Source organism: Beta vulgaris, chromosome 5, assembly GCF_026745355.1.
Source record: "Beta vulgaris subsp. vulgaris cultivar EL10 chromosome 5, EL10.2, whole genome shotgun sequence".
Classification (NCBI taxonomy): Eukaryota; Viridiplantae; Streptophyta; class Magnoliopsida; order Caryophyllales; family Amaranthaceae; genus Beta; species Beta vulgaris.
In genome coordinates, this window is record NC_079206.1 from 39,031,512 (window position 1) to 39,103,600 (window position 72,089).

General features: G+C 34.2%; 1 protein-coding gene across 1 annotated transcript; it reads left to right on the forward strand.

Annotated features, from left to right (window-relative positions):
- The first annotated feature begins 4,518 nt into the window (after positions 1 to 4,518).
- On the forward strand, positions 4,519 to 32,483 carry LOC104893659 (probable WRKY transcription factor 49). The gene is made up of 3 exons (XM_010679791.4): positions 4,519 to 5,251; positions 12,187 to 12,330; positions 31,806 to 32,483. The coding sequence occupies exons 1-3, from the start codon at positions 4,920 to 4,922 to the stop codon at positions 32,260 to 32,262; spliced, it is 933 nt and encodes a 310-aa protein (XP_010678093.1). The 5' UTR covers positions 4,519 to 4,919; the 3' UTR covers positions 32,263 to 32,483.
- Positions 32,484 to 72,089: the final 39,606 nt, after the last annotated feature.

Sequence of the window (72,089 nt, forward strand, 5' to 3'; positions counted from 1 at the left end):
AAACAAAGGAAGGAGAAGGTAAGGAAACTAGGTTGCTGGGAGATTTCTAGAGTTATTGTTGGGTTGGATTAAGATGGGATAGGGTTTATAGGAGAATGTATGCTCAAATTTCTCTAATTTTATGTTAAAGTTAGACCGTCGTTTCTAATAATGTGTGTACTTTAAACCTTAGTATATGTAACAGTTAGTAGTTCAAAATTATAATAAGTTTTCGAAAATACGCGTTGTAGTGTCGTCTCGGACATTTTCGAGGCTCGAAGCAAAAACAAAAAAAAGGGGTCCCTAAACATTGTTGGGGACGTATTTGCTTAAATTTTTCCTTGATATTATTAGAAATTTTCCTCGTATATATATTGTTGGAATACTATATTTGTAATCTTCTGTAATTTTATGAATTTTATAAATGCATTTTAATGTATATTATATACATTTTAATGTTTAAATTATTTATTTCTTAAAAGGTTGACTATTTGAAAGTCATAATAATTATTTAATTATTTTAAGTAATCAAATATTTTATTTAGTCATACTTTGAAAACTATTTAAATAGCTTAAAACATTGGGTTTAGTAAAAATGATTTTAAATTAGATTAGAGGAACTCAACTATGCAAAAACACCCAATCACTAAATATTATTAAAAAGCCCAAACAGAATTTGCCAATTTCAAGAAGGGTTAACTATATAAACCCATGGCTCAAATTTTTCCCCACTTATTTTCTCTCTCTTCCTTCTCCTCTAGTTTTGGCCCCATCTTCTTTTTCTCTCTTTTTTTTCTTCTCTCTCTCCCGACTTTTCTCTCCTCCCTTTGGTGGTCCTCTGTCGATGGCAGCCACACCGGCCACCATCAACCACTACAGCGTTGTCGCGCCCTCCACCTCCTGGTCATGTGTGTTTCTCCTCCTTCCTCTCTTGTGGTTATTTCTTCCTCTTGTATTTTTTTAAAATGTTAAAGTTTATATTTTTAAGGATTGGTTTAAGGTTTTCATGATTAAAGTTTATAGTTTGATGATTTAAATATAAATTTCAGATTATGTAATTTATATAGTGAAATAATTAAATTTCAAATTTATTTATGATGTTTAAATTAAAGTTTTAAGTAATAAAGTATGGATTTTTTGGGTTTTATGAGCTGAAAAATCATAATAGTATATTATAGTTTATGAAATTGTGTACTCTTATGATTTTGATCATATTTAAGTATATTTTAAAGGGTTTTAAATACATTGTAAGTTCATGAAATTTTTATTAGTATGCTTATGATGGAGTTTTTATTATCAAAGTATGAGTTTTTGGGAATTTTCATGATTAGTATAGTAGTATTATACTAGAAAGTACTAGTAGTTGAAGTTTTAATGATGGAAAAAGTTTTTTAACACTTCTAAAGAGGGTTTAGGGTATTTTATATTGCTGGAAATTTATAGAGTATTAATTTGTGGTTATATTGATTATTGGTAGGTGGAGAATTCTCTTTAGGTGACTTTTAAGCTTGTTAAGGTAGCCTCGCATTTTGTCTACACAAGGTACGTACATACCTATGTGTGGGTTGGATTAGCATCATGTACTAAGGATGGGATTTACATAGTATCATGTATAGGGAACTATTCATAGTTCATATGTGATTTATATTCAAGTGAATTTGCATGTTTATGTCATTGTGTGGAGCATGTTGATTATGATGACTATATTATGTTTCTATGGATAATTAATGCAAGCATATGGGATTGGGAACTTTATTTTATTAATTCACATGAGGGATTAATAATTATGTTAGTATTGGATCATGGATCAGATCATGTTGTTCCCTTTGGATTATTTGATCACTTTATGAGGATCGAGAGCCTTATTAGGTAAGTTGGTTTTTGCCTATGGAAGGTTGGTTGATTGTTGATTTGAACAACAAATAAATAATGGTATTGAAATTTAATATTGGAATTATTCTAAGGTTGTTAAGTTGATGATCACCGTGTCTAATCCTAAGATAAAAATGAAAGTTTATGTAGCTTTGATGATTATATTGTTTGTCATACTTGTGAATCATAACAAGTAAATAGTTTATTTATTACGTAAAGTGGAAAATGAATAACAATAGCTTTAAACTTGTGCACGTCTGAAGTGTTGGACTAGTATGAGTTGTAGTACATGGTGGTAGCCCATGGCTTTTCTTGGGACCGGATTGATCACCGCGTCCTATATTGTTATTTAGAACTTCCTCGATATAGTAGGTCAGTGGAGTACAGAGTCGCGCCCGTACTTCATCTTCTAAATTGAAGACATGGTTTGGTTTGTAAAACTCTTTCCATTGCCTATTCCATCTAAATTAATTAACTTAATGATCGTGCAGTCAAGTTTAGTAAAAGTAGTCTGCTATGATATTATATTATTATTTATCCCGACTTAATGTTCATTAATTATATCATGTTAGGTTTTATACTTATTTACTATGCAATACTTACCTTTGCTGATTACGTATTTTGCGTGTATGTGTTAATCATGGCTATGTGTTATTGATTAGTTATGACCCATTTTGGTGAGTTGTCGCACAGGATCAATAGTGCATCGTCCATTTTGGGTTTGAAGATGATGCATCATGAGTTTGAGAAGTCATGAAGAGCTTGTGTTGACTTTCCTATTTTCTAGTTGACTTTGACTTTTGTAGTTGACTTTTGACTTTTTGTTGGTTTGACTTTTGGAGTTTTCAAAGTTATTTATTATTATTATTTTGTGCAAAATTCTGAATAAGCTGATACGTTATCACATGGACAATAATGCTTTGATTATTCTCTAAATTTTATATTGAAAAGGGATCTTAGAAAATAGAGAATTATGGGGGTGTTACAATTTTGAATTGTCAGAATTTTTCTATCGACCCTACCACAACGACATCCACCACAAGAACTTGATATGAGATAAAGAGGAGAGGGCAAGATAAACATTGTTGGCATGGTTATGGGTTTAACTAGGAAAAATAAATAGGAAAAATTTATTAACATTTACTGAAGAATATTATTAGTCATATCTATGAGAATTGGGAGAGGAAAAGTTGAGAACTAATTAAAGCGAGAGAAAAAGGTTGGAGATGAGGGAGTTTACTTAAAAGAAAAGTACAACTTCCCAAAATATTGTTCAAGATTTTTTTTTGGTTTTTTAATAGGTGGTGGGGCCCGTCAAAAATTTGAGCTCTCAATCGTCGCGCAAGGTGCTCTCCATATTGGCGGCGTTGACGTGTTGAACAAATCTAATAATATCCCACCGTTTGTACTTTTTATAAAGTATATAACACAAAAGATAGTCAAATTAGTGTCAGTGAATAAGTTGAGAGGTTATAAAATTCCACTTAATAAGCTTCACTTAGCCATAAAAGTCTAGTGGGTTGAAAAGTATATGATAGGAGCACAAATAGTATGAATTTGGATTGAGAAAATAACAAAATTAACCTTGAGGCATAGTTATGGGACGCGAGGAATTAATATTTAAGAAGATCGGGATATTATGTATGGTATCCCTTTGTCTTTGACTTTTTTATTTGATACCCTTTAAATTTAAAATCATGATATACCTCTACTGTTGATATTTTTATAGGGCAACACCTTATTTAATCACTTTCCATTGTAACCACCCAACAATACCTTTACACAATCCGCACTTTAACTATTGCAGCTATCTAGACCCGACATGTTTTCTCTTCACAACTTTTTTACTCTTTCTGATGGCACTATGTCATAGTTAATATCATTATTAATAAAGAGCTAATTATTGCGAAAAGGTTAGTTCGTCTAGTTGAGGGTGATAATCGTAGTGATGAATTGTAGAGAATAGTTAATGAGTTACTAAGAGGGTGGGAGGAAGTAGTAGCTAGATTGTAGATTTAAAGACGTAACGTATAGAAAAGTCAATAATTATTGATTAACATTTAAAATACTAAAATATGCTAAAATACTATATAAAAAAGTGATAATAGATGTGTACCATATTTATAGAATTATCTAAAAAGTATGATCATATTTGAGATCATTTAGTGTAAAATAAGATAGATCGTTATACATAAATCATATCTATATAAATATATGAAAAGACGTTACTAAACAAGAAATTGTGCCAAATGGCAATAAAAAACAATTAGAAATTGCATAGTATATGTTTTGATCTCATGATCTCAAGTTCATATACTAAATTTTTAATCATTATACCAAGTTGTATTTAGTGTTAATAATTTTAAAATACAATATTAATAACTGAAAAAAAAAAATTTACTCAAAATATAACCGTGCCTAATAATTAATTTTAATTGAAAATGAGAACATATTTATGAATTCATGATTATGATTGCCATAAGAAAAGTAGAATTCATGATTACAATTTTTCTAATTTATTCTTGATGTTTTACTTTACTCGACATATTTTCACCTTATCTTTATAGTTGACCACAATATAAAATTTTCTGACCATGGCACTAATTATTATAATAATGCTAACTACTACCCAATAGGCAGGTTGCCTGCAAAAAAAGGTCTTAATTATTAGGTGAGGTGAGCAAAAGCAAGTTTTTAGTACCAGCAACACTTGCAGATTTGCATGGCATATATATATATATGCTCCACGAATTTCACATTTGAATCTCGACTTTTCATCTCCACGTTGGGTGAGAAGAAAAACCCTCTTTTCTATTATGTGAGCTAAAGAGATCATTTAAAAATAACTTAATTAAAATTTAAAAGCGACTTCTTTAAGATAAACTGTAAGACGATCTCGTCGTTTTATTCGACAATTTGCCTTCATTTTCTCCCCTCTATTAATACCCATATTAATTGTCTATCCAACTTCTATTCCTCTCCATATATCACATAAACAAGTTCATATGTCAATGTGAAGACTTATTAGCTAAAAATTCACTCAACTTCTTCTAAGATAATACCACACCATGTATAAGCAGGAATGCTCAACACGGTCCCCTAATAAGTGGGAAGATATCGACCTACTAAAAGATGTTCTAAAACACGCTGACCCGTTACCTTCGACTATCAGCTGGTTGCCTGCTCCACAGCCGGCATCCAACGCCACTGAAGTTAATCCACCGTCAAATGACCAACGATTCGTCAGCTCCGTGTCGTCGCCGTCATCATCTGATCAAAGCAATGAGCAGATTACGGTGTACCAACAAATATCCGCTGTTTATTCAGGGCCGACGGTTTTAGATATCGAGAAAGCTCTGTCTGTTACCACGGATAGTTCGCTACGGCAACAAAGTTCCAGGTTTGCTTTTGGTTTACCCACTCCTCTCTGCCGTATGTGGTTTTTGTTTTTAATATGGTTAGTATATTGCTTGCTACTTCTACATGGTTGACCGAACAAACTAAATGCTTCGTATGTTGCACAAAAATGAAAACGAGAAACAGATATGAGACATAAACAAAAGGGGAACGTGGGTTTATATTTTTAGCCCATGAAAATGTTTCCTTAACGTGTCCGTGCAATTTAGTCTCATAGTCTGTCGCAATACATACTCCCTTTTTTAAAAATAGATACTCCGTTTTCACGTTTACATTATTCACAATGTCATATACTCTAATTCGATCATATGATTAAAAGTTAAAATTTTCAATTATTTAATAATAAATATTTGGATATATTGATTGTCATAGTAACTAAAAAATAAAAAGATTATGGAATGATTTGTAATATACCAAAAACTGAGCTATTGGTTCTAAATATATGAGGTGAGAGTGAACTATTTCTATTATCTAAATCAAGAGGAGAGCTATGATGTCCCCTCTCGAAAATACTTATATACCTTTAATCTCACAAAAAATATTAAAGAAAATATTTTTCTTATTTACAAATATGGATAGTAAAGAAAGTTTTACATTACCAAAAAGAAATACATAAAAATGTGTAAAAAGAGAAAACTCACAATTGAAAATATAAATTGATGATTAAATTAATTTTCAAACAATTATAAAAACAAATATTCACAAGATTCTTACTATCTAAACTCTCAATTGCAATAATAATTCAAATAACATGCATTAACAAACCATAAAAGAATTAAAAAAACGTAACAAGAGAATATTCATTTTCTAAAATTTTAGGGGAGCACAATTAGTTGAAATAATAAATAATTAAAGATATAAAGATACATCATCAGATAATATCAATTTATCATATTTATTTATTGAAGCACTACTCACCATAATATGCCTAAAAAGTAGAAACCTCTATTATCCAGTAAAATTAAATTTAACTATTACACATAAAATACGAATATAGTATATATATATTATTATATATTATAATATAATTATAATATTTAATATAATTATTATATATATATATATATATATATATATATATATATATAGAGAGAGAGAGAGAGGAGGGCTCTTGTGAGAACACCTCCTCTATGTGAGAACACTTTTTTATGTGAGAACAAATCTAGACCTTTGGATCTAATCTAATCTAACCATCTTAAATACACTTATGAGTAATGGTATTTTTGTAATTTAGTTTAACCCTTACCCCCTTCTTCCCCACCCCTTTCACGCTACTTTTTTTCTCTCTCTATCTTCTCTTTCTCTCTTCTCTGTATCGTCGTTCATGGAGTTTTAGTTCGATTATTTGCGGATTCCGCACTATTTTTTTTTCAAGAATTTTGTTGGTTACTATGATACAATAGAGGGTCATTATGATATATAGCAGAGGCCAGGATTGTGTTGGTTACTATGATACAACAAAGGGTCACTATGATATATAGCAGAGGGTTGTGTTGGTTACTATGATACAGCAAAGGGTCACTATATATGATATATAGCAGAGGGTTGTGTTGGTTACTATGATGCATCAGAGGGTCACTATGATATAGCGGAGGGTCACCATGATATAGAAATAGGAAACATTTTTTTCTTGGCTAAGGGCCTGTTCTCCCCAGCTTATTTTCAGTTCAGTTCAGTTCAGCTCCAATAAGTTCAGTTCAGTTCAGTTCAGTTCAGCTCCAATAAGTTCGGTTCAGTTCAGCTCCAATCAGTTCAGTTCAGCTCCATTCTTTAATAACTATTTTTTTAAATACTATTATTATGTTGGTATAATTTATTTTACTAATTACTCTTATTATTATTATTATTATTATTATTATTATTATTATCATTTTTATTATTATCATCATTATTATTATTATTATTATTATTATTATTATTATTATTATTATTATTATTTAAATATATATCATTACTATTAAGTATTATTATTATTACTGTTGTTTCTATATATTATTTTGTTTATTCTAGCTTTACTCATTATTATTACTATTATTATTAGGAAGAACATGGTTTAGGTCAAAGCACAAATAAACCCACTTTTTTTAGCCCATAAACCAATCAAATCGTGTCAAGACGGTTTATGATTTAATTTTCACTGTCCAACCCAATCATTATTTTTATTACTAAATATTTTTATATTATTAAATCTAATTATTAAAATAGTAATATTAATTTACTTCTTAAATATTATTGTTATTATATATCATCATCAAGTATTAATATATTAATACAAATAATATAAAATAATTATTATTAATTATCATTATTATCATTAATTATTATTATTATTATTAATTTATGATTATTAATATTATTTATTTATAACTATCATTTAAAAATATCCAAAATACTATTATTATTATTCATTATTATTACTTATCATTATAATAATTATTTAATATTCATATTATTATTGTTTAAAATATTATTTATATATTTATTACATTCAGTTTAATTCAATTTAATTTAATTCAATTCAGTTCAATTCAATTCAGTTCAATTCAGTTCAGTTCAGTTCAGCTCCAATAAGTTCAGTTCAGCTCCAATAAGTTCAGTTCAGTTCAGTTCAGCTCTAATAAGTTCAGTTTAGTTCAGTTCAGTTGTTTTATGCCGAAGAGAACATGCCGTAATTTGTTTAAACATGTGATCGATAGGTTATTATGATGTAACACCATCGTTACTATGATATTTTCTCATAGTTTTGCAGCAGGCTTAGTTGCTCAATGTCGTTTTCCTCATGGTAATCTTCTTCAATTTTAGGTTAATTATTATTAGGTTAATTAGTATTTTGTTTTCTTTCAGATACGAAAGTTGGATCTTCTTCGTTAATTCTTGAATCAGGTTTCTTGGAGGAGAGAGATGAACATGAGTGAGAGAGAGTGAACACATGAGAGAGAGAAAAAAATTGCTTGAGCCGACTGTTTTGGAGGAGAGAGAAAATTAGATTAGTTTATATTGTTTAAAAACTTGTGAGCCACTTGATTAAGCCTAAACCTACGGATGAGATTCATTCTCACATAAAAAAGTGTTCTCATATAGGGACCTATTCTCACATAATTTAGATCATTGTTTCAAAGGAGAGTTGTTGAATATTCTTCCAAATAGATGATAACATATACTACCCTGACTTAGTCCTTTCTGTCAAACATTACTCTTTACACTAGCAATGCAAATAAAAAATCATAACGCTCATCAAATATTCACCATAAATATAACACTCTTAAGTTAGTTTTTTTAGCACTTTTTGATGTTATTATTAATATTAATATAATATCGCACGCATCGCGTGCATATGTTACTAGTTATACTATAAGGGAAGGAGACAACAATAGTGTCCCCATTTGAAAAGATTGTTTTACCCTTCGTTCCTTTCTAAATTACAAAATCAATTTCTACTAAAACGAGACTTGAAAAAAACCGTCGGAAATGCAATTATAACAATCAATGACTACTTAACAAAAATCAACAGAATTGCATAACTCACGTTACAAATCACTCAATTGAGGAAACTTTACAAAAATACGAAAATTTTATGACAAACTAGATCCCATTAGAGCACCATTATTCATGATCTTAAACCAAAGATCATCCCACTCTCTTTCTAACTTTCTCTCTTCAAAAAATAACATCTCACAATATATTTTTACATATCCTCTCAACCATGAACAACAAAAAAAATCATCCCAATTAATTTTTCTTCTTTCACTCTTACTTTTTGACCCATCCAACTATTTTTTCTCTCTCTCTTAGTCTTTACTTTTTATTTTTTTGAAATGTAAAAATGAAAGATATTTCATTTAAAATAAGCAAAATTAGAGAAAATCAGTAAATAGCTGGAAATTTTTTTTATCCAAAATATAGCAAAATGGGTCTCTATTTATAGTGCTCGTTAAAATTGAGCTATTCGTATTTTTTTTTTCACTTTGAATTTTCTAAAATACTACCTTCGTTTCCTAAAGATCTTCCTTGTTACTGTTACTACAAATACCAATGAAAATTAATTTGTGTGGGGTGCGAGGTAGGTAAAGTAGGAGAGAGAAAAGGGTTAAGATAAATAAACAAATAAAAAGGGGTTAAAGTAGGAGAGAAGACAGTAATATAAAATTGAATTAATAATGTAATGGTGGACCATATGATAGGGACATGAGAGGGTAAAAGATGAAAAAAACTCCAAATAAGGAATAAAATAAAAGAGGAAAGATCTTTTGGAAACGCACTTAAACGGAAAGAGGAAGATCTTTAGGAAATGGAGGGAGTAAAACCGTTGGAAATTTTATAAAAATTACTATATTTCAAAATTCAGTCAAAATGTGACATTTGACATCTCTCATCCTACAATCTTATTCATCATTTCACTCACTCCATGCATTTTTTTCCCCAATCATCCCCACTCATCCCATGATCTTATTCTCAATCACCATTAAGAGTATTTTTTTCAAGATCATCCACTTTATCTTTGTTTTCAATCACCACTAAGGGTGCTCTTAGTAATTACATACTCCCTCTGTTTTTTAATCATTCTCACTTTCCTGTATGCGTCTTCCAATGCACTTTTTTAAACTTAAATATCTTCCACTACATATTAGTAAAAATTATAACGATTGAATATTAATAAAGTACTAATTGAGACAAATCAAACAAGACCCCACATGACTATGTTTTTCTTATAAATTGAGAACATTTGAGAAGATTTTTTTCTAAGCATGAATAATGTCAATATTTCAAGTGAGAGAGGGCGTACTCCGTTCCCAAGAACCATTCACAATTATGTACTCCAAAAAAATTACAAATACACTACAACGTCAATACAAATTACAAACTAATAAGAAAAATATATGATTTCGAATGGGAGTTCAAATTTTTCCATTAACGATTTGCGAACTTCTAAAAAAGATACGTAATTCTTTTTAATCTTGCAAGTTATTTCAAATTAGTTGACAAAAAAACTAACAACTCTTATACATGAATAATTTAACTCTGTATTGTATGGTCTAAAATTTGAAATAATTATTTAAAAAATCCGTACATGTTTGTAACAACAAAAAAACATTATAAAATATAAATCAGTTTCGAATACAATAACAATGACACAAAAACAAATAAGCAGTGAAATTAAAAATCGATTAAAACAATTGATTTTATTGAATTTTTTTAAGAATAATTCAAAATCCAGAAAAAGGACTAGAAGAAGTATGAACAAATAAAAACCCAAAAAAAGGAGTAGAAGAAGTATGAATAACTAAAAACCCACAAAAAAGAGTAGAAGAAGTCTTGAAAAAAACAAAGGGAAAGAAAAAAGAAAAGTGGATGAGCAAGAACTTTGGCGACAAATTTCTTAAAAAAATCATCTTCACAAATTAAAGTTCAAATAAATGTAATCGGATCTTTGAAAAATTTAGTTGACCATACCATTTTTGGGACAAAATCAAGAACATAGAATGTGGAAAGTACCTTCAAATTTGAGTTTTCCCATTTAATTCGTCAACCAAATAAACTACAATTTTAACCCCATTCTCACGAACGTTTTGAACATAACTACTCAATCAAAATGAAAACCTAAAAGGACCCACAAAAACAGAGATGAATATTACCTTAAAAATTAATGGAGCGTTGATGGGGTGAATTTTGACACCAGATTGGCTTATGAATGTAGTGTTTGCTGTGAATATGAATATGAAATCTCAATCTTTTTTAGTGATATATGAATGATAGTGGGATAAGGAGATGTGTCGTTCTAATTTTTTGAGGGAAGAGAATATATAAGGTTGTAAGTGGGAAGATTAAAATGTTGAGGACTAGATGATAAAAAAATGAGATACATCAGTCATATGGTATATGGGATGGATGGTTATATTGTAGGTGGAATTGATAGTCATATGGGTTGATGGGTAAAATTATGTAGTTTGTTACTTGCATACAGGTGTCTTTGTGACTTTTGGCTACACGTTTTGTTTGACAATTAACAAAGAACTACATTAATCATACTCGGTTAGATATACGTGAAACAACAATATTACATAAAATCATGATAACAAATTATATTTATCTGGGCTCCTCTGTACATGATTAGACATGAAACTCAATTCATATCAATCTTTACATGATTTAATTTGTTTCGATATTGAGTAATAGTTATGCCCAAAAATATCATCGCACGTATTGCATGCATAAAAAACTAGTCCTATAGAAAAAAGAAAAAGCAAAAACAGGTTAGAGTGGACTATTCTTAATTAAGGAGAAAACACAATATTAAGGAGCTTATATGATGAAAAAATAAAAGAAAATATTGTATTGACTAAATGAGTAATAGAAAATTAGTCAAAACAGATCTATTACATACCATTTTTTGCAGGAAACAACGATTTTATATTTTTTTCTTCAAACATACACTTTAAAATTACTTTTTCTTATTGCGAGAAGTAACCTTACCCAAAGCATTGATCCACTAGTTTTTGCTGTTGACCCACTTGAATCCCACATCTGCCCCACACCAAGCTCGGAACTTTACACTAGTTTGAGGAGAAAATGGAGGGAAAGGGGCTAAAAAGGAAAAAAAAAGTCACACATATAAAAAAAGTCGTGTATAAAAACTCGAAAGTTGGTGGATAAGCCAGTGGGTTAACGCATGAAAATAGACATATGTTGTGTCTAGCAAATAAAAATTACATCTAAAGTTATGGTAAAAGTTATAACAGGTTATTCATGGCAAAAGTTGTAAATATAGTCATATATAATAGGTATGTCTAACAAATTATCCTAAGTAATATTGTAATTATTTTGAAACTTCTTACAGAAAAAGAGGTGTACGCTTTCTATAGCATGGAACTTTTTTCGTTTTGTTTTTATGAGTTGACATAATTTTAAAATTATTGTCAGGATATCAGTGTTTGATAAAGAATTCAGCAAAACTGATAATAAGTATACCATAAAGATCAAAAGTAGTAGCAATGGAATGGCTGATGATGGTTACAAATGGAGAAAGTATGGACAGAAAATTATCAAGAATAGCCCAAATCCGAGGTATGTTTGCTTTCTACTGCCACGTTCCCAAAGTTTAACTTGTTTACTTTTACTTTCTCCTGCTCTGATCCAAAGTTTTAGAAACAATTTTCTAAGATGGTGTTTAAAAATAAAATAGTTCTTGGTGCTCAATAAAAAACTGATTCTCTAATGTGATGTTCGCACTGTAGAAACTTAGAGCACCTCCAATGGGGAATTTACCCTCCCCATATAGACTCTCTCTCCTCAAATGGGGCTCTCCATGAGTGGGGTTGGTTCCCCATTTAATGAGGATGCTCAAAGATTAGGGGAGGTGCCCAAATGAATAACTAATGAGGAGGTTACACCTGGCGGGAGAGAGAGAAAAAAAAGAGCAGCTGGCCCATGAAGACTGACGCGCGGCAGAGGGAGAAAAAAAGAAAGGGTGAGCTGGCTGGCCATAGGATGACGCGCGCCCAATCAGAAGGTGACAAATGTCACCTTCTCCTTTAAAAGCAACGGTTATTTTTAAAATAGCCGTTGCACAATTTTGCCATTTTAAAAAAAATCTGCTAATTAAAAAAAAAAAAAATTATACCAACGTTCATATTTTTTAATTGTCTATAAATAGAGACCAATTTTGCCATATTTTAGATACATTCAAATTTCTCTACCTTTTCCAATCTTTAATTTCTCTAATTTTTCTCATCTTAATTATATATTTTATTCCTCTACTCTTTAAATACTTCCAAACAAATTATCCATAATTATGAATCCTAATAATTCTAATTATGGAAATAGGCCTCAAAGAACCCCAAATTATCAATTTAATCTCAACCACCCACAAAATCCAAATTTCCCACAAAATTCTAACTCCCCACAAAATTCTAATTTCCAAAGTAATCCAAATTTCCAACAAAATTCAAATTCCCCACAAAATCCAAATTTCCATCAAAATTTCGAACAAAACCCAAATCGTCAAAATACTAATATTGCTTTTGATCCAAATATGCTCAATAACCCTCAAATCCAAGCCTTATTCCAAGCATTTGTACTCCAAAATCAACAACCTTCTAATTTCGAAACCCCGCCCCATACTCCGGTGAATCTCTCATCTCCAATGTCTCAATATATGGATCAAAATCCTTCAACTCCAGGGGGAGACGGGAGCAATAACCGAATACCGATTGGAGATTATTACCAAACTCAACAACTCGGAGACGATGATGATGCTTATGATGATGATGATGAAGATGAAGCGGACCAAGGTGGAAAAGGAAAAATAAGATACTAAAAGAAAGGTGGGGACATGATGAGGATATAGCATTGGTCTCCGGATACCTTAATTGTGGTGGTGATCCATTAGTGGGAACAGATCAGTCAAAGGCAAAGCTTTGGATAGAAATCAAGCGCATCTACGATGCTGAAGTGGTAAAAAAACCATCACTCATCCACCCAAGGACCATGAAGTCAATTAAAGCGCACTGGAGAACCATCAACCGACTCGTGACTTTGTGGGTATCGCAACTCGGTGAAGCCGAGCGAATGAAATCAAGTGGAATGGCTATTACGGATGTAGAGGCTAAAGCTCATGAACTATACAAACAAAAACAAAATAATAAAGCTTTCAAATTGTACCATTGTTGGATGGGAATGAGACACCTTTCAAGATGGCAACCCGGATATGATTCAACTGTTGTGAGTCAATCAAGTTCAAAAAGGTCAAGTGATGAAGTTGTATCAGTTCGCCCGGATGGTCAGAAGAAGGCTAAGGCACAAAGAAAGATGAAAGGAGTAGCTACAAGTTTAGATGATTTCAACAACACCTTAAGTGAAATGCAAGGTGAACGAATTACAATAAGGAAAAATATAGAGAAATGATGGATTACCAAAAGCAGCGAGATGAAAAGAAAATGAGGTTCAAGATGTATCAATTGTTGATGACCAAACCATCTCTTGATGCGGTTGAGTTCGAATACTATGAGAAGCTGAGAGAAGAGTTTATGAAGTAGTTTAGTTATAAGCTTGTTTTATTTAGTATCCTTAATTCTTTCGTAATTCTAGTATTTACTATCCTAGTTTGTATTGTTTTAATATTTTTTATCTATTGAGAATCTTATCTTCTGAAAAGTGGATTACAATCTTATCTATTGAGAATCTTATCTTCTGAAAAGTGGATTACAATCTTATCTTTTGAAAATCTTTTTTTTGGGATTGTGTAGTCCTTTCTTATCTTCAGAGATTGCACTCTTTAGAGTCTTAGATAGTAAAAGCGAAATTATTGAAAGCGATTTTCAAACATCTAACAACGACCATCTCATGTATAAAACAATTCTAATCTAATACTTCCTTCATTATGAAATAAGTGAAACATTTATATCAAAAAACTCTCACATAAAAGCTTAGGTTTGAAGCCACAAAAGCAAAAGCGATTAGAAAAACGCATCCTCCACCTCATGCGAGGCGGAGAATAATAGGCGAGCCAAGACGCAGGCCTTTGAAGAGGCGCGAGGCGCAAAAGTTGGCTGCCTTTTCTAGTTTGGCGCGCGTCTGTTACGAGACCTCTTTTTTTTCACTGTTTTTGAACTTAACACTCACACAACACAATAGCATACTAACCCTTGAACTCGACAAAGGGAAAATCCCACACTGCTTGACCAGAGGCGGACCGAGAATGGGACATGGGGGTACAAGTGTATCCCCATTTTTAAGAAAAGCTTTGATAAAAAAAAACCAGGAGGGAAAGCTAGAAGTCGCAGCAAGGTAAGAGAAAGCGAGTGAAAGTGTCAAACCATGGTGGTATTGATGGAGATTTGTTGCTCCAGTAGAGTATAATAGAGGTATTAGATGAATTCATGAAAGAACATCCACTTCCAATTTTCTTTCTCTTCAATCTCACCCAAAATTTGTGTTTTTTTTTCTTCGATTAATTTGGGGCAAACACAACTAATTGCAAGACGACTTCCATAACCAAAATTCTTCAAAAGTTTAAAGTTTGAACCTCAATTTGTTGTAAATGGTGGAAATCTCAAGTAATTTCATGGGATTTTTGTTCTTTCTCTCTCCTCTGCTTTTGCATTGTTTTCGGCTTTGCGTGGAAGATGCTACTTTCTCTCTCTGATTCACTGTTGTACAATAAGTTATAATTGTTTATTGTTTTAAATTTTGTTTTTCATTTTTAATGATTATTTTGCTTAATTAATTGATTGTTTTATACTTTTATACTTAAATATGTTATATTTATATCTATATCTATACTAATATATTAAAAGGCGTGCGCAAACAAGGAACGGTGCCACGTGGCGCTCTCCCTAGGGAGTTTTAGTTCATGTAATCCATGTACAATAAAAAAAATTAGAAATTGCATAGTATAGGTTTTGATCCCATGACCTCAAGTTCATGTACTAAAGTTTTAACCACTAGACCAAGTTGTATTTAGTGTTATCATATCAAAATATAATATTAATAAATGAAAATTTTTCTTACCCGGGAGGGAACACAATAGTCTTGGTCGGTCTTATTCACCGGTGCTCGCTGGTAAGTCTCTGTTTACTTCTCTTCTTCGTCTTTTCTGTGTTTGTTTTTTCTTATTGGTAAGACTTTTATGGTGAGTTGTACCTCACTACCAAGAGGGAGAAATTGTGAAGTGCTGAAGTTCTTAATCACATGCTTTTTCTTTATTTTTTATTTTTTATTTTTTCTTTTCTCTTTTCTTTAATCTTTTGTTATTTTCTTCTTTCACATTTCTCCTTTTCTTCTTCTGTTATACTCGCCTCTTCTTTTTCTTCCTATCTTTTGTTACAACTCATCTCTTCTTCTTATCTTTTGATGCAGTTAATTTTTCTAATAATAGCTATACTGCAACTGTATATTTTTCAATGCAAGCAGCTAATATTTTGTTAAAAATATTTGTTTTGAGTGTAAAATTCATTTTATAATTTATTTTTAAGGTTTATCAGGTGCACCTCTCCTAGATGATCGAATATATTTTTGAAATATTTTTCAATTGCACTTTTAATATGATATTTATGTTGTTCTAAGTATTTAAATGCTTCTATATAGGATTTCTTAGTATTTTTCCACGAAAGGTGTGTCTTGCCTACGGGATGCTAGCGTCTTGCGTCTTTTAAAATTAATCATAAAAGAGAGAAGTGTTTTACTTATTTCAGCTGAACGAATGAAGTATAATCAAACATCGTACCCTTGTAGCGTGAATTCCTTAGAAAGATGCAGTTTCTCCTCCAAGTATGAGATTAAAAGGCTTAAGTGTGGTCTCTCTAGTTGGTGCACTAAGCAAAGAGTAAAAACTAGAGGTGATCATGGGCCGGGCCGGGCCGCGGCCAAAAAAATTTGCCCATTGGCTGGGCCGGGCCTAAATTCGGGCCGAATTTTTGTGTCCAAAGCCCGCTATTTCGGGCCGGGCTTAGCGGGCTTTTGCGGGCCAAAACGGGCCGGGCCAAAAAATAGACTAAAAAGTTGTTTTTAGCTTTCCCAAAGCCCGCCCAAAAACAAAAAAAAAATGACCGGGCCGGGCCGGGCCCGGTCCGCGGGCCGAAAAATTCTGCCCAAAACCCGGCCCAAAAACGGGCCGGGCCGGGCCGGGCCAAAATGATCACCTCTAGTAAAAACTATAGAGCAATGGAGGAAGAACTACTTTATCTCTCTTTCTCAATAATATAAAACCAAGAGGGGTTTCGGAGAGGGTCAATGTTTTTTTTTTGGTCTTGCGAAATAAAATAGTTAGATATCCCTAAAATGATCACCTAATATTAATATATAATCATATATTAAAGATAGATAGTATGAGAGAACAATCCGTCTTGCATGGACCCGATTCACACTACACTAGGGGAAAAAACAGAAAGGGCTGCGCAGGAAGGGCTGCGCTTTTCGTAAAAGTGCAACCCTACTAGTGAAGGGCTGCACTTTTTTTAAAAAGCGCAGCCCTTCACTTAGTAGGGCTGCGCTTTTTAAAAAAGCGCAGCCCTTCTTACCTACAGAAGGGCTGCGCTTTTTTAAAATGGCGCAGCCCTTCTTGAAAAAATTTTAAATTTCGAAATCGCGGGCTTTGAAATATTGAGCGGGGATTCGTCAAATATATTATCCCTCATTCTCTCTCCTCTCTCACGTCCCTCATTATTCCTTTCCTCCTTCTCTCTCATCCTCTCTTCTCTCTCAAAAACTCCCATAAACATTTGCGACAAAACCTTGAAATGATTTACACTAAACATGTCGACGGAGTCCGATTGCCTATTGTGATACCTTTTCGGAAGTGGAACGAGCCAACGAGTTAAACTCACCGCTATGCTGTGATGTTTAGGCTTTTTAAGCCATCCGAGTTCGTTTAAGCCTCCAAATAGCCATTTTAAGTTTTTCCGAATTTTTTTTTCCCTTAAATTATGTATTAGGGTTTTGTTTTATGTATTTCAACATTATTAGGTTAATGTTTGGAGGTAGGCCTTGTTTTCAGATCTATAATGTTCTTGTATACTTCTCTTTGTTTTGATTAATGTTCTTGTATACTTCTCTTTGTTTTGATTAATGTTCTTGTATGCTTCTCTTTGTTTATTTTGATTAATGTTCTTGTATACTTCTCTTTGTATATAATTTCTTGTATTTTCATCTTTGTTTTGATTAATGTTCTTGTATACTTCTCTTTGTATATTAGTTTTTGTTCCTTTTTTTCATTTTCGTTTCATTCTTTTTATTGTTTTGGGTTTAGTATTTCGTTTCGTTTCTATTCTCTTCTGTTTAATTTCAGAAAATGTGAGATTATGAGTAAAAAAATGTCAAATAAATTTTTTTTTTTAAAATTTTTTTTTTGGTAGGAAGGGCTGCGCTAGTTAGGAAAAAGCGCAACCCTTCTGATGCGCTTTTTCCTAACTAGCGCGGCCCTTCTAAGCTAGAAGGGCTGCGCTTTTTCCTAACTAGTGCAGCCCTTCTAGCTTAAGGGCGGCGCTTTTCTAGCGCAACCCTACTTAAAAAGTGAAGGGCTGCTACTGAAAGAGCTGCTGTCAAAAAGCGCAGCCCTACACGCCTTTTTTAGCGCAGCCCTTCTTCATTTTTCCACTAGTGCTAAAAATAGTGTGGACCAGGCCCAGGCACGTGACCGGTTAAGAAGTACTCACTTATACACTATATCTAAAATGGATATACTATATCAAAAATAGATACACTATTTGATATATAGGTACACTATATCAAAAATAGATACACTATATCATAACTACGTACACTATATCATAACTAGGTACACTATATCCTATAGGAACACTATATCATAACTAGGTACACTATATCCTATAGGAAAATATTTACTTAAACGCATTATATAAACATACACTATATCAAAAATAGATACACTATATCAAAAATAGATATACTATATTATACATAGCTACACTATATCATTTTAACATACACTATCCTAAACTCACGTGATATGGATCGGGTGCACACTAATTAGTGTGCACCGGGTTTATATTAGTTTTTTTGATGAGAGAATCATTCTCTTACTTTACTTAGCCTTTCCCGAAATTTTAGGTGAATAACCACCTTTGTGTATTCTCCTAAAATGGCCCTACTTGCCTAATTTATAGGACCTAATCGAATTTAGATAGTTTAGAAATAAGTCGAATCCGATTAAGACTTATAGATTGCAGTTGGTTTCTAGCCAAATTCTACAACCCCCTACCTATCTTAATTAATTAGTTTAAAAAATCAGACTCACAACTTTCATATGGGAGAATGAGATCTCCACAACAGAGACTAAAATCTTCATAATAGGGTTTGGAAAAATCTCATATCAAGAGTACTTTATTCAACAAAACAAGAAAATGAACTAAAAACTGAAAATAAAAGGAAAAAAAGGGCTTACCATGGATGGAATCATCCATGGCAATCCCTAAATGATGAACAAGGGGTAGGAGGGTTTGAGAAAGAAAAGAGAGGGAGAGAGGGATAAAAGAGGCTAGGGTTTCGTTTGTCACCAACTTGTTACCCAATAGTGCTTCTAATAGTACTAACAATTGTTATAAGGAAATTATTTTTTAAAAAATAATCATGTATTTATACTAGAAAATATCTAATTTGTACAATAAAATTGTTTGTTTGCAATAATGATAATAGTTTGTAATTACTAAAAAGTGGTATATGTGATGGAATAACTTTTTGACTTAGTTCATTTTTCTTTACCTCTGATAGATTAGAAAACTCCTAAACTTTAACAATATGAGTCCAAAATGGACTACAGTAAAGGATCAAGGTTGGAATAAAGAATGATCACTGATTACCTCCTTTCTTTCAAGGGAATTCTTCTTACCCTAAAAAAATATAGAGTACTATCAATAATACGTTTGGGTTATAACAAAAAAAATTAACTAATATTTTCTAGTTGGCACTTAAAAGTAGGGCTGCTCACAAAAAACCGAAACCGAAATCCCGTACCAAAAATCCGGAAAACCGGTTAAAATGGGTGGTTACCGAACCGGGAAAATTGGGATTGAACGGTTCGGTTACCGAACCGGTAAAAATAACGGTCAAACGGTACGGTTACGGTCATAATTTTTTTATAAAACGGTTAACCGAAAAACCGAATAAATTTATTTATTATTATTATTTAATTTTTTATAATAATTATATTAATTAATTTTTTTAATTAAAGACATTAATTATAAAGTGTAGACATGTAGTATGTGACTTAACTTCTTGTCACTGCCTCACTGGTAACTTACCTAAGGGCTAAGGCTAAGAGAATTAGAGCACTGTGAAGTGTGTGGCAGTGTGCTCAACAATCAACATGGAAGTGTGTGGAATGCTTGTTTTAACGATGATTGTCTTTTATAGATAATTTTGATATTAATGGTATATTATTTAGGTTGAGAAAAAATTAAAATCTAATATATAAAATAAGTAAACTGATTTGATAAAACTTGAGTAACGGTTAATGGTTAACCGGAAAATCGTACCGAAAAACCGGTTAACCGTTTATGCGGTTACCGGTTTGAACGGTTACGGTTACGGTTCGCAAATATGGCGAACTGATATTTTCGGTTACCGTCCCGAAATTTTATTTCGGTACGGTTAACCACCCATGAACACCCCTACTTAAAAGGATAATTCATAACTCAGAAAATCCGCCAATGATATATAATATTTTATATTCTTTGAGGGATTCAATGATACTTAATATGGTAAAACTGAAAAGTTTATTAACCGATAACAGTACTGTTGGAACCCAAGGGAACACTCAAGAAGGGGGGGGGGGCTGAATTGAGTGGTGAAATCTAATCGATTTTCACAAAAATCCTTTTGTGGCTCAGTGCCTGGCACTGTGCCAAACACTCGTAAATCGCTGATTTGAGTTTTTGCGAATAATAAACTAAAAGATATTAGATTTGACACGTAAACACAGGATATAACGTGGTTCAATCTCACCTCTGAGATCTACGTCCACAAGAAACAAAACTCTTTATTTCTTTGAATCCTAAAATATCAAACTCTTGATACAATAAGATTCCCCTCACTACTAACCCTAGTAATGACTCCCAACACTTAACTCTAAGTGTTGACACTCTCTATAATGTTAAAGTTACAAAAAAGAACGATCCTCAATATGTGCTTCTTAGTCAAGCAAATAGAGGACAATTACAATTGTGAAATAGTAACTTAAATCTAACTCGCTCAGTGCTATGCTCAGTGCCGGAGGAAATAGTTTTCAGCTTTTAATAGACTCGATTTTTCTCTCTGAAAACGTGAGATCTAAAAGTGAATTATGAATCCCTTTTATAGAACATGGGTTGGACGAATATCCTTCCAAAGGATATCTTTCAATTCCTTAATTCAAGGGATTTAATTCTCTTTTAGAAAATCAATCTTTATCTTTATCTTTATCTTTATTCTTAAAAAGATATGTTTTCCATAACAGATTTTCTTTTCAACTCAAAAGATATTTTCCAAAATAAAATCTGATTTTATAAAACTTGTTTTTAGGAAATTCCAGTTTTTATAAAATCTCTTTGAAAAACACGTTTTTCAAAAAACACGTTTTAAACAAAATTATTTTATAAAAATCTTTTAAACACGTTTTAAGGAAACTTGATTTCTGTAAAAATCTTTTTTCTAAAATTCTTTTATTTTGTAAAACATATTTTTATAAAATCTTTTCTAAAGCCTACGTTTTACCAAAACACGATTTTGTAAAAATCTTTTTCCAAAATTTGTTTTTATCAAAATCTTTTATAAACACGGTTTTATAAAATCTTTTTCTAAAACTCGTTTTTATCAAAATCTTTTATAAACACGGTTTTATAAAATCTTTTTCTAAAACTCGTTTTCCTTAATTCTTTTTATTTCTGATTTCGAAAACCTATTTCCTTTTTATATAGATATATAATTTTAATATAATTATTTACTTTCTTAACTCAAAGAAAATAATAATTATACTATAACTTTATATTTCTATATTTAGCACATAGCATATCACTAAGTTAGAGCATATTACACTTTAATCCAAAGTAACTATTCTAAGAAACTATAAACTTGGACTTCATTCTTGATTCTTTTTCTTCAAAGTCTTCGTTTATCAATTTCTTGCTTCATGCATCTGTTGCAACTGTTACATACTTTCATGCTATAACATATTATATTAATTTTCATCATCAAAACATAACATGTGCATAAAACATAACATGTACATGCACAACAAGTACTATTTCAAAAACAAATCTTTTAGTAGTCTTGAAATTGTTTAGTTGGGAAAACAAAATTATGTCGTACAAGTAAATGTACCAATTATAAATTAACTGGTTATTAAACCTGGGTTAAGCTCCGGATAAGGAACAATTTTCTTTTATTAATAATATACTTTAAGATGAAACCACTAAATAACACTTTTTCTAGTAGTTAAGATTCTAGTATATAAATTAGAAGTCACGGGATCAAACTCTATACTATGCAATTTTTAATTTTTTTGATTTTATTTGGAAAAAGATTAATAAAACACCCTTAAGGAGAGCGTCACATGGCACCGTTCCTTGTTTAAGAACCTCTTTAAATATATTAGTATAGATAATACATGTAAGAGGAATGACAAGTGCTCTGATGGAACCACTTTATAACTTCATGTTTGTCTGCATCTGGAAAATGCTAAGATTACCCTTGTTGGAGCTCTATTACATCCTCCAATTGTTGATTGTTTAGCCTTTAAAAGTTCGCTGTCTTTTTGATTTGGGTAAGAGGGTCCCCTCGATTTCTTGCTCTCTAATGTTCCTCCTATTATTTTTACATGCTGATGAAGGCTGAAAATATAAGTCCATGCAGACTCCTATATAAGTAGTGTACGTCTTGAAAAAAAATCATAAAAGACGTTTTGGTGTCACTTTTTCTTAAAAGGTACCTTTTTGCAAAACGTGATACAAAGATGGTAGTTTATCACAAAATTTTTTTGGCAAAACAAGTATGTGAACATAATTCGTTACTTCAATGATGTGTGAGTTAACCATCATTATTGTCCATCAATCCAAGAACGTGAGCTACATTTCTTTTATGGAAGAATGTTAACAACATTGTTCCCCTTAAAAGCCAACATTATTTATATGAGAAGTATCACCTTCCCTTTCGAGTACTTCGATTTGGTAGCTAGCAGATATGTTGTACGTCCAAATTTCATGCTTATCATTGTACATAATTTATTAGAGCATTCAAAACGTAGTGGAACTAACATGCTCCAAAGCTTTTCTCTCCTAGCCATGATATGCATTATCGAATTGGGGCGCAACTATCCAAGTAAAATAATAAAAATAAGGACATGTGATAAATGAAATGTTATGAGATTTTATATTTTATGGCGAAACCAAGAGTATTCGGTGAGATATGCAAATGCAGGCCAAAGACATTACTAGCAACCGCAGTAATGTGAGGAGCAACAAATTAGTGGAAAGTGAGGTCAAAGAAAGAAATGAAGAAATTAAGAAGATAGAAATAATGGATAAACCTTGCATTATTAACAAGGTTGCAGCCGACAGTCGCACAAGGATGGAGGATGAGAGACATAAGTTTTTATGTTGTGTATTAAGTGTTTCCACATAATAATTTACAACCTAATAGTTACAAGGCTAACTATATAATGGGCCTCAAGTAATATCATAACTGGGCTAAAGATATATATAAAACAATAAAAACACATAATATAGTCCAACACCCCCCTCAAGTTGGAGCATGGGGATTAACAATGCCCAACTTGCCAAGTGAATAAAGGAATGAACATGTGCCAAGGGCCTTAGTAAACATGTCCGCAAGTTGTGTAGTAGTGGGAACATGAGCAGTAGACACGAGACCCATGTGAATGGCATGTGTTTATTATTTTATATCTTTGGCCCAATCATGATATTTCTTGAGGCCCATTGTACAGTTAGCCTTGTAACTATTAGGCTATAAATTGTTCTGTGGGAACACATAATGCACAACACAAAAACATATCTCTCTCATCCTCCATCCTTGTGCAATTGCCGGCAGCAACCTTGTCATGGTATCAGAGCACTGGTGACTGGTGGCTGTGTAAACAAATTTTTCCTGCGAACCTTGACTGAACCTTAGCCTCACACGCGTGAAGTGTTAATGAGAGACACAACAATGGGGGACGAGAAAATCGTAATTCTTGGAGCAAAAGGGGAGTGGTAGGTGAGTGCCACTTCTCTATTTTACCTAGGCTCCGATGAGCAGCTAGGCAACATGATTACTCATGTGATAATCTCAGGCAAAAATTATGTGGCTTGGGCGTGAGCGATGACGCTCTCTCTTCGCGCGCGATGTAAGTACGTGTTTATTGATGGGTCGGTTGCTAAGCCAACCGAATCGAATGGTTTGCTTGATTGGGAAACAGTAAACTCGATGATTCTCTCGTGGCTGCTGAGAAGCATGGAGCCGAGAATTCATGAACAACCATACCGTTGCACGATAATGCCAAAGACTTGTAGGAATACCTTTAGAGGAGGTTTTGTATGGCAAATGGACCCCGTATACAACAGATTAAGGCGTCCATTACTAATTGCAAGCAAACTGACACAATAAAAGTGGATGAATATTACACAAAACTCATGGGGTTGTATGACGAATTGGTGAGACTGAAACCTTTACCGTAGTGTGAATGTGGACTTGGTGCAAAACTGGCAAAAGATAGGGAAGAAGAGATCTTCCACCAATTCTTGATTGGGCTAGATGCTAAGTATGGTCCTGTGCATACTAAATTGCTCTCACCACAACCTTTGGGTGACTTGAACCGTGCGTATCAAGTCGTGATTTAAGAGGATCAATCACGAGTGGTTGTTCGTAGCAAGGATGCTCATGCGAGCACCTTTCCACGTGAGTGGTGAGCATGGGAGAGGGCGATTTGATCGGATTGATAAGAGTAAACTTGTGTGTTCACATTGCAAGAAATAAGGACATGAAGTAGGCACTTGCTTCAAGATTCATGGGAATCCGGCATGGTATGAAGAGTGGATTCGTGCGCGCAATGCTGTTGCAGCTGACAGTCGCACAAGGATGAAGGATGAGAGAGAAAATTTTTTGTGTTGTGTATTTTGTGTTCCCACATAACAATTTACAACTTAATAGTTACAAGGCTAACTGTACAATGGGCCTGAAGTAATATCATAACTGGGCCAAAGATACAAAACAATAAACACACATAATATAGTCCAACAATTATGCATGCTTTTGAGATTTGAGCACAACTAACTGAAATTAAAGTCAAGAACACCTATATGATTGGATTGAAAACCCAATCTTTCACCCCTTTCTCTAAGCATGGAGACTCAAACGAAGTCTTAATTTTGCATGTGGATGAAACTTAATTACACGGTGCAATATAGAATTTCAACTTGTTATTAACCTTCTGTAAAAGAGTGTAATCGTATATCAACTTACACATAAGGAGTCAAGCTAATTCACTGAGGCTTTATGCTCTATAATAATCTCAGAACTTTTAAGAATAAGAGAATGGAGAAAATAAAGAGAATAAGGAGATAACTTTAAATTACTTCTTTCTGTAAAATGTAAGATGATTACAGAAATGAGCTAAGGAAGGTATATATACAATGTTATTATTACAATTAACAGATGTAATAACTCTTTCAAACTAAAATAACTAACTTCAATAAAATCAAAAAGTTGTTAATACACATCAACCCAAACGAATAGCTAATTGATAATCACAACTCATTTAACAGGTGTGAGATCAGTGACACCTAGCTTATCAAGCAGCCTTACCAACCAAGTAATTTCAAAGGCAGCAACAGCCATAGCCCTATATTGAGCTTATGAAGAGAAACTTGAAATGAGTTGATTGATTTCCATAAGATAAGACTAGATCCTAGTAACATAATATAACCAGTTACAAAGCTTCTAGAATTGGGACAACCTGCCCAATCCGAGTTTGAGTAACCCTGTAGAGTGAGCTGCTTGGAAGCTTGTAATAAGATGCCTTGGCCAACAATACCAACAATGTATCTTAGGAGATATTGTAGAGCAGAAACATGTTGAACTCTAAGAGCCTGAAGAAATTGGTTAAGAGTCTATACTGGAAAGGAAATATCTGGCTTGATATGAGTTAGAAAGTTTAACTTGCCTACCAAACATATGTACTGACTTGGGCTAGCGTAAAATTCCCCTTCTTCAGCTTAAAGTTTCAAAGTCAAATGAAGAGGAGTCTTAGATGTTTTAGACACATCCAAATCACAGTATGCCAACAACTCTTTGGTGAATTTTCTTTGGCTTAAAATGATTCCATGTGAAAGCCTGGAAGCCTCAATACCCATGAAGGAACTCAAGGGACCTCTGTGTCCTAATTTTCTCTTGGTTTCTCATGTAAACCGTCGCCATGACCATAAAATCTAGAGGTGGAACGAAGAGTGCGACGCCACAAGGTCCAAATTCGGATTCTCAAGTGCTTAAAACATGACCTATGGATGAAATCTTGGGTGTCGAAGCAATGATTTTGGGTTTTCATGACGGAACTTTTGACTCCTAAATCTTCGTTACAACACCTAAAGATGTTTTCGGAAATTCGCCATGCTTTCAATGACTGGCTTGAATCGATTCATCGATCAAAGGAGAAGAATAAGGATCATTCAATTCAAGAAGGTATGATTCTTATATTACAACAATTTGAGGAGGTCGCTTCTGATTTGAATGAGGAATTGATTTCCAACGCGGGTTTGAATTTGAATATGGATGTAATTTTGCTTGATTCTGACTTAAATATGCACTTGAATTGTGAATGAAAATCAACCTTTGGTGAAAATTGATTTTAATGATATTCAAGAAGAAGTTGATTTATAGAATTCGTCAATAGTATGTTATGTGCTTGGTGCCAATCCACCACTTCAAGTGATGGATGTTTTTTTAGACGAATTTGGAAGAATTTTAGCATTGATAAAGTTGTAATGGTGAAAAAAGGCATGTTTATTGTTCGATTTCATGCTATGGATATGCTGGATAAGGTGTTAAGAGGTGGCTATTTCTCTGATCAGAAGCCAGTCATGATGAAGGCTTGGTCACAGGATATGAATTTTGAGAAAGTGGAACTAAGCATAATTCCTATTTGAATTCAAGTTAGGATTGGGCTGAAATACTAGGGGGAGAAATATCTTGTTAAAATTGTGGCTCAAATTGGACAACTTGTTCAATGTGATGATGCTACATCAAAAAGAGATAAAGTTCAGTTTGCTAGAGTTATGGTGAGAGTTCGAGTTAATCAACATCTACCTAATTCTCTAACATTCTTAGACGAGAATGGTGTTAAACAAGAATGTTCAGTTACATATGAATGGAAACCTCAACAATGTGGAAACTGTATGAGGTTTGGTCTTGAATTAGTAGACTGTAGAGCTCACAAGCACAATAAGATTTGGGTTAAAAAAAAAAGTAGAGTATCAACTTCAAATGTGGCACCTGCTCCAACAATAGACGAGAAAAAGGTTGTTGATGTAGAGGGCTTTCAGAAGGCTCTCAAACAAATAAAACTCAAACCTACTAGTGTACCTTCCACTAGCACAACAAACGCCTTTGACATTTTGATGAATGTTGTTGAAGAAATTCAGGATGTAGTGCAAACTAAAGTTAAGCAGATTGTTTTTGGGGAACATGCAGTATCCCATGGACATTGCTGTGGGAGGAGGGAACTCCTCCACAAGCAATGGATAGAATCTTCGGCTGGAATGTCCGAGGGCTCAACAACCCAAAGAAGCAGCTTGATGTTATGAAATTCATACATCATCACTCTATGGGTCTTGAAAACAAAGGTAAAGGGTTTTAATCAAGGGAGTCTTTACCAAAGAGTGTTTGATTGCTGGTGCTTTAACTCCAACTCTACATATCATGATTGTGGAAGAGTGGTGCTTGTCTGGAAGTATGGAATGTTCACAGTGAACATTATTCAAGGTAAAAGTTAGGCTATACATTGCAAGGTTTCTCCTAAGAGTGGATTACCATGTTTCTTTTGTACTTATGTATATGGTTTAAATATTGGTGCGAGAAGAATGGATCTATGGAAGTTTCTAAAGCAGGTTAACACAAGTGAGTCATGGCTTATTTGTGGGGACATGAATGTGTGATGCATGTTGAGGAAAGAATTGGGGCCCTAGTGAGAAGAAGTGAAATTGAGTGCATTACTCAATGTACAAGTGAATGCAAAATGACTGATGTGAAAACAACAGGGCACTTGTTCACATGGAATAACAAGCAACAAGGGGAAGCTAGGGTATTCTCTAAGATCGACAGAATAATGGCGAATCAGGCATGACAAGATAACTATTGCAATGTAGAATTGGGGTTTTTAAATAAAGGTACATTTGATCATAATCCTGCTCTATTGGCTGTGTACCCTAGAGCAAATTCTATAAAGACGCCATGTAGGTATTTCACTATGTGGAGACATTCAAATCAATTCCTCACTAAAGTGCCCGAAGCTTGGTAGAATAATGTTGTAGGCACTAAAATGTTATCTGTTGTACAAAGACTTAAATGTGTTAAAAAGGAGCTTAAAGAGCTAAACAAACAGGGATTTAATGATGTATAGGTTGCTGATGGTAAAGCCTTACATGATATGCATGTTTCTTAAGAGTTGATGCATGCAAATGTTGGTAAGCAAGAGGTAGGTGATGCAGAACTAAGAGCTATAAGTGTATATAAAAGAGAAGCATAAAATCTACACTGGTTTCTTGAGACACATGTCGAAACTAGATTGGATAAGAAATGGTGATGAGAAGATTTTAGAAGCAAATTTATGCCATTTATGATAAGAATGGAATATGGCAAGATACAGATGCAGGTTTGAATAAAGCCTTCCTTGATTTTTATCAAGGGCTTTTGGGAACTACTCATCAATAAAGGAGGAAGGTGGTGAGTCAAATTGATCATAGTGGGCCTTTATTTACAAATGCTCACAAGTCTATTCCTGACAATAGATATACTATGAATGAAATAAAATCTGCCTTGATGTGTATAGATGAAACTAAAGCTACAGGCCCTGATGGCTTTGGAGATCAGTTTTACAAAGATGCTTGGGGGAATATGCGGGGTGATGTTATAAATCCATTGCTTGATTTTTTCAATATTGGCGAGCTTCTTAAGGAGGTAAAGTCTACCACTATTACCTTGATTCCTAAGAGTATATATCCTACAAATGCTGCTGTAATGTTTTGTATAAATGAATCACAAAAGTGGTTAGTAACAAATTGGGTAGAATTTTATAGATGAAAATCAAGGAGGGTTTGTTCAAGGGAGGTATATAAGCATAATATCTTTATCATTCACGATATTGTAAAGCACTATGGGAGGAAGAATATAAGCCCCAGCTGCCTTATGAAAATTGAGCTTCAAAAGGCTTATGGCACCATAGATTAGGATTTCTTAGAGGAGATGGGTGACTCACTATTGTTTCTTGAGAGATTTATTCAACTGGCAATGACATGTGTTAGAACCCTTTCTTTTTCATTAATGATTAATGGTTCTTTGCAAAATCGTTTGTCATCTAAGAGGGGCCAAAGGCAAGGAGATCCAATCTCTCCCCTCTTATTTGTCATAATTATGGAATACTTATCCAAAATTTTGAGGAATATTGGTGATCTCCCATAATTTCACTTGCATTCTAGATGAAAATCGGTCAAACTAACTCATTTATGTTTTGTGGATAACCTGATTATGTGTTGCAAGGGGGATTTTAACTACACTTACATCAGGCTTGAAGCCTTTAAACTCTTCTCTAACGCCTCTGATTTAAAGGCTAATATCAATAAGCCTTCTTTAATTGCCGTGGAATAAAAGAGACTGAAATCCAAAGAGTTAAAGATATCTCTGGCTTCCCTAGATGCTCTCTTGCCTTTAGATATCTAGGTGTTCCTATTTGTTCAAAGAAGATTACAACCTCCCAATGTGATACTTTGATTGAAAAATTGATTAGTAGGATAAAGGTGTGGAGCTCCAGAAATTTATCATATATGGCCAGAGTACAACTTATTAATGTTGTATTGTTGAATATTCATCAATACTGGGCCCATGTCTATTTCTTGTCAAAGATAATTCTGACATAGATTATAAGAGTGTGTAGGTCCTTCTTATAGAGTGTCATTTATACTCTGAAAGCCTGAACTAGTTGCATGGAAAGATGTTTGCTGCCCTAAGAAGGAAGAAGGTTTGGGTTTCAGAGATATCTTATTGTGGAACACTGCCAATATGGGTAGATATGTTTGGGGAAAGACAATGCTTAGATTAGGTGGATTGGCTATGTTTATCTTCATGAACAATCTTGTTGGGATTATGTTCCTAAATCAGGAGCTTCCTGGTATTGGAAGAAGATTTGTGCCACAAAACATAAGCTGAAGCAGGTCTTTACTTTGGATGAAATGTGAATCATGAGCATCCACTACGTCAAACTTATTTACAACAAACTGATCCAACAACAATAGCAGGTAAACTGGATCAATTTTACATGGAATAAATTGTCCTTGCCCAAACATAGATTTATATGTTGGATGGCTATGAACAATACAACACACTTTTAGCTAGTGTGTTGTCCAAAGACCTCAAAATAGAGGAAATGATCATGTTGTTGCATATTTCCCAGGCTGAGTACAAAGAATTAGTAGGATCATGTTTCTTTAGGCTTCGATCAACAAAAGTTGTCTTTTTTATCATAGACAACACTAAAAGCATGCCTATCTTTCAATCAACAAAGTTATCTCCACTAAACTTTTCAGAAATAAGAGAAATTGTAGGATTTTCTGAAGGATGAATGAAATAGACAAATGTAGAATCCTGAAGTGGAGTAATATAATAGGAGTAGAAGGAGAAGATGTGTTTACATTTTCTGGCATTGTGAGAAAATTTGATGATAGAACTGAGTTCAAGAATATCTGAATTTCAATTAATTTCATAAATTAAGTTTAGTTTCAAGATGAAATCAAGATGAATCAAAGACTGTGAGGAATCAGATGAAATTTGAACAAAACTGACCTCAATTAATCAATTAGAATGAAACAATAAAAAAATAATCATAAATGAAATATGATCTTTCAACAATCAAACAACAAGGAATTTTAGTGAGAATTTATTACTGATTTTCAACAAGAAATTGATCAAACGATTATCATTTGTAAAATTCAGTCTATATTTCATTGATTTAGAGAAAACCTGGGAAAATTGAGCCGAAAATTATGAGGAATTTCATCATTATTGATGAGAATTTGGAATCTCCTGCTCTAATACCATGCAATAATTCTCAGAACTTAAGAACAAGAGGATGGAGAGAACATGAATAGAATAAGGATAAAGCTTTCATTTACTTTTTTCTGTAAAATGTAAGATGATTACAAAAATGGGATAAGCAAGGTATATATACCTTGATATTATCACAATTAACACTTGTAATAACTCTCTATAACTAATATAACTAACTTCCGTAAAATTAGGAAGTAGTTAATACACATCAACCTAGCATTCACACGTCCACTAACTAACTAACTTAAGGATGATGTAGATGATGTTGAGCAAAGTAAGCTCAGGGGATGATGATGATGTTGCTGATGATTCAACAACAGTTGTATCTCCAATATGCTTATCATCATTGAAAAAAAAACATATTAACTAAATATAAATTTTATCTGTATATATATCAATGTTTTTGGGCAAAATTTTGTTTTAACCAATAGAAATCAGTTAAATAAGTTAAAAATTGACAACTATGTTATGTATATTATATTCTTACTTAAATGATACGAGAGAAAACAATAGGAAAGCATAGATAGAAAAGCTGAAGCACATAAAAATAAAATGACCAGAAAAATACAGTCCAATTAGAAATAAATTAATTTTAGCTAGAATTGATGTTTATCTATTATGAAATTTATTATTTGGAATTCTTATCGTGTAGATGCTCATATTTTGGAATAGTCAAATGAGAATTTTTTTTAAACTTTTTTTCATCCATGTACCAACTACTTTTGGTTTTATTTGGCCTGCAGAAGCTATTATAAGTGCACAAATCCAAGATGTGGGGCAAAGAAGCATGTAGAAAGGTCCATTGATGATCCTGAAACTCTTATAATTACTTACGAGGGGCTTCACCTCCATTTTGCGTACCCATATTTTTCTACTAGCCATACTCAACAAGTTAGTCCAACTTTAAAGAAGGCTAAGAAAACATTGCTAGAAGGTCTTGTGGAAGACATGCAAAAACAAGAAGTCACGCATCAAGTAAGTGCAGAATCACAAGATACCTATCAAAGGCATAAAACTGATACTCATCAAGCATTAGTAAGCTCTCAAGGATTACTTGAAGATGTAGTCCCAATGCAAGTACGAAATCCATCAAAGGGAAGCATGTTTGATATTAGTTCCACTTGTTTTACTTTTGTTCCTTCTTATATCACATCTTCCACTTCTCTTACCTCACCGCCCAATTATTTTCCGTTGCTGTGAATTAAGAAGTTGTCCTTAGCTCTACTGTTTACTTCTCCTTCCACGTCTAAATTATAGTATCAGTATCATTTTATGATGTAATATACTCAGCATTCAGATTAGTTTACGGAAAAGAAATATTGGCTGACAAAATCGTGAAAATATATGGTTGTAATAATATTAATAGTGTACAATAGGATCAAATCATTTCTTTTTATAGCTAAGAACTACAAAAAGTTCTAGTAACTACTAAGGGGGTGTTTGGTTGAGGGAAATCGAGAAAAGGAAAGGGAATGGAGTTCCTTGTTTCCCTTTGTTAGTGGTTGTTTATTGTTTTTTTTTTTTAAAAAAAACCCTTTACCCTTTTTCAGCTTAGGATTACCTCACTTCCCCTTACATTGGTTCCCCACCACCCCTGCATGGTTTTGGTTACCACATATCCCTCTACCGTACAATCATAATAATATTAAAGATAGTATAAATAATAATAATAATATTTTTCCATTCATGTTCCTAACCAAACAACATTTATAATCAAAGGGAAACCTTTTCCATTCTCCTTATAACCCTTTCTAATACCCTTTTCCTTTCCTTTTAACGAACCAAACGCCCCCTAACTATATACTTATTTATTAAGGTGTTACTTATGAACTAATGTTATACCTATTAAGGTATTACTTATGGACTAATGTTATACCTATGTTATACTTAAGGAGCAAGCCCAATTAACTAAATTATAGAAAAATACAACCCAATTAATAAAATTAATATCTCGACCCAAGTAAATGAGAAAACTGACACTAAGGACGGTTAAGCAGTTTGAGGAGCACAAAACAAGGAACGTTGATTATTAAAGCACTAACAACCTCTTTGGTTGTTGTTAATAAATTGTGGTAATGGGAATGAATTTTAAGCGTAATGTTATTAGGGAGGCACTCTTAAAATCTCCATGAAGGGGCATTTTTTTTGTATGGGCAAGCAATCTCACCCCTAAACCTGTGCTTTTGTCTCCAAGGGGAAGCAATTTTATTACCACTCATTACCACCTACAAGTTGGTATTAGATGGGAATGAAAATTCAAGAAGAAAAGTAGACACTTTTGGATAAATTAGCATTACCATGGGAATGGAGAATGACATTCTTCACAAATTTACACACATATTCATTCCCATTACCGCCATTTATAACCAACTACCATATAGGCCGTAATTGGAATAGGAAGTGTGGGGAATATTCAATCAAATAGGAAGGATCTATGACGTAGCCATGAATCCATCATACACACAAAAGGGAATCTTACTAAATAACTTGAAAAAGAAAAACTTGAAACCAAAAATCAAAAAGATAATTTCAATGACTAGCTCCCTGGCTCTGCATCCTAATTGTTGGTGCAAAATCAGTTCGTTGACCTTGCAAACAAGTCAATGGTTGTCCAATAGTTTGATACTGAATGCATTAGGAGGCTTAGTCCCTAAGGGTTACCAATTTTAATTGGATAAAACCTTGCTTACGTACTTTGTTGCTATTTAATTGATGATTAAACTACAACACCTATTAATTTCAGGCGAAAAACAGTAAATAAAGCAAACAATAATTAATCTATTGAATAAAGTACAAGATTCCCATACATGCCATAAACTTCAGGATGAATTTTACAACACACAAAAGGATAAGTCATATTGGACAACTAAAGAGGAGACACAAAGGCTATTACCTCCATGGTTCCTTGCTTCAATCGCATAATTTAGAGATCTTGACAGAAGAACATATTCTGCGTCTAAAGGACTAAGCTATAACCCTAGAAGGGGGTTGACCTACGCTAACGCGCTGTGTTACGCTAAGGAAAGAAGAAATGTAGTTCATTAAGTTCTTTGTTATTCTTTTGCTTGATAATGATTTCTCTATTTATAGAGAATCACAATATGTAACTTCCATGCAAGATATGAAGGGAAAAAATTGGAAGCATATTTAATTCAAATCTCAACCACTTTGTGGCGCTGGATAATTGTCACCTTATATAGTGCACGTTCTTCTTCATATTGAACCGTCAGATGATTACTTATCCTTTTAATTCCCTTCTCTTTTATCTCCTGGTGATACTGAAGGCCTCCCTTTGCTAATCCTGGCCTTCATTGACATCGCTTAATGGACTTTATACTCATGTTGGGCGCTTATGTTGATGTCAGATTAAACCTTTTGAGGTTTAATTCAATGTACCAAATTAAATGTTACTTGACATCTAAAAATGGTAGTAACAAATTACCCCTTGATTTGTGGAGTGATGTACTCAACATTACACAAATTAGGAGCAAAGAGGGACTATCTAATGATTGTCGCCAATACTATCTAGTCAAATTCTGAATGTAACTTCTTGGTCAATAAACGCTCTTTTAGGATGACTTAACTTAGTTGAGATGAATAACCTTTCATGTATTCCTTCCTTGTACTTTCTAGCCATCATGAAATCCATTAAGAAAGTTTCTTCAAGATGCGCACTTACAAGGTTATTTTGTGATAACCAATAAGATTTACATAATAGGTCATCAGATCATACCAAATCTGACATGGACATTTATATTGTACTACATCTCTTGATAATAACCCATCCACCATTCTATAGTCTTTTACTTTCTTTTTAGTTCCTTTAACAAAGAGCTTTTTCAGATATCTCCAAGGAATGTTAGATTTCTATACCTCTTATGTGATGACTTTTCCCAATGATTTGCAAACTAAAAGACATGATCGCTATCTCAAGGAATATTTAGTTTCCATACCAAATCTTTGATGACTTTGCCTCGTGATTTGAAAACTAGAAGAGATGTCTCCCTTTGCTAATGTTGACCTCCGTTGACTTCGCTTAATGGACTTCATACTGATGTTGGACCCTTATGTTGATGCCAGATTAAAACTTTTTAAGTTTCATTCAATGTACCATAATAAATGTTACTTGACATCTAAAATTGGAAGTAACAAATAACCCCCTTGATTTGTTGAGTGATGTACTCAACACCACACAAATTTTGAGCAAAAAAGGACTATCTAATGATTGTAGCCAATATCATCCAGTAACATTCTGAATATGACTTCTTCCATTGTTCTAAGGTGACTGGTAAATAAACGCTCTTTTAGAATGACTGAAGTTAGTTGAGAAGAATAACCCTTCATGTATTCCTTCCCCGTTCTTTCTAGCCATTGCAAAATCCATTAAAAACATTTCTTCAAGATGGGCACTACAAGGTTATTTGGTGATAACCAACAAGATTTACATCATAGGTAATGAGATAATACGAAATCTGACATGGACATTTATATTGTACTACATCTCTTGATGATGAACCATCCACCATTTTATAGACTTTTACTTTCTTTTAAGTTCCTTTAACAAAGACCTTTTCAGATATCTCCAAGAAATGTTAGGTTTCCATACCTCTTCTGTAATGACTTTGCCTCATGATTCGCAAACTAGAAGAGATGTCCCCATCTCATGGAATGTTTAGTTTCCATACCTCTTCTGTGATGACTTTACCCCATAATTTGCAAACTAGAAAAGATGTTTCCCTTTGCTATTTTTCACCTCCGTTGAATTCGCTTAATGGACCTTATACTCATGTTGGGCCCTTATATTAATGTCAGGTTAAACCTTTGAGGTTTAATTCTATGTACCATAATAAATGTTACTTAACATCTAAAAATGGTAGTAACAAATTACCACCCTGATTTGTGGAGTGATGTACTCAACACTAAACAAATTAGGAGAAAAGAGGGACTATCCAATGATTGTAGCCAACACCATCTAGTCAAATTCTGAATGTGACTTCTTCCATTGTTCTAAGTGGTCAATAAACGCTCTTTTAGGATGACTGATCTTAGTTGAGATGAATAACCTTTCATGTATTCATTACCCGTACTTTCTAGCCATTGTGAAATCTATTAAGAAAGTTTCTTCAAGATGCGCACTTACAAGGTTATTTGGTGATAACAACCAGATTTAGATCATAGGTCATGAGATCATACAAAATCTGACATGGACATTAATATTGTACTACATCTCTTGATGCTGACCCATCCACCATTTTATAGACTTCTACTTTCTTTTTAGTTCCTTTAACAAAGAGCTTTTTCAGATATCTCCAAGGAATGCTAGGTTTCCATACCTCTTCTGTGATGACTTTGACCCATGATTTGCAAAGTAGAATAAATGTCGCCATATTAAGGGACGTTTAGTTTCCATACCTCTTCTATGATGGCTTTACCCCATGATTTGCAAACTAGAAAAGAGGTCTCCCTTTGCTGATCTTGACCTCCGTTGACTTTGCTTAATGGACTTTATACTAATGTTGGTCCTTTAGAGCATGTATAATGGGTTGGCTTTAGGTTGGTCTAGCAAAAAGTAAAGCTAGCTTTACTTAGTTTTGCTATTGGGGCAATTGGCCCTTGGAGTTGGTTGGTCTGGATTTCCAGACTAACATCACCTCGGATTGAGTGCACAAGACCAATAATTCTCCAATGGTAGCACGCCACTTGGCATTTTTTGTCTACAACACTCTTCCCTTTAATTTGCAACGTTCTAAATTTTGTAATGTTAATAAAAAAAAATTAGCTTATTATTTTTTTAAAAAAATTACAATAACGCGTATAAAATATTTTTATCTATAAATTGAGTCCAAATTTCATATATATTTTACCAAACTTCTTCCAAGCCTATTTTTCTAATTACTCTCTCCTACCTATATTACTTATACTAAGCCAATATTATGGATTAAAATAATCCTAACTACTCCAAACTAATCCAAACCACCCAAAAAATTCACATCTCACTAAAATTTCATGTATGTATGTTTTTTAAATTTTCTATCTTATGTATGTGTCCCATTTTTTAATTTATAATGTCAAGTTAACGTAATCTAATTTAACGTAAGCTAATTAGCTAATTTAATTTAACTTAAGCTAATTAACTTGTAACGTAATTTAATTTATCGTAATTAATTTAACGTAATCTAATTAGTTTTCATGAATTGAAATCATCATATAAAAATACAAGTAGAAGAAGAGAGAGAATATTGTGGGTTTGGTAAAAGTAGGAGAGAGAAATAGAAAAACCAAGTAAGACCAACCAAACCATTGTGAGAAAAAAAAGATGAGTTGGTGGGACTTTTAGTGGGATGTGAGGTGTAAGAAGGAGGAAAGGAGAGAGAAAAAAAAAACTCAAAAACCATTTAAGACCAACCCACCCATTGTACATGCTCTTATGTTGATGCCAGATCAAACCTTTTGAGGTTTAATTCAATGTACCATAATAAATGTTACTTGACATCTAAAAATGGTAGTAACAAATTAGCCCCCTATTAGTAGAGTGATGTACTCAACACCACACAAATTATGAGCAACGAGGGACTATCTAATGATTGTAGCTAATATCATTCAGTAACCATTTGAATGTGACTTGTTATAAGTTGGTTAATAAACGATCTTTTACGATGGCTGGACTTAGTTGAAAAGAAAAACCTTTCATGTATTCCTTTTCCGTTCTTTCTAACCATTGTGAAATCCGTGAAATAAGTTTCTTTAAGATGGGCACTTACAAGGTTATCTGGTGATAACCAACAAGATTTACATCATAGGTCATGAAATCACACCAAATCTTACATGCCAGTTATATTGTACTACATCTCTTGATGATGACCCATCCACCATTCTATAGACTTTTACTTTCTTTTAAGTTCCTTTAACAAAGAGCTTTTTCATATATCTCCAGGGAATGTTAGGTTTCCAAACCTCTTCTGTGATGACTTTCCCATATGATTTGCAAACTAGAAGAGATGTCGCCATGTCCAAAGAATGTTGGGTTTCCATACCTCTTCTGTGATGACTTTAACCAATTATTTGCAAACTAAAAGAGGTGCCTCCCTTTGCTAATCTTGACGTTGACTTCGCTTAATGGACTTTATACTTATGTTGGACCCTTTTGTTCATGTTAGATTAAACCTTTTGAGGTTTAATTTAATGTACCACAATAAATGTTACTTGACATCTAAAAGTGATACTAATAAATTACCCACCTGAATTATGGAGTGATGTACTCAACACCACACAAATTATGAGAAAAGAGGGACTATGTAATTATTGTAGCAAACATCATCTAGTAACATTAAATGAGACTTCTTCCATCGTTCTAATGTGGTCATTAAACGCACTTTTAAGAATGACTGAACTTAGTTGAGAAGAATAACCTTTCAAGTATTCCTTCCCCGTACTTTCTAATCATCATCAAATCTAATACGAAGTTTCTTCAAGATGCGCATTTAGAAGGTTATTTGGTGATAACCAACAAGATTTACATCGTAGGTCATGAGATCATACCAAATCTTACATGCACATTAATATTGTACTACATCTCTTAATGATGACCCATCCACCATTCTATAGACTTTTACTTTCTTTTGTAGTTTCTTTAACAAAGAGCTTTTTCATATATCTCCAAGGAATGTTAGGTTTCCATACCTATTTGGTGATGACTTTTTCCCATGATTTGCAAACTAGAAGAGATGTGCCCATCTCCAAGGAATATTGGGTTTCCATACCTCTTCTGTGATGACTTTACCCCATGGTTTGCTAACTAAAAGAGATGTCTCCCTTTGCTATTCTTGACCTCCGTTGACTTCGCTTAATGGACTTTATACTTATGTTGGGCCATTTTCTTGATGCTAAATTAAACCTTTTGAGGTTAAATTCAATGTACCATTATAAATGTTACTTGACATCTAAAAATGGTAGTAACAAATTACCCCCTGATTTGTGGAGTGAAGTACTCATCACCACACAGATTATGAGAAAAGAAGGACTATCTAATGATTGTAGCCAATATCACCTATTAACATTCTGAATGAGACTTTTCCATTGTTCTAATGTGGTCAATAAACGCTCTTTTAGAATGATTGAACTTAGTTGAGAAGAATAACCTTTCATGTATTCCTTCCCCGTTCTTTTGATGCATTGTGAAATCCATTAAGAAGGTTTCTTCAAGATGCGCACTTACAAGGTTATTTGGTGACAACTAATAATATTTACATCATAGGTCATGAGATCATACCAAATCTGACATTCACATTTATATTGTACTACATCTCTTGATGATGAACCATCCATCATTCTATAGAGTTTTACTTACTTTATAGTTCCTTTAATAAAGAGCTTTTTCAGATATCTCCAAGGAATGCTAGGTTTCCATACCTCTTCTATGATGACATTACCCCATGATTTGCAAACTAGAAGAGATGTCACCTGGTCGGTCCTTTCCAGCTTTGAGAATATCAATTGTTTCATGAGATCTAGATTGGACCCTATTTGGAAGGCCTTAGATTCTCTTGTATACTCCAGGTCCTGCTGCATGACAGGATCATTTCCAATGTATTTTTGGATAGAGGAGATCCATTTGGTGGATTCATTCTTAATAAATTTATCGTTATCTCTAGATATGACATTCAATGCCTTATGATGATTTGAGCATGTTGATGGATATGACATATTCTATGGAGCATATTGGTGGCACATGGGAAGATATGTGTAATCCATTTTCATTTAAGTTTAGAATCTTTTGGAGATCACGCATATATATAAAGATTTAGATGCTTCAATCGTCCAATAATTCTTTCCTAACTGCCTCATTTCATGGGAAACTAGAGACACTTTAGGGAGTGTAATTAGTCGAATCATAATAAAACAAATATATTATTGATAAGATTACCATTTGAGGTAACTTGTTTACATTCTTCTTATGATATATCTTTATGAAGATAGAGTCATTAATGACATTATAACTGAAAACACTTGCATCTAGAGGCAACATTGGGAAATGTTTCCTACTCATTGTCTTTACCATAGCCTTGTATTCGCTGGCTTTTAATTCGCGCCCAATACTGCTCCTAGAAACTCCAAATTAGTATCCATCTTCAGGGGAGTAATTGAACCCAACCTCGAAGAGATTCCTTTGGTAACTATTATCCCAAGCATATCTCCTATAGATCATCGCAACATACATCCAAGAAAAGCAGCGTTCTTGGACCAATAGCTTCCAGAGTTCACACATGCATTTAAAGTGAACTAATTTCCCCTCATGATCATCTTGACCCTTTTTCATTCTAACACTTTGAGGGAGGACTGGGTATAAGAAGGAATTAGACACTTCGCATATGTCTAGTTCATCATCTGAGGTATTGGGAAGTTGAAGATGGTGGAGACCTCCTTACCCCACTTTTTACAAACTATTAGAAGTTTGTCTTGTGATTTCTCTTCCAATTTAGGTCATATATGGGTGGATAAGAGGTCTATATTAGAATCGACCTTTGTAGTGCTCGATCTTACTAGTTTCAGATCTCTTGGCTCCACTATGTGTTCATCGTCAAACACCTGTTCAATTTTCTCTGCCCATCTGGCTCTCTCATTTATAATGAAAGATCCCATGTATTCTTCTATGCCATTTAGGCGAAACGATGATTAAAACAATCATCATTAAACTTAGCTGCCATGTTTTTATATGCCTCATTATTCATTTTGATTTTTTGAAATGAAAATGTGATGCTAGTACGCTATGACTAAGTCTCTTTAAATAATCAGCCAATTTGTTCAACGATTATTTTTTTAATAACTTATGGGGCTAGCTAATAATTAAATACTTTTAACCGCTTTTGAAGAAGTTTTTTAAGACTTTTCTTTAATTATCATTTGTTTTAAAATTATCATTTTATTGATAAGTCTAAAATAAATATACAATTTTTTTAGGCGTTTGTGCTTAAACTTACTTCCTTGGGTTTATTGTTCATTTTATGAACAATGATATTCAAGCCCACAATTTTTAATATGATCTGGAGGTATATTCAAAAATTGACATGATAAAACATACTTCGTTAGTGAAATAATATTGCTCAATTATGACATATCTTTAAGAAGATATTTATTAATTAATTGAATTTAAATAGATACATAGTTTCCTAAGGTAGATACAAACTACGCACTATTACTAAGACATTTGACATGCTGCTTGATCTATCAAGCACAGAGATGGGCGAAACTGATGGTGATTTGTGGCTCCTCATTTTCATCAACATCAGGATCCTTATCATCTAAGTAATAGGGATGCCTCCTTCCAATAAGCGTTCTTGCCACAAAAGACAAGTACACTTGCGCTATATGAGTTTTTTGAAACTCATATTTTCGTCCATTTGGATTACCCGATATTTTCTGTTGAATACACCTAAGTTACCTTCAAAAATTATAGACCTGCGGTATTTCAACGTGAGTTCAGGGGGAAAGGATTGTTTTGCGTAGCATTCTCCTCAAGTTTTGCAAAAGTTAAATAATTTTAGCCACTCACCTTTTTCCATCTTTGGCCACTGGTTCGGCGCTAGGAAATCCACATCACTTCCCACGATAGTAGCAATAGACACTTGCTCCTTTAAATCTCCAGATTGGAGCTTTGGATTCCTTCCAAAGATCTTTATAATTTTGGACTGCCACTTTTTCATCTCCTCTTCTTTGAATTCCTCCCAGACATCTTGTATTATGCCTCTATTAAATCGATGCCTCCAACATTCCCTAGGAAAGGGTAAGGGGGAGACTTGTTGATTGTCAATACTCAAGGATTTTTGGGTTTCGATGGTAAACCAAAGTATTGGGAGTGAAAAATCTCAGAGTTAGAATAATGTATTTATAATACACCTATCATAACTATCATCCCTATTTTTTAGGATACATGACGCGTTTGATGTTATCTTTTTAGATAACGTGTCACATATTTTCGTAACTAACCTTAACCACTTCAAGTTAAGGCCTTAGTGGCTAAAATGGGCCTGCCTATCAGCCCGTCAATGTGTCATTTAACTTCTGGAAATTGCCATTAGTGGCGGGTGAAGTTGGACGATAATCATTACCTTTTGAATTAACGTTTTCTATCTCATTAATTTGTTTTTTAGAGATTTAGTCCCCCAAGACATTTCATCTTTTATCATTTTAATTTTGGCCGTTGAATTTGCATTATTTGATTTCACGATTTATCTTGGATTAACACATTAATTTAAACAATTTTGATTAATCATAATAAATGAATAAATAATGTAAACACAAGATAAAACAATGGAAATTCGGATAAAATTTAGAAATTAAAATTTCATTAATTAAAATTTTCTACAGCGTGGGATCAAAATTTTAGAATAAAGATTTACAATTTTTTGCTTAAAATTTTTGAATTACGAACTATAGGCCTACAAATCTACGGTGTCCCTTAGAGACCGTGGTTTGTCGCCATCAGTCCTATTCAGAGGTGGTCTCTTGATGGAGACCATTAGTAGTATTTTTTATGGCTTAGAGAGGAAAGCCATGTCTATACCTTTTTTTTTTTATTATGGTTTAAAGTTGTTCGATATTTGGATTGAATTAGAGTAATTCTTTTTGATTTGTTATGCTTGTTTGATTCACGTAATTGCGCAATATCATGAGTTATGTTTAGCTAATAGGAGTTAGAATCGAAGATCATATTTATTAGAGGCATGTTACAATAGGTAGGTTTGATTATGTTGAGCGACTGTACTGGCATATGTTGATCTAAGAGTTGTTAAACCCCGACCGTAGGCTTAACGAAATACTCTTTTGAATTATATTGTAGTGATTAAATTGGTATAATCATGGTGTACCGATCGGTAGCCCTATGTTTTTAATTATGTGATAAACTACCTTCTTTTTGTGTTCTAGCTTATTCTAGTTTACTTGTTAATTATTCAATCAAATTCCTCTCTTGAATTTGTTAGATAATTAAGCACAAATTTATAGAACTCATCTCCATGTGGGTCGACCTGTATTACCACTTTCTGCTAAACTGACACCGTGCACTTGCGGTATATATTTTAAAACCCATCAAGTCTTTGGCGCCGTTGTCGGGGTGACGACTAGTTTTTATAGCTTTTTGATTGATTATTTGAATTATTTCTTCAGTCTCATTGGAACTTCAAGTTAAAATTGAAGCAATTTCACTACACATTTTTTCTTTATTTCTTTTGTGGCCGGGTCTAAAAGAGCAGGAACTCCAATTTCAACTAATTATGTTCTTGAGAAAACCCTACGATAACTCATGAATAAACAATAGAAGAAGCAATATTATAATTTGTAACACCCCGATAATTCTCTCTTTCTAGAAAATACTTTTATAATAAACCTTAGAGAATTACCCAGGCATTATTGCCCGTGTGACAACGTTTCGGCTTACTCAGAATTTTGCAGTGGAAAACAACTTACTAAAAACAACTTTATTAAAACTTATGAAATCGATAACAATATTTGAAACTAAAACACACCAACTTAAAAACTAATGTCTGAAAACACATGTTCTTACGAAAGCACTTAAATTGTCCTAGGAATATTATGAGTCTCTCCATTCCAGATTCCCAATGAGATGCATCTGCGAACCTGTAATGTCAATGCTTTCTCGACTCTGCTCCCCCGAAGGATCACCACAGGATCAATAGGCAAAGCCATGATCACACACACAGACAAGCACGTAATCAGCAAAGCTGAGTACTACATATCAAAAATAAATAATCCTAAACATGATACTACAAAAATAACTTGCAGGGATAACTAATAATATAAGCATATAATAATCTGCAGACAACTTTTATCGAACTAGACTCTAAACATTATTTCTTCCTTTAAATGGAATAGTTATTGGACGAGTTGACTTATCTAAAAATATGAAATATGGGAGCTACCACATATTCCAAAAATGACCTGCGATATCATGAACCTTTGAACTGAAAGAGATGATGGTGATGAATCCATTCCTAGAAAAGCCATGGGCTACCACCATGTACTCCAACCCTTAGTGTCCAACTCTAGATGTGCACCAGTCTAAAGTCTATAACTTATTCTCGTTTCTCTTTAAGTTAAATATATTTTATTACTTGTGTTGACACAACAAACAAGCAACACATAACTAATACTCAAACAATCATAACAGAATCTCTTTTTATCTTTGGATTAACAAGTGATCACAACTCATCAACCAAGACTCTTTAACCTCCTTTTTATACTTTACTAACTTACTTGTTGAACCTAGCCAACAATAAACTTTACCTTTATATAGGTATAACTTGTAACTTACCAAATAAGGTCCACGGTCCTTATAAGATAATAAATAATACTCAAAGAATACATGTAAGACATGATTCACTTTAACTTATATTAATCCACTCACGAATTAATAAATAAACTTGCATCAACCTTCCATACAAACATTTATAATCATAATCACTTCTAGATCACATGTAGCACACAAGCATATAACATGTAAAAATAATTCCAGTAATCATATAAATGAACAAATAGAGTCCTATACATGATACTAATAAATAAAATACTCTTAGAGCATGTTTCTAAATCACCTAGCACGTGGACGACGTACGTACCTTGTATAAACCAATCGGTAGGCCACTTTTACTCGCTAAAAGTCTCCTACAATGAAATCTCCGCCTAGAAAATAAAGTAATGAAAATGAATATCTCGAACTAAAAATTACAGCAACTTTAAAACGATCAAAACCCCTTAAACGTGTTTTAAAATCGTTTTTACGTACCAAACTTTCGTTATTTTAATCCCTAGTATAGTACAACTATTCTAGTGATTAAAAATCCTTTAAAACTCTCTAAATACTTATTTTCTGAAATTACAGCACTTATAATATTTAATAAATCTTCTGAAAATATATTCAATATATATAAAATTACGTACTAAGTAAATCTCATGATATATACTTTATATATATAGTTTCTAGTAATTAAAAACCCTAAAAACTATAAATTTCATGATAAAAACTAAAAATAACTTAACATAATAAATCTGAAATTTATTATAATAATATTCATGATACCGAAAATTATGTACATAATAAAAAGTAATTTAATTCATAAACATGATAATAATAATATAATAACATAAAAACTAGTATTTAATGGAATCTTAGAGAGGAAGAAAGAAAACAACCACAACAATGGGGAAAAGAGGGCGCGGACAGCAGTGGCAGCAACAGGGACCGGCGCAGCAATTTCGGTTCTTGAAAAGATTTGTACGTTTTTTGTTGAACAAGAAACGTTACTTGAAGAAGAAGAAACGAATTTTTGAGAGAGAACCGAAGGAAAACGACGCACAAGGAGGAGAGAGAGAATCACGTGAGAAGAGAAGGAAATAAAGTGTAGGGTGAAATTATTTTGGGTTTTTAGGATATTTATATAAAGGCTTTTACTTGTGGGCTTAGGAAAAGAGATTTTAATTAATGAAACTTGATGACTAATAAGATGGGCTATTAAATTTAGTCATCAAATGATCTTTCCCTTTTTATCACTTTTTGGGCTTTCGATTCCATTAACTTCCTTTTCAATATACTTTTAATATTTAAAACTCTTATTAAAACATGCTTAATTAAAATATTTCAAATTTTATTAAGCTATGAAAAATAATTTCAGTTGACTTTTAAAATAGTCAACCCTTTTTAAAAGTCAAATCATTTTCCAAACTCATTTGGATTTAAATATAACTACATAAATACTTTAATATATTTATGAAAATTCTTTAAAATTGTGGGGGATTACAGTCTACCCCCCTTAAAAGAAGTTTCGTCCCGAAACTTACACAAAATCCTCGTACTTTCGAAAGTTTGAACTCAACATTTCGAAAACTTTTGAAGAAAGATAGTGCCTCTTGTGCACTTTCCCATTTTTAAAACACTTATGTTACTTATGAACACTTTTCTTATGCGGAGACTCTACTTCTTTTGCACTAACATGTGCAAATTGCCCGACATAGGCATACATATGCATGAAAATCTCATAAAAATAGACAAAAGCGCGAAATTTATCGCATTCTACCCCCTTAAAGAAAACGAGTTACGCCCTCGTAACTCACCTCAAGGAATAGGTCTGGATACTTTTTCTTCATATCATCTTCGGCTTCCCACGTTGCCTCTTCTGACTCGTGGTTAGACCAAAGAACTTTGACAATATGAACATCCTTGTTGCGTACTACGCACTTTCCTGTCGAGAATCTTGACAGGTCTTTCCTCATATGTGAGGCTACTATCTATCTGCACTCTTTCAGGCTCTAACACATGACGCTCATCAGGGATATAGCGCTTAAGTTGGGAGATGTGAATACATCATGCATCTTTTCAAACTCCATTGGCAATGCCAATCTATAAGCTACTTTCCCAATGCGCTCCAAAATCTCATATGGGCCTACATATTTAGCACTTAGCTTGCCCTTTTTCCCAAATCTCATAACGCCTTTAGTGGGTGATACTTTCAAGAATACTTTATCACCTACAGCAAACTCATCTTCGCGCGTTTTAAATCTGCATAACTTTTCTGCCTATCTTGCGCAGCTTGAATTCGAGCCTGAATAATTGACATTCTTGACGGTCTCCTCAATAAATTCAGTCCCCAAGACTATATTTTCCTAAAGTCATTCCAGCAAATGGGACTTCTACATTCCGTCCATATAATGCCTCAAATGGTGCCATCTTATACTCGCATGATAACTATTGTTGTAAGAAAACTTAATCAAATCTAATTGGTCCTCCCAACTTCCTTAAAAGTCTATCGCACAAGCTCTCAACATATCCTCCATAGTCTGATTAGTCCTCTCAGTCTGACCATTGGTCGCAGGGTGAAAGGCGTACTCATTTTCAATGTTGTCCCAAGGTTTAATTGGACCTTTTTCCAGAATCGATAGAAATCTAGAGTCACGGTCAGATATAATGTCCTTTGGAACTCCATGCAATCTCACTACATGCTTGATATAGGTCTTAGCGAGTTGCTTCTTTTTCCATGTCTCCTTAATAGGTATGAACACGGCGGACTTGGTCAGTCTATCCACAATAACCCAAATGGTATCATTTCCACTCCTCGTCTTGGGTAAGGCAGTCACAAAGTCCATAGAAATAGAATCCCACTTCCATCCAGGACCTCTAACGATTGAACTTTCCCCATGGGTCTCTTATGGTCTATCTTCATTTCTGACAGGTTAGACACTTAGACACATATTCAGCTACCTCTCGCTTCATGTTGGCCACCAATAGATCACCTTAAGGTCTTTATACAACTTGTCACCCCCAGGGTGCACAGAATATGGAGTATTATGCCCTCGTCCATAAGACGTCTCTTAAGGTCATTGCACTTCTGTGGTACACACCACCTCCCTTTAAACCTTAGACTCCCATCATCATGAATCTTGAAGTCTACTTCCTTTCCTTGCTTCATTTTCTCCTTGATCTTGTCTAGGTGCTCATCCCCGACTTGACCCTCAATAATCTCGTCGAAAACTGACACTCCCAAAGAAAGATTACTAAGTCTAGCCTCACTTTCCCCAGGATTTAAAATTTCTAGGTCAACCTTTGCATATCTCTACACAACTCCTCAGGGACTATCAAAGTACTCAACTATGACTCGATTTCCTACTCAAGGCGTCAGCCACCACATTGGCTTTCCCCTCATGATACTGGATGTCTAGATCATAATCCTTAATCAACTCAGCATCTCTCTTGCCTCATGTTCAAGTCTTTTTGGGTAAATATGTACTTCAAACTCTTATGGTCTGTAAATATCTTACAAGTTGCTCCATAAAGATAATGTCTCCAAATTTCAATGCAAACACTATGGCAGCTAACTCTAGATCATGGGTAGGGTAATTAGCCTCATAAGGTTTCAATTGACGCGATGCATAAGCAATTACCTTACCATTCTGTTGCAACACACAACCCAAACCATTTTTCGAAGCATCACTATATACCTCAAATCCTTCATTCCCATCAGGTAGGGTTAAAACAGGTGCAGTGGTTAAACGATCCTTCAAGATCTGAAAAGCTTCCTCACACTTCTCATTCCACTCAAACTTAGACTCCTTTTTCACTAAATTAGTCATGGGTCTTGTTATCTTTGAGAAATCTCCACAAATCTCCTATAATAGCCAGCTAAACCCAAGAAACTCCTAATGTCTGACACACTCTTTGGAGTTGGCCACTCACTCACAGCTTGAATCTTAGCAGGATCTACTGAGACTCCTTCCTTAGACACAAAATGACCCAAAATGCTACTTTCTCCAAACGAAACTCACACTTAGAGAATTTGGCATATAGTGGTTCTTCTCAAAGTCTCCAAAATAATCCTAAATGTTCATCATGCTCGGTTTCATTCCTCGAATATATCAAAATGTCATCAATGAAAACCACTACGAACTTATCCAAAAACTCATGAAAGATCCTATTCATCAAGTCCATAAATATAGCAGGAGCATTGGTTAACCCAAATGGCATTACAGTGAACTCGTAGTGACCATAACGCGTTCTAAAGGCAGTCTTAGGTACATCCTTATCTGCTACCCTCAATTGATGATATCCTGAACGTAAGTCAATCTTCGAGAACACACTCGCTCCATTCAGTTGATCGAATAGGTCATCTATTCTAGGCAAAGGGTACTTGTTCTTGATGGTAACATTGTTCAACTCCCTATAGTCGATACATAACCTCATACTCCCATCCTTTTTCTTCACGAACAAACACAGGAGCTCCCCAAGTGATGCACTAGGCTGATATAACCTTATCCAAAATTCTTGCAATTGCGTCTTTAACTCACTCATCTCAGGAGGTGCCATTCTATAAGGTGCCTTAGATATAGGTGCAGTTCCAGGAACTAAGTCTATAGTAAACTCAACAGCTCTTGCAGGCGGCATACCTGAAATCTCACTCGGAAATACTATCCATAAACTCTTCACTATTGGAACATCCTCAAGTTTTAGTTCAGCTTCCTTACTAACATCTGCACGCTACAGAAGAATGCTCACACCCCTTTCTCATCAACTTCTGCACTTGCATAGCAGAGATACTCCAAACTTCTTGGGTTTCCCAAATCGTCTATATTGAGGTCAATTTTCCCGAAGGGTTTCTCAACACTACCTTTTGAAATTCACAATCTATGCTGGCCTTTTAAAGACTCAACAAATTCATCCCAAGAATCATATCTAGGTATCCTAAGTTAAACTCAATTAAGTAGGATGGAAAGACACTCCCTCCTATCTTCAAAGGCAGGTTCCTGAACAACTTAGTACACTTTATGATTTCCCCAGTAGGAATACTAATAGACACGTCAATTGATTCATATACTACTAACCCCAGACTCTTTAGGACAAAAGACGAAATAAAAGAATAAGTCGTCCCCGAATCAAATAACGTTTTAACGAAAACTGAATTAATAGAGAAATTACCAGTGACCACATCAGCGGACCTCTCTGCTTCGCTACGACTCATCACGAAAATTTTTCCTGCAGGCTTATTCTGGGTAGGATTCTCATTTGCAGGCTTACTATAGTTTCCTTGGTTATTCTGACCTCCAGGCTTAGGACCCTGGTTCCCTAATTGGTTGGACCCTGATCTAACCTGGTTATTATTTCCTTGATTCTTCAGATCCTTACTGTGCTTGGAGAAGCACTCATACTCCCTATGACCCTTCTTATGGCAATAATTACAGGTCACTAACTCTCCCTTGCAGTCTTTCCTAGGATGATTTTTGTCACAAAGCTTGCAGTGATGCACTCTCTCAGGCTTCCCTTTGCGACTATCCTGGTTATTCCTCCCTTGGAAATTCCCATTACCATTCCGGTTTTTCTTAAAATTCCCTTGGTTTCCTCCAGTACTAACCTCTTTTCTCTTTTCGCCTATTACCACATTCCTCTTATCTCTCCTTGTTTGCAACCCATATATATGTGAAGCTCTCCCATACACCACATCTAAAGATGTAAAGGTTTCACCCCCTAATCCCAACTGGATTTCATCAGTCAACCCTTGTTCGAACCTCTGAGCCTTAAGCTCCTCAGTAGCTACCACCTTAGGTGCAAACCTAGACAGGGTTATGAATTTACTATAATATTCAGAAATAGTCATACTACCCATTCTAAGGTTGATGAACTCTTGAGCTTTCTGTTTCCTCATGAAGGCAGGGTAAAATTTTCTCCTCAGAACAACCACAAAGGCTTCCCAATTAAATCCCTCAGCAGCACTCAATCTAGCACCATTTTCTCTCCACCAAAGGTCAGCCTCATCCTTCAGATATAATACCTGTTCTCATATTAGCAGGGCAATTTACTACTTCAAATAATTTCTCAAATTCCCTAATCCAGTTCTCTAGGAAGGTAGGGTCAGATTGTCCCTTAAAGTAAGGTGGTTTCACTTTGGCCAGTCTTTCGAACATCTCTCAGCAGTCTCTGGACGTTCGACCTTGTCTTGATTCAGTTTCTCCGCCAAGAGGCGAATAACATCAGCTAATTCAGTATTGTTAGCCATTCTACTCCGGGATCTGAAAGTAATATCACTCTACTTAGGTTCCATAAAACTTACATAGTCATCTAACAAGGCAACATTTGATTTGATCATTAAAGATCATATCAACAAACAATTCCACTAAGTTTCAACATGAAGTGTTCTCTAATAACCACATAATTGTTCACGTAAATATATTCATATCAACATGAAATGGAATTGAGCAATTAAAAAAAAAAAGATCACATAATGAAAATAAAATAAAAAAACATATTCCCATCACGTGCCCAATATAAATTCTTACTCCCTCCAATAAAATAAGTAATATCTTTATTCTTCCATAGAAGGGAAAAAAAATGTGAAATAAAAATAACATAATAGTATCTATATTTTTCCTAAAATGATAACTCTATAAAACACCTTTGTCCTTGTTGGCACACATCCAACATTATTCTTATAACTAATATCTTATGTATATCTATATAAAAAAAATATAAGTATATATATAACCTATGGCACTACATTGCCATCTTTATCCTTAGTCTCTTCATATTTCTCAGGTATGAAGGTTTCATCACTAGCTTCATCCTCTTCTTCGTCCTCATAATAATCGATGAATTTTCTCTGGATCTTAGATCTTCTAATAGGTATGGTGTCTTCGTCCTCTTCAGGTTCAGATGCATACCTGAAACAGGCATGATAGATATCCTCCCTAGTGGTACCTCTAGCATGGTCCATTTCTATGATGACTTCATCATCCCTAGCAAATTCTTTCCTCAAAATACGACGCATCGTCCAATGCAGGTCTGCATACTCTCTATGGTCAATGGGTGCATGAAAGTCGTCGGCTTCATCGTCGGTCAGAACGATGGGGTTAAAATAGTTTCGTAGAGCTACAACACAATAAATCAGAAGGTTTAGCACTCTCTCTAACGTGTTCCCACAAATAACAAGGGGTAAACAAAAACAAAGGCATGTAAATATACACTTTGCAGGCAAAAATTATAAACAGTTAGCAGGGAAGAAAAATACTCATGCATCATTAGCAGGGAAGTATAATAATAATGCACTTATTTGCAGGGAAGAAAATAATAATGACGCTGAACTAACTTTCTAATGCATGCATATAATATTTCTATTTTATATGCCCTTCTTATACTACCCACTCTCACAATGCTGTAATATAAACCTTAAAGGCATGAAATATAATGCAGAAACTTTTATAAATACTATTACTTAAGTGCCTGAAAAAAAAAATTTCGAGTAAAAGAAAATTTTTTGACCCAAGGACACACGAAAAAATTTCCACTCGAAAAAGAAAAAAAAAATCGGACTTAATATATTGGAAAAAAAAAATTCGAAGCTTGTTTTTTCCGAAAAAAAAATAAATTTCGAACCCTCAAATTTCTGGAAAAAAATTAATTTCGGTGTCTATAAAAAAAATTTCTGGTTCAAACAAAATATTTTATGTCCAACTTTTGAAATGAAAACGTAGGAGCAATACTAAGGTTTCCTTCAAATAACTAATAAGCTAGGTAACTTAGTAAGCTAAAATCACTTAGTAAGCTAGTTAGTTAGGCGCCTATAAGTCTTAAACTAACCTAGATCTGATACCACTTTGTAACACCCCGATAATTCTCTCTTTCTAGAAAATACTTTTATAATAAACCTTAGAGAATTACCCAGGCATTATCGCCCGTGTGATAACGTTTCGGCTTACTCAGAATTTTGCAGCGGAAAACAACTTACTAAAAACAACTTTATTAAAACTTATGAAATCGATAACAATATTTGAAACTAAAACACACCAACTTAAAAACTAATGTCTGAAAAGACATGTTCCTACGAAAGCACTTAAATTGTCCTAGAAATACAATGAGTCTCTCCATTCCAGATTCCCAATGAGATGCATCTGCGAACCTGTAATGTCAATGCTTTCTCGACTCTGCTCCCCCGAAGGATCACCACAGGATAAATAGGCAAAGCCATGATCACACACACAGACAAGCACGAAATCAGCAAAGCTGAGTACTACATATCAAACATAAATAATCCTAAACATGATACTACAAAAATAACTTGCAGGGATAACAATTAATAAAAGCATATAATAATCTGCAGACAACTTTTATCGAACTAGACTCTAAACATTATTTCTTCCTTTAAATGGAATAGATATTGGACGAGTTGACTTATCTAAAAATATGAAATATGGGAGCTACCACATATTCCAAAAATGACCTGCGATATCGAGGAACCTTTGAACTGAAAGAGGGATGGTGATCAATCCATTCCTAGAAAAGCCATGGGCTACCACCATGTACTCCAACCCTTAGTGTCCAACTCTATACGTGCACCAGTCTAAAGTCTATAACTTATTCTCGTTTCTCTATACGTTAAATATATTTTATTACTTGTGTTGACACAACAAACAAGCAACACATAACTAATACTCAAACAATCATAACATAATCTCTTTTTATCTTTGGATTAACAAGTGATCACAACTCATCAACCAAGACTCTTTAACCTCCTTTTTATACTTTACTAACTTACTTGTTGAACCTAACCAATAATAAACTTTACCTTTATATAGGTATAACTTGTAACTTACCAAATAAGGTCCACGGTCCTTATAAGGTAATAAATAATACTCAAAGAATACATGTAAGACATGATTCACTTTAACTTATATTAATCCACTCACGAATGAATAAATTAACTTGACTTATCCTGCTTGCATCAACCTTCCATACAAACATTTATAATAATAATCACTTCTAGATCACATGTAGCACACATGTATATAACATGTAAAAATAATTCCAGTATTCATATATATGAACAAATAGAGTCCTATACATGATACTAATAAATAAAATACTCTTAGAGCATGTTTCTAAATCACATAGCACGTAGACGATGTACGTACCTTGTATAAACCAATCGGTAGGCCACTTTTACTCGCTAAAAGTCTCCTACAATGAAATCTCCGCCTAGAAAAGAAAGTAATGAAAATGAATATCTCGAACTAAACATTACAACAACTTTAAAACGATAAAAAACCCCTTAAACGTGTTTTAAAATCGTTTTTACGTACCAAACTTTCGTTATTTTAAATCCCTGGTATAGTACAACTATTCTAGTGATCAAAAATCCTTTAAAATCTCTCTAAATACTTATTTTCTGAAATTACGACACTTATAATATTTGATAAATCTTCTGAAAATATATTCAATATATATAAAATTACGTACTAAGTAAATCTCATGATTTATACTTTATATATATAGTTTCTAGTAATTAAAAACCCTAAAAACTATAAATTTCATGATAAAAACTAAAATAAACTTAACATAATAAATCTGAAATTTATTATAATAATATTCATGATATCCAAAAATTATGTACATCAATAAAACAGTATTTTAGTTCACAAAAATGATAAATAACAATATAATAACATAAAAACTAGTATTTTAATGGAATCTTAGAGAAGAAGAAAGAAAACAACCACAACAATGGGGTAAAAGAGGCGCCGGACAACAGTGGCAGCAACAGGGCACCGGCGGTCAGCAAGTTTCGGTTCTTGAAAAAGATTTGTGACGTTTCTTGTTGAACAAGAAACGTTACTTGAAGAAGAAGAAACGAATTTTTGAGAGAGAACCGAAGGAAAACGACGCACAAGGAGGAGAAAGAGAATGCCGAGTGAGAAGAGAGAGAATCACGTGAGAAGAGAAGGAAATAAAGTGTAGGGTGAAAATATTTTGGGTTTTTAGGATATTTATATAAAGGCTTTTACTTGTGGGCCTAGGAAATGAGATTTTAATTAATGAAACTTGATGACTAATAAGATGGGCTATTTTAAACTTTAGTCATCAAATGAATCTTTCCCTTTTTATCACATTCTGGGCTTTCGATTCCATTAACTACCTTTTCAATATACTTTTAATATTTAAAACTCTTATTAAAACATGCTTAACTAAAATATTTCAAATTTTATTAAGCTATGAAAAATAATTTCAGTTGACTTTTAAAATAGTCAACCCTTTTTTAAAAGTCAAATCATTTTCCAAACTCATTTGGATTTAAATATAACTACATAAATACTTTAATATATTTATGAAAATTCTTTAAAATTGTGGGGGATTACATAATTAGGGAAAATCCACGAGAGAACCATCATAATCGATCATGCCTCCTATGTAATTGAAGTCTTATGGGGTACCTTCCCCTGACAATGTTCTCACAGGCCCTACTATGGCTGACATACAAGCGGCCAACTTTGAGAACAAGCCTGCTCTCATTCATATAATCCAACATAACTAGTTTGGAGGGCATCCATCTGAAGACCATGCAAATCATTTACAACGGTGTCAACAATTCTATCATACCGTTAAGCACCAATGGGTCACTCCTGATCAGTTGATGGTCATGGTCTTTGAATTCTCATTGAAAGACAAAGCTAAAAAATGGTTGAATGATGTTATAACAACTTAAGGGAGTGCTATTTTTGAAGCATTCCTGAAATAATACTACCATCCTACTAAGACTGCAGAAATCAGGCACAAGCTTGCTACATTCCAACAAGAACCTGATGAGAGATTGAAGGAAGCATGGAATAAGTTCAAGTACCTGGAGAGAGAATACCCACACCAGAATCTTGACAAGTGGTTCATCACTCACGCATTCTATAATGGTCTACAACCCCATATCAAGAGTATAATTGATTCATCTGCAGGGGGTGTTTTAATTTCCTACATAAGGAGATGGATGAAGGGTATAGTTTTCTATCCAGCTTAACGACAAATGATCATAGTTCTTCTAGGACTATTACGAAGATAAAATTGGATGTTGATGTATATCACCTATTGTCTTCACAAGTTACCCAATTGAGCATGAAAATGGATGCACTAAAATCTACACAATCTAGTACTCATCCTATGAGTATTAATGCGATGTCTTCCATAACTCCTATTACGTCTTCTTACTGTGAGGTGTGTGGTGTTCAAGGCCGCTTTGGTCATGATTGTTACTATAATCAACCTGACCCGAATCAGATGGAGCATGGAAATGCTTTTCCGTGGAGACCTCCATACACCCCTATTTTAACACATACCACCCAGGTGGGAGGGATCACCCCAACTTTTCCTACAAAAGCAACAACGTTCAAAACCCTCAACCTATACCTCAAAATTCCCGTCCACCACCACATCAAAGTCCTGCTTGGCAACAATACTACCAAGGGACTCCTTAGAATCCCCCTCTTCGTTTCAATAGGCCTTCACACCAAGGGTATCTGCAGTAACCTTCTCCAAATGCTAGCTCACAAGAACCTACTTTTTTTGATCTGATGAAAATGATGGTTCCTATGGAATAGAGCCATGATGAGAGCATCAAGGAGCTGAAGAAAACTGCCAAACACTTGGAGACTCAACTTGCTTAGGTTCCTAAAACTAACGCACAGAGGAAACCAAGTCATATGTCAGGGCAACCAATTCCCAAAGAAACTGCTAATGCTGTCACTCTTCGAAGCGGTACACGATATGATGCTCCACTTATGCCTACACATGATTCACGACCTCTAGTTCAGAATGATGTAGTAGATGCAAATGAAGGTGAAGATAGCTCAAAAACTGAAATTGAGCATGGGAAAGTAGACGAAGCAAAGAAGCACAAGGAGAACGTTATTGATTCTCCTACGTACTACCTTTCCCCCAACGGATGAAAAAAATCAATGGTCAATCAACAACTTCGTAAGTTCATGTTTATGGTAAAAAATCTTGAGGTAAAAGTTCCTTTCACTGATTTAATTTCTCAAATACCTGTTTATGCCTAATTTTTAAAAGATATGATTACTAAGAAGAAAGATTTTGGTGGCATAGGTAGAGTTGCTCTAACTGAAGAGTGCAGTGTTGTTCTGCAAAATAAAATTTCACCAAAACTAAAAGATCCTGGTAGTTTTTTCGTCCCTTGTCATGTGGGTGCTTTGTTTATAGATAAGGCTTTATGTAATTTAGGTGCTAGCGTATTTCTTATGCCTTTATCTATCTTCAACAAACTGAACTTGGGTGTTTGAAAGTGCACACAGATTACTTTGCATATGGCATATCGTTCTGTGTAATATCCTTTGGGTATTGTAGAGGATGTACTGATAGAGTTGGAAAATTCTATATTCTTGTGGATTTTGTAGTACTTGATATGGAAGAAGATAGTCAGATTCCCATTATCTTAGATAGACTTTTCCTATGTACTGTATGTGCTGTTATTGATGTAAAATCTGGCTCTCTGACTTTAAGTGTTGGTGATGATACCGTTACTTTTAAGCTAACTAATGATATTAAGTCTCCTATGCTTGAGCACATAAGTTGCATGATTGATGTACTCGATGAGATTTCTGGAGTTGATTTTTAACAATTTTTGTCAGATGATTTACTAGAGACAACTTTGGATCTGAATGATGACCTTTATATTGATAAGGTCTGCAAGGTAATGGAGACTATTTGCTCTAATTTTGAACCACATGTAAAGAAGTTGGAACTTAAAACTTTACCTTCTCACCTTAAATATGCATTTCTTGATGATAATGAGGAATGCCCTGTGATTTCAATAATAAACTCACATATAGCCTGCTTAACAACTTCTTACAGTGCTTTGCATGCGCAAAAAGGCTATTTGGTATAATATTCATGATCTAAAGGGTATTAGTCCTGATTTTTTACATGCCAAAGACGTTTGAATCATAATATGCAAGAGGTTGTGAAGAAATAAATTATGAAAGTACTTGGCGCAGGCATCATCTACCCCATCTCGGATTCTATGTGGGTGATCCTAGTGCAAGTTGTTATGAAAAAAGGAAGGGGTGTACTTATAGAAATATTCCCCCCAAGCTGCACTAGATAATGGCTTCATTGCAGCAAGAGGGAAATATAGGACTTAAATCATCATCAGACATATATGTAGTAAAATCGCCACTAGTAGTACCTGTATCACCAAAAGCAGCATGACCACAAGTACCATCTCCAACATGGTTAATGGAGAAAGGTACCTGTCGTTTGTACCATGAAGTATGGGTGGCATCCTGGGTAACAAGCCGCTAGTTAAAGTAGTCATGGTAAATAGGGTATAGGGCATGACGAATGTCAAACTCCATAGTGGTTAACCATGGGTCCAAGGAAGTTAGGTGAGTTTGAATGCTGGCCTGACCAAGCTCAAGGCGACCCATCTATAAGGTAAGGGAGTGTTGTCCTGCTCGAGGTGGGTAATGATTGCCATCATAGGATCTATACGGGTGGAGGAGGAGGCTTCCCCAACGGACTGCCTGTGGTAGGTCCCAAAGGTCGCCGAGCAATGGGCTCTTGACCACGCATACGATAGAGGTAAATGGATGACTGGTGCCATAGCTGGTGCCACTGAGATTGTTATTGATTATATGACCAATGATAAATAGATAACCACCCAGTCTGCCCACAAATTTAGGTGGTTTATTGCTAAGATGGAGTCTATCCTTCTTCCTGATCGTGCTTAGACCTGCCTCGAAGCTGGTGTGGGATTGTACCTCCTCTATATGCGTGGTGAAGAGCCCATTGCTCGGCGACCTCTATGGACCTACCACAGGTAGGCCATTGGGGAAGCCTCCTCCGCAACACCTATAGATCATATGATGGCAGTCGTTACTCGGCTCGGGCAGGGACAACAATCCCTTACCTCACAAATGACCGTCTTGAGCTTGGTCAAGCCATCATCTAGGTTCACCTGCCTTTCTTGGACACATGGTTAACCAGCGTGGAGTTCAACATGCGCCATGCCCTATATCCTATCTACCATAACTACTTTCACCAAGGACTTCTTGCTTAGGATGCCACCCATCCTTCATGGTACACACCACAGGTACTTGACCCCACCGACCATGCTGGAGATGGTACTTCTAGCCATGCTACTTTTGGTGATACATGTACTACTGGTGGCGATTTTACTGCAGATTTGTCTGATGATGACGTGTGAGTACTATCTCTCCCTCTTGCTGCAACGAGGCCATTGTCGAGTTCAGCTTGGGGGGGGGGGTGATTTTTGTAAGTACACCCCCTATTTCTTTTACTGCTTTTTAATGTAGTTAGTTTAGTTTCATTGCTTTCCTAATTTTGAAAAAAATTAATAATAATTAAAAAATAATCAAATATTTCATACCAAAATTACGATTTGACTAGATTTGATTGATTGTTTTCGTGTGCCCCATGATGTTCTTTGAAAGTATAATTGGGCTCTTTATCTGAATAGCTTTGCACTTGAGATTATGATGTTGGGCTGTGACCTTTAACTGCCTTAGCGTTAAGTGAGTTTTGACGATAACACGCTTATTTTGTCTACATGCTTGAACTGGTTAGACTGTGAGGATTCATTCTTGCCCATGGATTTATTTCCATATCCAGTCTATTCTTGTGTGTTAGTTCCGCTCTTGATTTTGGCAAGGGACTTGTTTACATTTGGCATCATTTTTCATATATTGTGATAGATGCGTTATTTTGAAATGATTCTTAAGCCTTGGATTTGATTTTCATACTGATTCTTTTTCCACTCTAGCCTTGCTGAGCCTAATGACTTTTTCAGGTTACTAAACGACATGACAAGTCTTGAGCCCTAAGTTTGATTACTATCCCAAACCTAGCTTGGGGAAGCATTAGCTTAGGATGACATTGTGATGATAAGTTGGTATTCGTGGTTCGTTGGAAAAATATTAATTGCAAGTTCAAAGGTTTGAAGAAAAAGAAAAAGAAAAAGAAAGAAAAAAAATGTGTTTGCAAGTTCAAAGGAGAGTACAAAAGTGTGAAATGTTGAAAAAGTGCATTTCTTCGTTGTTCTTTCATTCACATTGTTCTGAAAAGAAAAGAACAATATATCATGAGAAAATGAACTAACTAAAAACAAAAGTTTGTTATGTGTTTGGTGATTTTTCATACTAGGGTGATGTTTTGTACGTGTGTTGATGTCTTGGGAGTTGTTTTAGACTTCACTTGGTGTTGATTATTAGCGTTTAATGCTCCCCTTTCTTGGCTTTATCATAACGTTCGCTCAATGTTTTCCCTACCTTAACCCAAGACCCATTGCAACCTAAAAAAGACCCCTTGGGCATGTGTTCTTTGTTTGTTGAATTGATACAGAGTCAAATTGCCAAAGTTAAAGAGTATGTTTGCTACTTGAGTGAACATGATAATGATGAATGTCATTATTACCTTTCTAAACACATAAGAGTGTGAGTGCGAAGGGTTATTATGGTTGGGTTGGTGAGTGTTCGGGCCAATTTATTGCTTGTCATAAAAAAATTTATGAGGAGTGATACCCTGGTGAGTACCTTTTCGAGATTTGCATGTCATATAAGGTAGCCGCATTTGATTACTTGCTTGGGCTATTGATGGGTAGAGTGATCTGATCAGTTGAACTTGAATTTTCCCTTCTTGAATGATTTTTGAGCTTTGTAAAAGTTTTTTTTATCTCTGTTTTCATATATAAAGAGGTGAAGCAAGCATTATTGATGTGTATGTCATGGTTTTTCTTAGGGACAGCCAAAAGGTTAGCTTGGAGGATTTTGATGTGTCTATTATATATAGATTATTTACTCGAATTCCCTTAGTTTGGATAGTTGATTTGAGCTCTTTTGAGCTCGATTTATATGTGATTTGATATGTTTGGATTTGTTTCCGTGTGTTAGATGTTTTGGTGTAGATTAGGCATTTAGTGCCTTTATTTAAGTTGTGGAACGAAATTCCAATGGTCACATAAGACCCATAGAAGAACTGAGAGATAGTACAAGTTATTCGGAAAAGAACGAGAAATCACTCTAGCCCGGCCGACCCTGGTTGTTTTGCCCGACCAAGCGAGCCACGAAAGTCAACAGCCACCAAGACTTATTTGCCTGGGCAACCATGTGAGAAATGAGCCAAAATTGCTTACGCGCCCGACTGAGCGTAATTTTTTCTTTGTCGTAGATTTGTGAATCACCGTTGTCCCACCGGGTGGTTTTTCGGGAACATTAATTTTTGCCTTTTTTTGCCAGTTGGTAAAAACTTTTAATAGGCTTTTAGTATTTTCGACGAGGGCATCATTTATTCTGCATTTTTAGGTTTAAACACTTAGCGTTCTCTCTCTCTACTTCGGTATTAATTATTTACAATGAAGATTATAAAGATCGTTGATTTCATTTTCATTATTCTGCAATCATTCAGTATTCCTCTTTACTTAGTTCAATTTGTTGAATTCTTCGACTTGCATTATGTTTATTATTATCATGAGTGAGTAGTCTTTCTACGGGCATGACAGAGAGAAGCCATGTCTTTAACTTTTTGACTGGGGTTTAATGTTCTTCGATATTTACATTGAACTAGAGTAATTCCTATTGATTTTTTATGCTTGTTTAATTCATGTAATCACGCAATATCATGAGTTATGTTTAGCTAATAGGAGTTAGAATCGAAACAACATATTCATTAGAGGCTTGTTACAATAGGTAAGTTTGATTATGTTGAGCGACCGTACTGTCATATGTTGATCTAAGAGTTGTTAAGGCTCGACCATAGGATTAAAGAAATACTCTAATCATTCGAACCTCAATCCAAGTATTTTTGAGTTCTATTGTGGTGATTAAATTGGTAAGCATGGTGGACTGACCAATTGCCTTAGGTTTTTATTTCTTTTAAAAACTTCCATATTTATTTTTGTGTTCTAGCTTATTCTAGTTTAGTTGTTAATTATTCAATCAAATTCCTCTCGTAGTAGTTAAATAATTGAGAACAAATCTATAGTACTCGTATCCCGGTGTATCGACCTGTATTTGTCAGTTTATGCGAAACAGACACCGTGCACTTGCGGTATATATTTCAAAACCCGTCATTTTCTCGGGGAACTCCTCCTCATCTTCATTCCTCCTCCTTTTGGCGGCGGGTTCATCATCATCTTCATCCTGTTCCTCATCATAATCATCAGACTTAGGGTCTAATGATGGAGGAGCTTCCTCCTCCTTTTTTTCTTTTTCTTCCTCCTTTCTCTCCTTTGGTATCTCTAGAGGAGGGAGGAAGGGTTGGTCAACCTCTTTAGGGTTGACCTCTTGGGTCCCGGCTACGCAGGATTAAGCAAAAGGTTGTGGAACATCCATTATTGAAGAAGAGGGTTTTTTGAGAGTGGTTTTTAAGTAGATGAAAATAAAGACTGAAGGGGTTGATCAAGAGATGGGTAATGTGTTGGTGTTTAAAAAGAGATTTTTACCGTCTACTAGAAATTGAGAAGTTATACACTCTTTGGAACGGGCTTCTAAGTCACGCATCCTCTAGAAAGGGCTTCTTTAATATGGCTTCATGACTTTGCTTTTTAATTTATTAAAACTTGTTCTTAACATGGCCCAATAAAATATGACCCAAAATGAAACATACCACGTGTTCTACATATGTTTTCTTCTTTTGATGTTTCATTTTGGTTGTCATCCCTATTAATACCTTTTTCAAGGATTTTAGGAAAATTAAAGATACTTCGGGAATTTTATTACCTTTCTTTACAAATTCACAATCATCAACAAACTTCAATTCACCATGTCTAATGTAAGAGTTTGTGAAATGAGACTTGTGAAGCACTTGCTAAAAAACGTGATGCCATGCAATTTGAAGCGACTCGTTAATTATGCAACGCCAATAGAGTGAACCTTGGGACTTATAAGTTTTAAGTGTTCAGGTATGTGACCAAAAGCAATGATTCTGATACTCCTTTGTAGGACATAATTGCTTGTAATTCCTCATAATTTTAAAGGATTTTATAAATATATTTTAGTATTTATACATTTATATTTAAACACAAATTAGTTTTAAAATGATTTGACTATTTAAAAAGGTTGATTATTTTAAAAGTCCAATGAAATTATTTTCATGATTTAATAAAGTTGAAAATATTTTAATTAAGCATGCTTTGATAAAAGTTTTAAATAGTAATTTATATCCAAAAAGAAGTCTAATGGACTTGAGGAACCTAAAATCCTAAAAGGTTAAAGGAAAAAGAGTCATATTGATGATTAAAGTCCTAAATTATTTATGTTGTCCATCATGAATTTTCATCAAACCTTATCTCTTTTTCCTATGCCCAAAAAGGAAGCCCTTTTATGAATATCCTAATACCCAATTATTTTACCCCACACAAGGTTATTTTTCTCTCTCTCCTTCACGCCATTCATCTCTCTCCTCTTCGCACGTTCTCTTTGTTCTTCCTCTCAAACCCTTTTCTTCTTGTTCAAGTAACATTTCTTGCTCAACAAGAAACGCCACCAAGTGTTCGAAACCACCAACACCACCGCGGGCTGCTGCTGCTAATGCGTCCTTGTTGTTCGGCGCCTTCCTATTCTCCTCTTTGTTGGTTGTTTTCTTTTCTTCTTCCTCAAGATTCCATTAAAGACTATATTTTTATGCTTCTTTTAACGTTAATCATGATTATTGGTTTTAATTTGCTGTTTTTATAAGTAATCTTGATTCATATATATTTTATATTATAAGAATAAAAATTTAGATTTGTTATTATGGTTAGATTGTAGTTTTAATCATTAAAGCATGGATTTTTATGGTTTTAATTGCTAGAAAACCATAGTAACATATTAGATACTATGAGATTGATTTAGAATATGATTTTAAAAATTTATATATGTTTGTTGAAGGTTTATTGATTTTTAAAGTTGCTGGAATTCTAGAAAGGTTTTTATTAATGGAGTTTTAATTACTAGTACGGTAGTACTATGCTAGGAATTAAAAGTAATTAAAGTTTTGATATTAAAATCAACTTTTGAACATATTTAAAGGGGATTTTAAATATTTTATAGTTGCTATAATCTTTATTTAAGAGTATTAATTTTGGTTATATTGATTTTTCAGGCGGAGAATATTACGTAGGGGACTTTTAAAGAGTTAAAAGTGGCTTGCAGACTAGTTTACACGAGGTATGTACATACCTGTGTACTATGTGATTAGTGTCATGTTTTAAGGAGAAAGAAATTTCAGTATCATGTATAGGAACTTATTGTGTTCATATATATATGATTTCTAGTATTTGATTGTTACATGTTTTATGCCTGTGTGCAAGCATGTGATTTGAGATTTATTATAAGTACTAGATTGTATGTTTGTATGGAATATTTGATACAAGCATGAAAAGGAAGTTTTAATTATTAATTCGCATGAGGAATTAATATATGTTATAGAGTACAAATCATGTTATTCATGTATTCCCTAACAAGTTTTTATTTTCACTATCTTATGAGGATCGTGGGCCTTATTTGGTAAGTTGATAAGTTATGCCTTTGTAAAGGCAAGATTATTGTTGGCTAGGTTCAACAAATTAGAAGGTTCAGATTAAAAAGAAAAGTAAGTCTTGGATTGTAAGTTGTGATCATTTATTAAATTCTAAGATAAAAGAAGTTGAGTTGTGAATGTTTGATTATTATTTTTGTGTTGCTTGTATGTGAGTCATAACAAGTGATAATTGGAAATTAACGTAAAGTGTAACGAGAATAGTTATAGACTTTAGACTGGTGCACGTCTAGAGTTGGACATTAAGGGTTGGGGTACATGGTGAGCGTGCCATGGGCTCTTCAAGGAATGGATTGATCACCATGCCTCTTTTAGTTCAAAGGTTCCTCGATATCGCAGGTCATTATGGAATACTGAGTCGTGCTCGTATTTTGTCTTCTTATGAAGGCATTAGTAGATAAGTCAACTCGTTCCAATAACTATTCCACTAAAGTAATAAAAAGATGTTTAGAGTTTAGTTCAGTAAAAGTTGTCTGCATAATGTTATATGATTATACTATTATTTATCCCTGCAAGTTATTATTTAGTATCATGTTAGGAATGCTTATGTTTAGTATGTAGTACTCAACTTTGCTGATTACGTGCGTTCTTTGTGTGTGTGATCATAGCTTTGCCTTATTGATCCTGTGATGATCCATTTTGGTGAGCACATTCAGTATAGGATTGACATTACAGGTTCGCAGATGTGCATCATTGGGAATCTGAAATTGAGAGAATGTGTAACTAGTATATTTAATTTCTGCATTAATAAGAACTTATTTTATTATGTTGTTTAAGTAGATTCATTCAGAATGTTTGGTCGTTTTACATACTTATTTATTTATTTATAATAAAGTTTAAAGATTAGTTATTTGTTTTCCGCTGCAAAATTCTGAATAAGTCGATATGTTATCACACGGGCGATAATACTTGGGTAATTCTCTACTTGTATATTATAAAAGTATTTCTGAATTGAGAGAATTATCGGGGTGTTACATTGCCACTATTGGTCCTTGTTTTCCTTTCAAGATTCACAAACCAAAGTGCCAAATTGTCTTAGAGCATCAATGTTACTCGTTCTTGGACAATATTATTTTAGAGCATAATAAGCTCAGAACACTTCCATTTGCCCCAAAAACACTCCAAAACTTGAATTAGCCTTTAGCCAGCAAGCCCTTCAAAGGTTGGATTTCAAGGGTGGATGCAAGAGCATGGTTTATGAGAATGAAACCTTTTCATGACAAATGATCCAAGAACAAAACACTGTCTTTCTTGAGACTAGCTTCTTATGAAACCACTCCCTTTAATGAGGTTATGTCCATTGCTTTATTAGCTTGTTGGGATCTTGCCATCAACTGCTTCTTGTTTCGGTGGGGACCATGGATTGTGACCTTAGCTGATATTGCCTTCATTACTGGGACCTCTCCAACAGATAGATATGGAATTGAACCTCCTATCTTTCACCATGTTAAAGAACATAGTGAGCTATACAACCAATGTTTATCACTCTTTTGTTAAGTTGCTAGTCCTACTGCTAGTGCTAGCAAATGTAGCTTTCATAAATTTCTTAATTTTTTCATAAATAAGGATGCCACTGAGGAAGTTACTTCTTAGGATGAAGTACCTTTTTCTTACTTTTGCATTTTCCAAACTAATGATGTTTAGAGTTGGCAGAGTAGTAATATTATAGCTATCTCTATTTGTTAATATCTCCTCCAATTCTGAAGAAGTAGCTTTAGCTCCTATTTTATTAGGACAACTTTATAGATGTCTCTTTAGGAGTAGAGAGACTTTTAAAAGTTCCGAAATTCATACATCTGAATCCCTCATATTCTCTACTGACAATGGATTCGTACCCCTAAGGCTTCTGACTTGTTGGGGCTAGATGTACCTTCCTCATCTGATGGTTCTCATTCCCCTTTATGCTTTTAAAGCTCCTAAGGGTTCAGAGGAAGAATATCTTTCTTTTGATCCCCTTCTATATCTCTCGAGTCTTGAAGATCATTAGAGATGTTGTGGTGAGGCCAGCTCTTATCTTGTATCTCTACATGAGGTTTGGCATCCAAGCTTGATATTCTTGTACTTCTTGGTTTACGTTGAAAATGAAACCTGGCGCCATCAAGCCGTGCCTACCTGGCAATAATCTCTTAACATCCACTCTAGTTCCTTAGAGAATGGAAACTTTCGGAGTAGTGTTCTTTGGTCTAGGGATTTAATAGCCGTTGAACTTGAATATTTTGGCTTTGAAGCTTATAATCTACAACTGGTAGCTAGACGATTCATATTGGTTCAACCACTAGCTAAACCTTACTTCTTAACCCGCAGTGATCCTTGGACCTCTAGGGGTCTGTTTAAAGAGGGTAGGGCTCTCCAAAGTAAGGCTCTCAACCTTGATTCCATGTCCATTTCTCCTTGGAAGTTTATCACTAAAGTTGTTCGAGGTTTCCATCTATGGTGGATCATGTATTCCCAGATAACTCAACCACTAGAGTCACCTTACTTCTTGACCCGTAATGATCCTTGGACCTCCAGGGGTCTTTTTAAAGAGGGTAGGGCTCTCCAAAGTAAGACTCTCAACCTTAATTGCATGTCCATTTCTCATTGGACGTGTATCACTAAAGTGATTCGAGGTTTCCATTTGTGGTGGATTGGCTTTCCTTAGGCCATAAGTAATTTCTTTCTTTAGTTATTTGTATAACTTTTGGTAGGAATGATTATTACTAAATTTTTTATACCTTCTTTTATCCCTCAGCTAAAGTTGGCAAGAAAAAGCTAAGAGAACCTGATGGCATGGAAACATATTCTAGGTATGACAAGCTCTTTTGGGCCACTATAGAACAAAAGGTCCAACCTCTATTTCTTGTGAGGATGAAGATGCTGCTTATGATCAAGGACTTCCTATATAGACGTGTTTAAACTGTGGAACACATCCAGTCCATGGGACCAATGGAGCATATTGGCCCTTTTAAGAGAGCTTCAAGTAAGAGAGATTACAATTATCTCTCTGCTTCCAAGGATTACAATTATCTCCTCTGATGAAGATGATGTTAAGCCCATATTTGTACTTTACAAAAGGAAACTCCCAGGAGTTAAAGCAAGTATGAATACCATCTTTACTCTATTTATAAGAAGTTTCACTTTTTGTTAGGAATACTGATTATTTAATCTAAGGTCCTTGTGGTGTTGATTGCATTGAGCCCAATATTACCAATGACCCTTCTTCCACGAAGTTATCACCTCCTACCCTTGTCAGCCATCCTTCATTAGGTGCTTCCAAATAAGTTGATCCATCATTAAATTCAAAGGGTGGCCTGGTTGATAAATTTGTTATCAATCATCCTCCTCTTTATTCACGTGGACTTGGAGAATGTGGCTACTTTCCTTTTGGGAAGAGGTACTGCCTCCCAGTTGGAAGTGGTTAATCATCTCCACATGGACTCTCTTGATGAAGATCCATTTCATTAGTTTAATGAGGATCCCTTGGATCCAATTTCTTTATATGTCGAAGTTCCGTGCCCAAATATTGATTCAATCAATGTTGAAACAACATCTTCTATTTTTCGGAGTGAGGTTTCAGGAGATGTTATTCCATTAGAGGTCACACCCTTAAGGAGCAATATTAAGCTTTTGGTTAGCTCTATATGCAAAGGTTCTTCATCAACTTCACCATCTACTTCTGGAACTGGTTTGCCTTTCTTTTCTCATGAATTCATTTTAGACTTCCTATATATGAATCCATATCCTCATGATACCAAACTTCGCTCTCTTGCTAACTTGGCTTCTATTATTTATGATGCAGAGGGAAGAACTTAAAGCAAGTGTGATGAAAGAGTCTGATGGAGGGGAAAATGTTACTTTGCAAACAACCATCATTGTGAGGAATCAATCTTCCTCTTCTAGGAATGATCATTCTTCCAGTGATGAGTCTCCTGAGTATATAAAATAACAAGACAAAATTTAGGATCTCTCCTTGATCTTAATAAACCACCCTTATGATCATGCTTCTGCACAAATACTTAAGCAGATCTTGGAATCCTTATTTTTCAAGGTTTTCAGTACTAGATACCTTCTCTTGATTATGTAAAACATACTCTTCTTCTTTAACATTGTAATGATGAAACAAGAGTTCATCTCCAAGTTCTCAGCTCAAAACTTCAGAAAGAGGAAATTTCTTTGAGAACTCAAGCAAATCCTTTAAAAACTTTAATCAACAGATCCAAGATTCTTTAAGTTCATAATGATAAATAAATAGGAGATCAACATTATCAATGATAAGGCTTCACTTCAGAACTCCATTGATACTGAAGAGAATAAGCTACACCAAAGACAAACGAAGCTTGTTAATTTGAGGTAAAAGATTTTCAAAGATATGGTTGTACAACCAAGCTTGATCCTTTTAAAGGGAAAACTTTATAATGCTGGGTCAGCCAATAAAAATCTTAGTTTAGCTGTTAGACAATGTTGTAATGTATGATATGTAACATTATTATTAATGTTGTAATTTTAATGATCCCTTGTTGTTTGGAACAATTCTGCATGTTTTTGTTGAAACAATGGATCATGTTGTTCCCATATACATGGATGATATTTCTTTAGAAATTTTCCATTCAAAGCTCTATATTTTATATTTCCATCTATATCCTTTAATATGTATGCACTTAAAGATATTTTCTTATGAATGATAAAGGGACCTTGCCACTTAGGTGGCCATTTTCCTTGTGGATCTTTGTAAGCTGCCTCTGGCAAAAAGATTTTCCAAACCTTATCATTCTCTTGGAATTCTTTCGGAACTACCTTTTTGTTGTAGGCCCTAGAAACCTATTCCTTTTGAATTCTCATCTTGGTTAAAGCTTCTTCCTTGACCTCTAAAGCATTCTTGACTTCAATATTCATTGCATGTGAATAATATCTCCTGATAATGTCATTTTGTTGGGCTACCCTTGACGATCTTACATTCACTTCAACTGGGATCACTAGAGTGTGTCCATAAACTAAGTTAAAAGGAGTAACTCTTGTTGTTTCCCTTTTAGAGGTCGTGTAGGCCCATAGAGCATACATCAGCAACTCATCTCATTTTGTTGGATTGTGGTCTATGAGTTTTGAGATCCCTTTTACTATGATCTTGTTAGTAGCTTAAGCTTGACCATTTGCTTGAGTATAGTAAGGTGTTGAATGCAACTCAATAATCCCAAACTGATTAAGATAATCTAATAGGTCAGAATTTCTAAAGATTGTGGCTTGATCAAAAGTGATAGTTTCTGGAATTCTAAATCATGTAAAGATTTATTCTTCTAAGAAATTAATTACAACCTGGGTATTGATCTTGTTGAAAGACTGAGCCTCCACCCATTTGGTGAAGTAATCAGTCACAACTAGAATGTATGAATAATTCTTAGAAGACGCATGATTGATTTCCCCTATGACATCTACTGCCATCCTTTGAAGGGCCAAGGTTTAAGAATGTACTTAAGTTCTGAAGCTGGTGTCGTACTGATGGGTCCAAACTTCTAACATCTTTTGCAACCTTTACCATAGTCTATAGAATCCTTTCTCATGGTGGGCCAATTGAAACCATGTTCATGCAACAACCATCTCATTTTGAAGCCACTTTGATGAGCTCCGCATAACCCTTGGTGAATTTCTGTCATTAGAGTTAGTGCTTCTCCAGCATCCACACATCTTAAAACTAATCCTTGTGGATACTTTATGTATAGCTCATCAAATTCTACATAGAATTTAGTAGATGCCATTTTGACTCTATATGGCATTTTTGTCCCAGTTGGGTTCTGGAGATACTAACACTAGTAGAATAATTGCTTATTGCTGCACTGATATTGCTGCGGTTTTATCCATACGCAACAATATATCACGTAAAACGAAAAGAAAAAATATAAAAAAACCATATTGCTGCGGTTTCGACCGCAAACCGTAGCAATATATTTTCAATGGAAATTTTTTGAATTTTTGTGACTATTTGACCAAAAATATTGCTGCGGTTTCTAGCAAGAACCGCAGCAATATATTAAAATAATATTAAAAATATTACTTGAACCTATTGCTGCGGTTTCTACATAAAACCGCAGCACTTTTAAAATTAATAAAATATTCATCTAGAGTTTTCTTGTTAGGTTAGTGGGTGGGTGCGTAATTTATTCCTCTCACTCATTTCACGCCTCATCTTCTCTGTCTCTTCTCATCTCCACGCCTATCTCCTCTCTCTCGTCATTTCACGCCTTATCTCCTCTCTCTTCTCTCATCCTCACGCTTCATCTTCTCTCTCCTCCTCTCATCTTCACGCTTCATCTTCTCTCTCCACCTCTCATCTTCGCCGGTCGACCAAAAACTAATGGCATCGATCGTTCTTCAGTTCGACAGAATCGACAAGAAATCAACGGGCGAATATGGGTTTGTTCGCAAATTTGTTCGACAAGAAATTCTCAATCAACGGCGCGAATCGACAAGAAATCCACAAGAAATCGCCAAATGCAAACATTGCTAACTGTTGACCCTTGAGTTTTGAAGATGACTTAACCACAAAAGACATAGTATATTTTATTTATGTTGTTGCAAGGTAATTCATTCTCGAGCAAAGAGTATTCTTGATTGAAGATTAAAACGGAGAATTAATCAAAGATTGAAGTAAAGATGTTCGAGTGATGAAGAATCAAGCATGGAATGAAGATTAGAATACATTAGGGTGTATTTATTATCTTCATGTTAAGGTTGAGTAAAAGCTCAATTAAGTTCGTGGTGAATTCTCAAAGGAACTTGGTTCTGTTCCCATGATAGGAACAGACCTGGCACTATAGGAACAAGGTTAGGGAACAAGACTTAAAACTGGTTTAGGAACACCTACGAGTCTCTAAAGTTGTGCGCCTAACTCAATGTATGCGCCCAATATGTTAATTAGAGTTTTTAGGGTTGTTTTAACTAAGAGCCACTATTTTAGGAATTTAGTTTAAGTTTGTTAGGAAAAGATTTTAAAAATATTTTCTGATTTTATATAACCGATTTTCAATTCTTATCTTTTTATCTTTTATATTTTATTTAAAAGATTTTGTTTTCAAAATATAATATCTTTCCTGTTTTTAAAAGATTTCGGTTTTAAAATATAAAACTATTTTTTGTTTTTATTAAAGTTATTTTAAAAAGATATTTTCCTAAAAACTAGCTAAAATAAATAATTTATTTATTTCCTAAAAATTGGACTACACGACTAAAGCTAGTGCTACACGTTTTTTGTAGATAGTGGATTTAGTGGCTTAGTTAATTATCCTCCAAGTATTTAATTAATTTAAATGAGTTTAATTATTCATCAAGTTTTGGAATACCACGTAATATGTTACTGCTTCTCTTATGAAGCGAAGTAGTGGGTTAGTGGGTTATTTACTTGTCATGGAATATTTAATTTATTTAATTAATTAATTAAAATCATGGAGATCATGTGATAATGGTTCAATTAATGGAGAAAATGTCTTGTCTTAATTGTCTATAAATAGGCGCCTAAATCCTTAGAACAATTTGTGTCTGACTTTTATTAGTCACACCAAAAGTGTGTCTGACTTAGCTAATTTGTCTTAGTTATCTAAAAGAGTTAGTGCCTTTTCTTTAAGAGAATTCATACTTACATTAATCGAGTTTATTACTCTTCCATTGTTTTACAAAGTGTATTTTTGAGAAAAGGGTTTGAGTGAACTCTTGTAAGTGTGAGAAGCTTTGAGTGAAGCAAGAGAAAGAGAAAGGGAAAGAGAAAGGAACTTCGAGTGAAGTTTGAGAGGAACGTCAGTTGTGGGAACTGTCGTTGGGAACTTGAGTTGAGTGACTTAAGTTGAGAATCGAGAGAAAAGTAATAGCTTGTAATCAGAGTTGTTTTGGCCTATTATAGTGGAAAGTTGTTTTAAAATCCCTTGTGGTCGAGGTTGTTTCTTCCTACTAGGCCTATGATGTTTTTCCTCGCTAAATCTCTCGTGTTCCCATTATTTGTTCCCATGTTTACTTTTAATTCCGCAAAAAGTATAGCTTATTCTCTCACTATAAATCACCCCCCCTCTTATAGTGCTCATATTATACAACAATTAGTATCAGAGCGGGAACTCTAAAAATCAGGAAACCCTGTTGAGTTCAAGATCTTGAAAAATATGAATACTAGAGAGAAACTGAAAGAAGGGTACTCTACGCAAAGGCCACCAAT

Bases quoted from the DNA above. Each gene is read 5' to 3' on its own strand.
- LOC104893659 (XM_010679791.4), top strand. From the start codon at position 4,920: ATGTATAAGCAGGAATGCTCAACACGGTCCCCTAATAAGTGGGAAGAT. The intron at 5,252-12,186 runs GTTTGCTTTTGG...AATTATTGTCAG, and splicing joins CTACGGCAACAAAGTTCCAG to GATATCAGTGTTTGATAAAG. The intron at 12,331-31,805 runs GTATGTTTGCTT...TTTGGCCTGCAG, and splicing joins AAGAATAGCCCAAATCCGAG to AAGCTATTATAAGTGCACAA.